The sequence below is a fragment of the Hibiscus syriacus genome, unplaced genomic scaffold, assembly GCF_006381635.1.
Source record: "Hibiscus syriacus cultivar Baekdansim isolate YM2019G1 unplaced genomic scaffold, ASM638163v2 tig00017808_pilon, whole genome shotgun sequence".
Taxonomy (NCBI): Eukaryota; Viridiplantae; Streptophyta; class Magnoliopsida; order Malvales; family Malvaceae; genus Hibiscus; species Hibiscus syriacus.
In genome coordinates this window covers 1,634,891-1,706,979 of record NW_024062417.1, presented here as the reverse complement: position 1 = coordinate 1,706,979, position 72,089 = coordinate 1,634,891, and the positions used below count along the sequence as shown (strand labels likewise).

General features: G+C 35.9%; 2 pseudogenes; both read right to left on the bottom strand.

The window, feature by feature from the left end:
• Positions 1-35,567: 35,567 nt before the first annotated feature.
• On the bottom strand, positions 35,568-50,291 carry LOC120208931 (annotated as a pseudogene).
• Positions 50,292-54,410: 4,119 nt separating this feature from the next.
• LOC120208916 lies at positions 54,411-57,137 on the bottom strand (annotated as a pseudogene).
• Between the last annotated feature and the right edge of the window lie 14,952 nt (positions 57,138-72,089).

Below are 72,089 nucleotides of genomic sequence, written 5' to 3'. Positions count from 1 at the left end.
TCTTCTATGGGAAACCTTGAGGAACACTTTGACCCCTACTGCAAACTCTATGTCCTTCCACTTCAAATCTACATACAATCTATGTATGTCTAAGGCTTCTCTCAATTGACTCTGAATCAACCAAACTTTTTCCTTGATTTCTCTTATCAAGTCTGGACCCACTATCTTACCCTCACTGATTTCTATCAAACATAGCAAAGTTCTACACCTCCACCCTTGCAAAGCCTAATGTAGAGCCATTTGAATGCTCGACTAAAATTTGTTGTTGCACATGAACTGTAACACCCCCGACCCGTACCTGATCCGAATACGAATATGAGGTATCATATTAACTTTTCAATGCTTTGACTTGTTGAAAATATGATTAAAAATTGAATTTTTACTTTTATTTTAGTGGTGAAGCCCTCATAACACAACTTAATATCGAAATTAATATTACAATATGAAAATAAATACTCAATATATTTACATAAACTTTAAATAGAATAATTACAAAACAGATCAGAGCATTTGTGATTTAAACATTTATAGTACATGCAAACAAAATTTCAAAAAAAAAACCACCTACTATTCAAATCGATCTGGTGTGATCTTCTCCAAAGATATGATGTCCTGACCTAGCTTTTCTCTTCTGACTTTTTTGAACCTATGAGTGAAAACACTCACACACTAAGTCTTTGACTTAGTGAGGAATAAATGAGTATAATAAAACATTAAAACATTTTCTTAAACATTTCTAGAGAAAAATTGAATATGGAAACCAAGATACATTTCATAAAAATAATAGGTATTGTATTGCACAGTTCAATCCATATCAATTTGTTTAAATAGCCCAACGTGTATCACTGAGAACTCAAGGTATATGAGTACTTTGAGGTTGTGCACTATAATTGTAGTCAAAACTACCGCGTAGAATTTGCACCGAAGTGCCACGTACATTTGTCCCGAAGGACCATATAGAATTGTCTCGAATGACCACATAGAATTGTCCCGAACAACCGCGTAGAACCCTCGACTCTTGGCATACTAATTATACCTCTAATTCTCATAACACATACTTTGGGATTTAATCATATAAGTATTCACATAGCATTATTCAAATATTCATATATTTACATAGAACAAATATATACATAGCAATGAAATCATAACATTATAAATACATTTCAGGAAAAAAATTGAAAATTATTTTTGATCGAAAACCTTCGAGGTTGGCTCATCCCAAGTCGTCCTCATATCGAATATAAAATAAGAAAGTTGCACTCACCTTTTCCTCACTTAAACATTAAAAAAATCCTTTTCACTTTCGCTCAACTTCTTTATTACGTCTATTCGTTCGGTACTCGCTCTTGATCGAAATCTACACATTAACATGATCAAAATGAACACCGAAGCTCAATTAATTGTTAACAAATTAGCTTTTACATAAACTAAATAAAACACCTAATTCACATTTTCAGGTTGAACAGTATCGGTACTCTATACCTACTACCAATATTTTCCTTCTATAGTATCGATACCTACTTCAGTATCGATACCCAAATTGCATTATGGAATTTCCTTTTCAATTACAATATTTTTACCATACTATTGGTATCGATACCCTCAGTATCAATACTACTCCTTCAGTATCGATTATGTTCATCTAATTCAAACAGTATCGATACTATTTTCCAGTACTGATACCCTTGCCCATAATTCACTCATTTCACTTAAATTTTAACCAAAACTCACCTAAATCTCATGCTTCTAACTCCAATTAAACCCTTAAACTCACTAACACTTATCACAACCAACTTATATCCATTAAATCCCCTTAACATCCAAAATTTTCACTAGAAAACTTAAAACTAAAAATCACACCCATTCTTCAAACATGTTTCCAATCCTTTCTAATACTTCAAATACCTTATTCAAACCTTTGACAAGTCAAATATACCTTTAAAATCCAAATACTAATCAATTTTCATCAATTCCCTTAAAAATCCATTTTATCAAATCACCATTAACTTATAAATCCCATAACTTCTAATCATATTTAAACTTTCTTAAGCTTCTATACTACCCAAATACTCAAAACCAATTCGAAAATAAAAGAAACAACCAACTTCAAAATCAATTACCTTAGTGATGGAAGTTCACGATGGAAAAATGAAGAAGAGAAGATGATGAGATTCTAGGCTTTTCTTTTCCTTTCCTTTCTTTTCCTCACATGTTATATAACATTTAAAATGAATTTTAAATTCATTTCATGCCAAAGGACCACTTTGCCCTTCCATTCTTCAATCTTTAATAATATGTCCTAAATAAATATTTCCAAATCAATCCTTGAACATTTCAATTTATCAAAAATTGAACCACTAAATTTCAAATTCTTACACTTTAGTCACTAACCCGATGTTTGGCGTACTACAATTCTCCCCCTTAAAAAAATTCGTCCTCAAATTTTCATTGCACAAAGAGATGAGGAAATTGTCTTCTCATTTCCTCTTCACGCTCCCATGTAGGCTCTTCCACTTTGTGATTTCTCCAAAGAACTTTAACTAATGGAATTATCTTGTTCCTTAGTTGTTTGACTTCATGCGCTAAAATATGTATTGGTTCTTCCTCATAGGTCAAGTCAGATTGGACATCTATCTCTTCAGGTGCTATGATATGAGAAGGATCTGATCGATATCTTCTAAGCATCCAAACATGAAAAACATTATGGATCTTATCCATTTCTGGTGGAAATGCTAATTGATAGTCTATTGGTCCCACTTTCTTTATAATCTCATACGGTCTAATGAATCTAGGACTGAGCTTTCCCTTTCGACCAAAGCGAAGCACTTTCTTCCAATAAGAGGCTTTAAAAAAAACTTTATCTCATACTTGATGCTCAATCTCCTTTCTTTTCAAATCCGCGTAGGACTTTTGTCTTTCTGCTACCACTTTAATGTTATCTTGGATCACTTGTACCTTTTATTCTACTTCTTTAATCAAAACAGGACCAAGAACATCCCGATTTTTTAATTCATATCAATTAAGCGGTGTTCTGTATTTTCTTCCATACAACACTTTATACGGTGTCATTTTAATGCTCGATTGATAACTGTTATTATACACAAACTCTGCGAGCAATAGATACTTCTCCCAATATCCATGAAAATCAATCACACACACTCTTAGCATATCTTCCAAAACTTGGATAGTCAGTTCAGATTAACCATCTGTTTGTAGGTGAAAGGATGTGCTAAAGATCAATCGAGTACCCAATGCTTCATGTAAAGACTTCCAAAACCTTGACGTGAACCTTGGATCTTGGTCAGATACTATTGAACCCAGTACGCCATGAAGTCGAACGATCTCCTTGATAAATAATTCAGAATATTTATTCATCGAATAATCAGTTCGAATAGGAATAAAATGTGTTGTCTTCGTCAATCTATCAACTATCACCCAAATAAAATCCTTTTTATTCTGTGTCAATGGTAACCCGTTACGAAATCCACTATAACTTTCTCCCATCTCCATTGAGGAATGGAGATCGGTTGTAAAAGTCCTAAAGGTACATGATGCTCAACTTTTATTTGTTGACATGTTATGCACTTTGCAACAAACTCTGTGATAGCTCTTTTCATACCTGGCCACCAGTATCACCCTTTTAAATCTTGATACATCTTGTTCCCTCCTGGATGTATAGTCAACTGACTACAATGCACTTCAAAAGCTATATGTTTATTTAACTTTTCATCACTTGGAACACAAACTCGATCTCTATAGTATAAAAATCTATCAGACTATACTTTAAAGTCTTTGATTTCACCTTTTTCCACTTGTTTCATTCTTGCTAAACAATTTTCATCTCTCATTTTCAACTCCATTATACGCTCCAACAATAAAGGCTTTAGCTTTAATTCAGCCACCAGAGCACTAATATCCTTTAAAAATAATCGAGCATCTAACATACGTAAAGTTGAAAAGTCTTTCAACTAAGTGCATCCGTTATAACATTAGCCTTCCCTGGGTAATAATCTATGATTGCATCATAGCCCTTAAGTAACTCAATCCATCTCCTTCGTGTCAAGTTTAATTGCTTTTGAATCAGAAAATACTTTAAATATTTTTGATCCCTGTAAATATAACATTGCTCATTATATAAATAGTGGTGTCATATCTTCAGTGCAAACACCACTACTGCTAACTCAAGATCATGTGTCAGAAATTCCTTTTATGTGGCTTAAGTTATCTCAAAGCATAGGCTACCACCTTTCCATCTTGCATTAAAACACATCCCAGACAATTATGGGAAGCATCACTATAAATTATATAGTCCTTGCTTGATTCTGATTGTACTAGAACTGGAGCTTCCGATAGAACCATCTTTAAAGATTCAAAACTATATTGACATTTATCTGTCCAAATGAATGGCACATCTTTCCTCAACAGCTTTTCAATGAGGAGGCAATCATCGAAAATTCCTTTATAAACCTTTGATAATATCCAAGTAATCCCAAGAAACTTTGTACTTCATAAACATTTCTTGGAATTCCCCAATCTATAATAGCTTTAACCTTCAGAGGAACCACTCGGATTCCCTCTGTAGATGCCACATGTCCAAGGAATGTATATTCAGGTAACCAAAACTCACAATTAGACAACTTACCATAAAGCTTATTATCTCGAAGTTTCTGAATAATCACTCGAAGATGGGCGTCATGTTCTTTATTCATCTTTGAATATACCAAGATATCATCAATGAAGACAAAAATGAATTGGTCGATGTAAAGTTGGAATATCATATTCATAATATCCATAAATGTTGTCGGTGCATTAGTATATCCAAACGGCTTTACACAAACTCATAATGGCCATATCGAGTCCTAAAAGCCATTTTTGGAATATCTTCCTCTTGTATCTTCAGCTGGTGATAGCCAAAGTGTAAATCAATTTTGGAGAACATCGAAACTCTCTTGAGTTGATCAAATAAATCATCGATTCTTGGGAGAGGATACTTATTCTTTATTGTCACCTTGTTGAGTTGTCGATAATCAAAACATAGATGCATCGAACCATCTTTCTTCTTTACAAATAGCACTGGCGCACCCCAAGGTGATACACTGGGTCGGATGAATCTTTTATCCAATAACTCTTGCAACTGAGCCTTTAACTCACTCGGTTCCTTTGAGGCCATTCTATAAGGAGCCATCGAAATTGGTGTCATTCCAGGCATTACCTAAATTTGATATTTAACCTCTCTATCAGGAGGTAATCCTGGTAATTCATTTGGAAATACATCTAGAAATTCATTGACCGTCAGAATGTTCTCTAATCTAATCTCTATGACTTGAGTATCGATCATATTGGCGATAAAAGATTGATATCCTTGTAACATTATCTTCTTAGCCGATAATTTACTCACTGACCACAAATATCTCTGATCCATGTGAACTTCTCAAAACTACATGCTTTAATCGACAGTCAACATTAGCATGGTAACAATATAACCAATTCATTCCCAATATAACCTCGAACTAGTCAAAGGGTAATTCCATCAGATTATCAGGGAATTCAATTCCTTGAATCCTAATAGGACACCCTCGACAAATCTGGTTCACCTGAGCATTATGCTCTAGCGGGTTAGTCACAATCATATCACTACGTATAGCTTCTAATTGGATTCTCAAATCTATCACCAGTTTACTACTAATATAAGAATAAGTTGCTCCCGGGTTAATCAACACCAAAACAGGTTTATCAATTAATTGGAAAGTACATGCGATGATCTCTGGATCTTCACGATCTTTATTAGTCTTAAGGTTGTATAGACAACCAGTCGTTCGCATTTCAGGTTGAGTGGTCGATTCTGATTGATTTATTCCCCTGCCTCGTCCTCTATATCTCTGAGATACAGTAGCATATATCTCTGATTGTGCACGCTCTCTGGTCATTAATAGACAATCCCGTATAAAATGTCCAGTGTCTCCAAATCTAAAATATGCTCCGGAGACCACTCGACATACACCACTGTGATTTTTGCCACAATGATGTATTACCTTGACCTTCTAACTCCTGATTCAGTTGATTTAGTATGCTTAGATCTAATAGGATTTCATCCTCTTCCTGAGGATACAGTTAACTCAGATCTAGTTTGAGGTCGAAAACCCGAACCTCAGCTTTTCTTCGATTGTGCTGCACTCGATGAGGCACTCACTCTCTTGGTCAATTAGGTCTTTTGCTCCCCGAATCTTTCATTCTGTGCTCACTCCAAGGTTTTAGCTAAATTCACTACCTCTTGAAATGTAGAAAGATTCATCTATATTAGCAGTTCTTTCAACATGGGGTGCAAACCCTCCACGAACCAATCACATGAATCTTTCTCAATCAGGACCAACTCAGCTACAAATATGCTCAATTTATTGAACTCGCACTCGTACTCATGCATAGTGTGACTCCCTTGCTTCAAATTCATTAACTTCTACTTTATTTGTCTAATGAATTGATCACTGATATATTTGTTCCTGAACTCTTCCAGAAATAATGGCCACGTCACTTGATCACTAGACACTCTCATCATCACATTAGTCCACCATATACGTGCTTGACCTCGTAGTAATGAGACTACTCCATCTAGCTTCTCCATTTCAGAACAATGGAGACCATCAAGCATAAGTTTTATATCGTTTAGCCAAAGATCTGCAGAAATTGGACCTTCCTCAGTTTCTCCCTTAAACTCGGGTGCTCCTAAACTTTTTATCTCCTTAGAAACATTCATCCTAGGAGCTGGGGGAGTAGACAGTTAGCAACCATTCAGAATTGCGTCCAACATTCTGAAAAATACTCCCTGATCTTACACAGGCGCTCCCTGAGGCACCTATTCTTCATTTTGCCTAACTGAGGCAGTTAAATTGCTACTACCCTCATTTACTCCATCTCCTATTTCACTTCGAAATCCCTCGTAGCTAACATCTATTAAAATATAATCACTTAACTATATTAGCAAGGATAACATACTCAATACCCTATCATATCAAAGTTTTTTAATATTTCGTTGGCATGTACACTTTTTAAAACATTAATTACTTTATTTTGAGATTAAAATCGGATAAACCTTAGCTATGATACCAACAAATGTAACACCCCAACCCGTATTCGATCCGGATACGAATCTGAGATGTCACATTGACTTTTCAACGCTTTGACTAAAATTTGATTAAAATTTTAATTTTTACTTTTATTTTAGTGGTGAAGCCCTCATAAAATAAGTTAATATCGAAATTAATATTACAATATGAAAATAAATACTCAATATATTTACATAAAATTTAAATAGTATAAATACAAAACAGATTAGAGCATTTGCGATTTAAACATTTGTAGTACATGCCAATGAAATTTAAAAAAAAAACACCTACTATTCAAATCGATCTGATCTGATCTTCTCCAAAGATATGTTGTCCCGGCCTAGCTTTATTCTTTTGACTTCTTTGAACCTACGTGTGAAAACACTCACACACTAAGTCTTTGACTTAGTAGTGAGGCATAAATGATTATAATAAAACATTAAAACATTTTCTTGAACATTTCAGGAGAAACATTGAATACAGAAACCAAGATACATTTCATAAAAATAACAGGTACTCTATTGCACAGTTTAATCCATATCAATTTGTTTAAATAACCCAATGCATATCACTGAGAACTTAAGGTATTTGAGTATTTTGATGTTGTGCATTGTAATTGTAGCCAAAACTGCCGCATAGAATTTGCACTGAAGTGCCACGTAGATTTGTCCCGAATGACCACATAGAATTATCCCAAAGGACCATATAGAATTGTCCTGAAGGACCGCGTAGAACCCTCGACTCTTGGCATGCCAATTATACCTCTAATTCTCATAACACATACTTTGGGCTTTAACCATATAAGTATTCACATAGCATTATTCAAATAATCAATTATTCACATATAACATTTATACACATAGCAATGAAACCAAAACATTATAAATACATTTTAGAAAAAAATGATAATTATTTTCGATTGAAAACCTTCAAGGTTGGCTTATCGCAAGTCAACCTTATATCGAATATAAAATAAGCAAGTTGCACTCACCTTTTTCCTTACTTAAGCATTAAGCAAAATCCTTTTCACTTTCACTCAACTTCTTTATTATGTTTATTCGTTCGGTACTTGCTCTTGATCCAAATCTACACATTAACATGACTAAAATGAATACCGAAGCTCAATTAATTGTTAACCAATTAGCTTTTACATAAACTAAATAAAACACCTAATTAACATTTTCAGGCTAAACAGCATCGATTCTCTACACCCAGTACCGATACTTCCCTTCAATGGTACTGATACCTACTTCAATATCGATACCCAAATTGCATCCTATAATTTCCTTTCCAATTACAGTATCGGTACCACACTATTGGCATCAATACTACCCCTTCAGTATCGATAATGTTCATCTGATTCATACAGTACTGATACTGTCCTTCAAGTATCGATACCTTTGCCCATAATTTACTCATTTCACTTCAAATATTACCAAAAACTCCCCTAAATCTCATACTTATAACTCCAATCAAACCCTTAAACACACTAATACTTATCGCAACCAACTTCTATCTATGAAATCCCCTTAACATCCAAAATTTTCACTAGAACACTTAAAGCTAAAAATCACACTCATTCTTGAAACATGTTTCCAATCCTTTATAATATTTCAAATACCTTATTCAAACTTTTGACAAGTCAAATATACTATTAAAATCCAAATACTTTTAATCAATCCCCTTAAAACCCATTTTATCAAATCACCATTAAGTTATATATCACGTAACTTCTAATCATCTTTAAGCTTTCTTAAGCTTTTATACCACCCAAATACTCAAAACTAATTCAAAAATAAAAGAAACAACCAACTTCAAAATCATTTACCTTAGTGATGGAAGTTCATGGTGGAAAAAAGTAAAGAAGGGAAGATTAAGAGCTTCTAGGATTTTCTTTTTCTTTCTTTTCCTCACATGTTATATAACATTTAAAATGAATTTTAAATTCATTTCATGACAAAAGACCATTTTACCCTTTCATCCTTCAATCTTTAATAATATGTCCTAAACAAAAATTTCCAAATCAATCCTTGAACATTTCAATTTATCAAAAATCAAATCACTAAATTTTGAATTCTTATATTTTAGTCACTGACCCGATGTTTGGGGTATTACACAAACTCCACTAATGGAAGGTCGTCCTCCCAACTACCTTGAAGATATATGATGATGCATCTAAGCATCTCATATAAGATCTAAATCACATGTTCTGACTGGTCGTTTATGTGAGGTGAAAAGTGGTACAAAAGTTTAGTTTGGGGTCTAGAGATTCATAAAGGGCTTTTCAGAATCAGAAAGTGAATCGGGGATCTCTATCATATATGATGAAAGTCGGTACTCCGTGTAACCTCACAATCTCATAGATGTACAACTAAGCTAACCTCTCTAAGGTATAATCCATCCTAACCGAGAAGAAATGGGCTTATTTTGTCAAACGATCAACTACGACCCAAACTGCATCATGTCTCTGTTTGGTCATGGGTAACCCGGTCTTAAAGTCCATGGTCACTATATCCTATTCCCACTAACGAATCTGAATGGGTTGAAGTAATATTAAAAGAACCTAGTGTTTCGTTTTTACTTGTTGGCACACTAAACATCTAGAAACAAACTCTAACACTTCTTTTTTCATACCCGACCACCAGTATGACTGTCGAAGCTCTTGAAACATCTTGTTACTACCTAGGAAATTGAGAGTCTACTACAATGTACCTCATGAAGGATCCTACTAAGAAATTGAGTATCCTTTGGTACGCACAACCGACCTCTAAAGTAAAAGACACCCCCATCACGTAACTTAAAACTCGGGGCCTCGCCCAAGCAAACCTGCTCAATTTGAATCCTCAACCAATTATCAAAACTTCGTAGCCCCTTGGTCTCACCTACTAACTCTGGCTCAACTCGTAACTAGGATAATAACCCACCTTCGTAAGTCAAGCTCAAATGTACTAGAAGAGCTCGCAACTCTGTCATCGACTTCCTGCTTAAGGTGTATGACACAACATTTGCTTTACCTGGATGGTAGTGTGTATCATACAAAATTGTAGTCCTTGAGTAACTCAACCCATCTACGTTGCCTCAAGTTTAACTACATATGAGTGAGAAGATACTTGAGACTCTTACGATTGATGAAGATGTGACATTTCTCACCGAACAAGTAGTGTCACTAAATCTTTAAGGCAAACACCAGTTCTTCTAGCTCAAGGTCATGGGTGGGGTAATTATGCTCATGTGGTTTAAGATGACGTGATGCATAAGCCACAACATTTCCTTCCTGCATTAAGGCGCGTTCAAGACCATTCAATGACACGTCACTAAAAACTATAAGGTTCTTACCCAACTCTGATTGGGTTAACACTGGGGCCTAAGTTAAGATGGTTTTTAACTGTTCAAAGATCTTTTGTCACTTCTCATCCTACACAAAAGGGACTCCCTTCTAAAGCAACTTGGTCAGCATGGCAGCTATTATCAAGAAGACCTAAATGAATCAACGATAGTACCTGACTAAACCTAGGAAATTATACACCTCTGACACATTCTTATATGGCTTCCACTAAACTATGGCCTAAATCTTTTGAGGGTCGACTCGAATGCCGTCTACTGATACGACATGACCAAGAAATCAAACTACTGGCAACCAAAACTCATATTTCCAAAACTTGGTATATAACTGACGGTCTTGGAGTAGCTGAAGAACAATGAAAATATGCTAATCATGCTCCTCCTCTGATTCAGGAATATATCAGGATTTCGTCTATAAACAACACTACAAACTGATATAGGTCGGGTGAAAGACTCGGTTTATCAAGTTCATAAATGTTTTTGAGGTTTTGGTAAGTCTAAATGTCATTACTAAGAATTCATAATGATCGTAAATCACCCTGAAAGTTATCTTTGCCATATCGGTATCCTTCAGCTTCAACTAAAAATAACTTGACCGCAAGTTGATCTTAGAGAACACACATGTTCCTCTAAGCTAGTGAAAGAGGCCATTTATCCTTGGAAGTGGGTAATAGTTCTTGATGGTTAACTTGTTTAAATCTCTTTAGTCAATGCACACCCTCATCAACTCATCCTTCTTCCAAACAAACAAGACTGGTGCTCTCCACAGAGAGATGCTAGATCGAATGAAATTTTTCTCTAGTTATACTTGAGTTTGGGCCTTTAACTCCTTTATCTTTTTTGATGCCATTTGATTAGGAGAAATAGATACAAGAGTTGAACCCAACATTACCTCGATGCCAAACTCTAATTCACGATTAGATGGTAAACCCAAAAATTCTTTTGGAAACACGTCGGGGAAATCTTGTACTACTCGAAAATCCTCAAGTGTTGGAACTGAAATTCGAGTGTCGACCACATGACCCAAGAAGGCCTCACATCCATGGTTGATCAACCCACAGTCCTCTATCGGCCTGACTTATAACTAATCATCACTAACTTGGTACTATCGTTTGTCCTGAGCATAAGTTTTCTGGCTTTGTATTTCAAAATAGTGTCGTGCTCAGATAATCGGTCCCTACCTAAGATCATGTTGAAATCTCAAAAGGGAAACTCCATTAAATCTTCTAGTAAGGTCTACCCCTAAATTATTATTTGGACATTTGTGGTGAATCTTGTTTACTATAACATTTAGACCTAGAGGGCTCAATACTCGAACTCTTACCTCTAAGTCTTCAGCTGAGATTTCTATATCTTGAACTAGGTCAGAGAAGATGTAAGAGTAGATGGAATTGGGATCTATCAATGCAATAACTGGAATGGAAAATATTGTGAATGTACCTGATATCACGTTTGTTACATCACACTCCTCCTAGGCTCTCACCGACCATAAATTTGAATGTCCCTCTGCTCTGTTGTCCAGATGTAGTACTACCACCTCTTACTTTCACTCGACCTCTCTACAAAGAAGGTGTTGATATCTAGGTCAACGCTAGAGTTACTCCCTGAACCCCTAGATAATCTCTAAATGGTCTAAGGAGTCGTAGCTGAAGCAACCCCTAGATCCCTATTGGCATGTCCCCGGGTGTCTCTTACCACACTGAGTGCATATCACATAAGTGAAGACTCTCATCGAATCACTGGTGCTCGCTCTAGAGACTAACATCAGGGGTCTCCTCCTATACTCAAACTCATGGTCTAAACTCTACACCACTCTCCTCGACTGCACAGTTTGGGGCCTCTACAAACCGTAACTATCTCTAGTCGTCTTGGACAGAGTTTACAATGGCCTCGTTGGTTGAGTAGCTTTCCCGGACTATCCCACAACCTTACTCGACTATCGGGCCCTCCTACTCAAGTCCTCTTGACCACTTTTGCCTGGCAGGATAACTCAGTGAAAACTCTACGAGGGTCGGCCGTAAGGTTGACAAGATGTCGAGTTATAGGACCTCTCTGAATATATGGCAGTGGTCCTCATCTGTTGAAACTAACTCTGGTGTGTATCACTCAACCTAAGAAACTCTCAATCATACTCTATCACTTAGTGATCCCCTTGACCTAAATGCAAGAATTTCTCCCTCAAATCATCGATATGGGCCTCTATGATGTATTTCTATCTAAAATCGGATATAAACTACATCATGATGGTCTCTCTAGCTCCATATCCAGCTCTATTATCTCCCACTAATCGATAGCCTCACCCTTGAGCAAGATGGTGACACACTCAAGCTTATCCTCTGGGGTAATGTATAGTTGTCGGAGGGTACAGAGAGTCTCCCTAAGCCATTTCTCTACTGCTATAGGATCGTCATCCCCTGAAGCATAAAAGTTTGTGGTATTTTATCTATAGAGTCTCTCTACTAGGGACTTTTGAGGTGCTACAACTAGCTAGGCTAGAGGTACAGGTGGGGGAGATGGTATGACTGAGGCACTAGGTATGGCCTTGACGATATGCCTAACTGTCAAGGATAGATCTCTAAAGAAAGTTACATCCTCAACCCATTTGTCTACTGGTATATCGTACTTATCTATATCTAAGAAAAACTCACCACCGGTATCGGATGTTAACAAGGTGTTTTTATCGTCTCTACCGTCCATACTATATATTGTGTCATTTTTCATAGGTTTTCTCTAAAATTAGGAAGAAATTGAGGTTATTATCATCATTCTAATCAGTATAGTACTCTTGAATATCTAGAGAAATGCACACATATAGACGTTGATTGACTCTAACTCGTGGGTCCTAGAAATAACTAAACCTGACAATCGGATACCATTAAATATAACACTTTAATCTAGTATTACCCAAAGATCGATGGGAAATGATGTCACACAGGACCACCAGAGAGTGGCTAACCCAAAATTTGTCTTCTAAAATAATTGTAAAACATTATAAAATAACCATTTTGGTGATATAAAATAAAAGCACAATAAATCTGAGTTTTACAACGTTAGGGAGATCCAAAATCATCCAAAATAATACACTAAGTTTAAAACAAAATATATTTATGATTGAATTATAATGGGGTCTATAAAAGTACATGCCTTCTAAATGAGCATGCTAGTGGCATAGGTATGAAGGCCTAGAATACTAATATGACATGCTCAGATAGGCATCATGGTGTGACTGAGGGTTTTGCATCTCATAGCTCACACACCCCATTAGCCTTCTTATGTACCCTTGGGTATTTGGGGTGAGATCCAAAACTACATCGAAAACATACACCCATCTAACTTACTCCCTCGAGTCTTGGGGCATCTACACCCAATTGGAAGATGTAGTGCCTTGGCACTGACTATGATATATCTAAATTGTATGATCATTGTATGCTAAACTGACTCTGGTGTCCTGACTATTTCATGAGTATCAAACAATGTTAGTTTTATGTCATTCTAATTGTTATTGTTTTAGTTGTTTTGAGTTTATTAATGTTCTCATTTGTATTTTTATTTCATGGCTTTCTGATATTGTGGGTCCCTCAAATATATCCCTTAAAAACCCATGGTTTTCTTACCCAAAACTATCTATAGGTACCGATACTAAGCCCTTCTATATTGATACTAGTCTCTAGGTATCAATACTAAACTCTACGTATCGATACTATTGACTTATTAAAGGTTGATAGAAAAGTGTTGGTATCGATACTCTAATTTTAGTATCGATACTCTTGGTCTGAGATATCAATACTATCCTGAGTATCGATACCAGATTTTGCTTCGATGTTTTGAAAAATACCTAAGTATTGATCCCCCTATTGGAGATTATAGATACTTTACCCTTGGTATCGATACTCCCATGAGTACCAATACCAAAAATATCTGCTAAGAGAACTTGGTATTGATACCACCCTGTGAGTGTCATATATAGTATCGATACCCGTTGCATAAGTACCGATACTTCTAACCCAAAAAAAACCTTTTTTTTAGAATATAAAGAATAGTATCGATATTGTTCTTCCAATACAAATACTCGTGCCGAGAAATACCCTATTTTTGACATTAAAATGTCTCTCCATCACTTCCATGCATCCTATTGAGGTCCCCAAACATTATTAAAGTGTTATGTCAGATAATAGGGGTCATAAAAAGTCCATAAACATTCTAAGAAACACTAAATAGTGAAATCTACCATGAACAAGATTAATGACTCATGCAATCTAACAAACTCACCTAGTGATCTTCAATGTAATAAAGTTGAGTTAGAAATGAGTTAGCCTAAATTTCTAAGCTGCTGAAGTGTCCAAGGCTCAACCAAGTGCTAGATTTTCCTTCCTCTTCACCTTGGAGCTTTCTCCATCTTCCCTCATTAGACAAGAATTAATCACATGTGTCACTAATGTTGTTGGGAAGTTTATAAAAATATTTAGAATGTTTCTTAAGGGTTGAATCCCTAAAAATGAGCTGGTTTCACTTGGCTTTTAAAAACCCCATGTTTTTGATACTATAATGAAATGAAGATAATAAGGGCTTAAATTGAAGCTCTGAAGATAGAGGTTATGAATCTTACCTTTAATATTCCAAACCAAGGTTGTAAGGTCACCAAGTTATCACCTTTGTGCCATACAACAAGGAGAAGAAAAAGATCGAATTAGGTAAAAGACAAAGGAAGATGAGCGAAAAAGAGAAGGGTACCCAAATGTGATATCATCAAACAATTAAGGAGTTCAGCTTTTCAAATTCGAAATTTTAAAATTGCTCTTTCACTCCTTCAACCTTTACCCCAATGATTAAAAATGTCCCTTTTTAAACTCCATTGGGCTTAAACCTAGCCGAAATTCACTTAACTTGGGTCTAGGCTTCTTAATAGCTAAAGGATTTATTCTAATACTGATAACTACATAAAAGACTGTGTTCTAGGTCTTTTTACATAGGTTATTGTTTTCCTAAAATCCATTTGTCATAACACTTTAGATGGATTTAGTTGCATGTAGTATACATTTGCATGTGCTGGATAAGTTTTGTTGAGGCAAACTTTATTTGGTTCAACTGATGTTGCTTTAGAGAAAGGTTGTTGGTTGGTTATGGTGATGCAGGAAACGACGAAGGAGGAATTTATTTGTCGAGATAGAGCAATTCTCTAGGGCTAGAGGAACACAAGAAAATGACAGTGAGGAACAAAATTTGTTACCAAGGCAAGATTTATCTTGCAAGTCTGACGTGGCTCAACAGAGTTGCTGACGTCACTTGCCCAGCTTCATCCTCACGTGCAATCATGCCCTCATCAAGGAAATTGACCACTGCCAGCCACTATGTCATTTAAAAATGGGTATGTTAACGAGGGTATTTAGAAAATTTCCTAGTGCAAAAAACCCTAGAAATTCCCATTATAAATACATCATCATATCTATTCAAAAGGGGCATAATCAAGGAGATAAGATATCCTAAGATTAGAGTAAGCTGCTACAGAACCCTACTTCCCATCGTTCCCACTCAACCATCCTTTGTTCCCTCCATAGTCGGGCTTTATCAGAACAGCGGTCAGGCCCTCGAGAGAGACTGCTCGCTGGAGCATGCATGGTGGTGGTTAAAATGTCACGGAAGAGCTCTTATTTTGGGAGTGTTTCTTCTTTTGTTCTTCATCTTCATATCATGTTAATGGTTGTACTTAAAAGAACGATTTGTGGATGATATTCACCACACTATGAAATGTTTTACTTGGTGTTGGTTATTTTTTTGTTCAAACATTATTCGCTTGTTAATGATGATGTAGTTTGTTTTATGCTAAGTGTTGTTTTGTTCACTGTTTAAATATTTTGCCTTGACACTATAAGATCTTTTGGGAGATTGCCTGGTGCCTTGGCAAAACATTCCTAGAATTTGTAAGAGCTTTTAAGAGATTGCCATTTTTCTAGGAATTGATACCTAAAATCGAGAGAGTTAGGGTAGATCTACTTGAACAACTGAACTAATCCGAGATGGTAAGGTTCTAATCTGTCTTAGAGATAAGGAAAGGGTTTCATTCAACTAAAATGGGTAAATACTTGAGTAAGATAGGAAAAGAATACAGTTTATATTGAGGGGTATTGCCACAATAACAGTTTGACAAACCAAGGGTTGTAGCTCACACCGAGTAGTATTGTCATATCAACCGTCCTAGAATACTCTAGTAATCCTAAAGGGCATCCTAAACAAGCATACTAAATCATCCTTAGCATGAAATAACTTCTTTCCATAGCAAAACCAACCTAAGTGCTCCGTAAGAAGTTTGATTGTGTGAGGTTTTTCTGAATATATTGAACTCAACATTTGTATTTACTTCGACAACTTTTATTTTTTTACTTTTGCATAATTCTCTTACATCGACCAAACTTTTCTGCACACCATACTTTACATTAATTATTGCCTCGGTAATACTTTTACATTTGTTTAAACCATTTGTTCCCGTCTACTTTCCTCTTTGACAAGAACTATAGGACTAGCTTGTGAACCTAGTTCTAGCTGTAGCAAAACATAAAAAATTCCCACTAATCCCTATGGAGACGATACTTAATGTACTATTATATTACTTGCATCGATTGTGTACAGTTGCATAGATTTCCTTGCCTTAGCATATACATTTACAAGTGATCAAGTTTTTCGCGTCGTTGCCGGGGATTGGCAACGAAGGAATTTTGATAATTTCTACCATAGCAAATTTTTATTTTCTTGTCATATTTTCTTTATTTAGTTTAATTTGTTTGTTTTCTTATTTGCTTTTGTAGGTTTTTGTCATTGCATGACTAGGAGATCTACTGATGAACCATTAATACCATTCAACCCTGAGATAGAACAGTCATTCAGAAAAGATGACGTACTCAGTGTGCCAGAGACCATACGAATCGACTACAGTATCAAGCTGACAATAATATGGAAGACCAGGCAGATCACTTCGAACTCAAGCCGATGATGTTTAAACATGCTCAATTCCATCAGTCAGTTTGGTGGCTTGCCAAATGAGGATGCTAGACAACATGTGTGTACTTTCCTTGAAGTGTGCGACTCGTTTAGACAATAAGGTGTGCACGAGGACGTGCTGAAACTAAAATTATTCCCATACTCTTTGTGCAACCGAGCAAGAGCATGGTTGAATGGAGTCCCATCCGACTCAATAGAATCTTGGGCTGACTTATGCAAAAATTTACTACTTAAATACAACCCGCCCAATATGTACACCTATCTCCGTGATGACATTGCAAGTTTTCATCAAAGTGATGATGAATATAGTATGAGTGCTGGGACAGATACAAAAGTTTGCTTCGTAAGTACGCTAACCATGGATTCTATGACTGGACTCAAGTCGTCATGTTTTACAACGGAATCAATGCACCTACTTGCATGATGTTGGATGCGTCGGCAAATGGCACTTTGCTCGATAAATCACCTGAGGAAGCCTTTGATATCCTTAATCAGATAGCCAATAATGACTATCAATTCCCATCTGTAAGACTTAGAATCTGTAGGAAAATATCTAGGGCGTATGAACTTGACAGTAAGGATTCTGTTTCTTCCATAACTAACATACTAAAAATTTGCAGCGTTCCAGTGAGGAGAAAGTAGTCAAGGCAACTAACTCAGTATGCATTTTCTGTCATGGCAACCATCATGAGAGTGAATGCCCTGAAAACCAGGAGTCCATCAATTTCTTGGGTAACTTTAACAGAAGCAACACCAACCCCTACTCTAATACATACAATAAAGGGACAATAACAATTATGCAGGCAATTTTAACAGGCCACAGTAAAACATTTATAAACACTCAAGTTCACAACATCAATAGATGCCCTAACAAGGTAATAATAAAAGTAATGCATCTTCATCAAATTCTAACTCGCTTAAAGCTTTACTGTAAGAATTTATGTCCTCGACAAAAGATTTTATGGCTTCAACAAAGACCTTGATACACGAGCACTCATCGACAATCAAGAATCAAGGTGCTTTATTATAAAGCCAAGCAGCTCTATTACAAAGCCATAGTTCATCATTAAGAACGTTAGAGAATCAAGTGGGACAAATAGCCACAGCAATAAATTCTCAACTGCAAGGAACTCTCCCTAGTGATACTCAAGTCACTCAAGAATCTGGTGGTCAAGAAGAAATTACTAGTTAAGAAAAATTGCTTAAGTAGAAGGAAAAGGACGCAGCTTCAACAAGTCATCACACTGATGGTGAAAAATTATTTGCCAAGGAAAAAGTTTCATCATCACCTGCAGCAGATAAAGCTAGACCTCCACCACCCTTCCTTTAGCGGTTGAAGAAGCATAATGATGAGATCCAGTTTAGAAAGTTTGTTGATCTCCTTGACAAGTTGCATATCAATGTTACACTACTTGAAGCCATTGAGAAAATGTCTTCCTATGCCAAATTCTTGAAGGACATTGTCACAAAAAAGAGAAAGGTGGAAAGAGTATAAATTGTTGCTACGGCAACAGAATATTGTTCAGCAATGAGTAAACTTCTATCGAAGCAAGAAAAACTTGGTAGCTTTGTTATACCATGTTCCATCGGTGATAAATATATGGGAAGAGCTCTCTATGACTTAGGGTCAAGCATAAGTTCGATACCTAAGTCCATATTTTTGAATATTGAAATGGGTAACGCTTGACCAACCATCATGATTCTATAACTAGCTGACCAATCACACGTTCATCTCGATGGTAGGATTGAAGATGTGATTGTTAAAGCGGACAAGCTTTTCTTTCCAGTAGATTTCCTCATTTTAGATTGTGAGGTCGATGAGAATGCACCTATTATTCTCGGACACCCCTTCTTACCTACCAGCCGTATTCTAATAGACTGTTAGAAGGGAGAGTTCACAATGAGGGTGGAGGATAAAAGCGTCATGATCAATGTCTTCAACACTCTAAAATATGTAGATTATTCTGAAGAATGTCAATACAATGAAGACATTGATTCAATGGAGGAAGCTAGAATGGAAAAGTCTGGCCAAGGCAAATTTTTACATATTGATGAGTATGATAATATGTGCCAAGACAAAAATTTTCAGAAGGAATAGTATAAAAATTTTGGCCACAACGATTTGTTATAACCTCAGGGACACAACAATTTCTTCCCAGGTGAAACTTATCTGAACGAGGCACACAAAGATATTTACCTCGACATAAGTTTCTTTACTGAAGCAAATGAAAGACATACTGAAGGTAGAGTGAATGCGGAGTCTAAATACAATTCATTGGACAAGGAAAGTCTAGTTTACTTCAAGCTAGACCAGGTATGAGATTTGAACCCCTTGATTTTAATGAATGTGTTCCTCCAAAACTTTTGTTGCAGCATGCACCTACCTTAGAACTTAAATCAAACCATCATATTTGAAATATGTGTATCTAGGTAGTGATAATGCTTTACCAGTTATAATTTTTGCTAGTCTAACCACCAAGCAAGAAGATAGCTTGTTGAATGTTTTTTCACAGCACATAAAAGCTTTTGGTTGGACTATGATAGACTTAAAGGGAACCATCCCTATAATATGCATGCACAAAATCCAGCTAGATGATTTCCATAGAAACTCAGTGAAACCACAAAAGAGACTTAATACGATAATAAAAAAGTGGTCATGAAGTAAATCATCAAATGCCTCGATGTTGGGGTGATCTAACCAATATTTAATAGCTCTTGGGTCAATCCAGTTCAATACGTACCAAAGAAAGGTGGAGTGACCGTGGTAAGAAATGATAATGATGAACTGTTGCCTACAAGAATTGTCATAGGAAAACGGATTTGCATGGATTACAGAAATCTCAACAAGACAACAAAGAAAGACCACTTACCTCTTCCTTTCATCGATCAAATGCTTGATCGGTTAGCAAGCAAGGCATTTTACTACTTCCTTGATGGATATTTTGGGTATAATCAGATCGCCACAGCACCAGAATATCAGGAGAAGACCATGTGGCACCTATGCCTTTAGAAGAATGTCGTTCAGACTATGTAATGCTCTGGTAACTTTTCAAAGGTGTATGATGGCCATTTTATCATATATAGTGGAGGACTTCATGGAAATATTTATGGATGACTTTTTCATCTCGGATGATGACTTTGACCGATGCCTCGACAATTTATCTAAAGTGTTGAAGCTATGTGAGAAGTCCAACCTTGTGTTAAACTGGGAGAAAATTCACTTTATGGTGACAGAATGAATTATATTGGGACACAAAATTTCGTGCCAAGTCATCGAGGTTGATAAAGCCAAGGTGGATGTGATTGAGAATCTACCTCCACCCAACACTATGAAAGGCATAAGAAGTTTCCTAAGGCATGCAAGATTCTATAAACGGTTCATCAAGGATTTTTCAAATATTTCAAAGCCTTTGTGTCTTTTCCTCCAACAAAGTCAATTGTTCGTGTTCAATGACGACTGCGTCAGTGCATTCACTATTCTAAAGAAAAAACTTACCCCAACACCAATTGTAGTTCCACTTGACTAGGATGCTTCTTTCGAGATGATTTGTGATGTCAGTGACTACGCGGTAGGGGCAGTGTTGGGGCAAAGAAAAGGTAATATCTTCCACATCATGTATTATGCTAGTCGTACCCTTAATGATGCTTAACTCAATTATACCGCTACTAAAAAATAATTTCTTGCCATGGTATTCACTTTTGATAAGTTTAGGCCATATCTTATAGGACTAAGGTCATAGTACATACTGATCACTCAGCCATTAAGTACTTAGTTAATAAAAACAATGCAAAGCCTAGGCTTATTAAATGGATATTATTACTGCCGCTACTAAAAAATAATTTCTTGCCATGGTATTCACTTTGATAAGTTTAGGCCATATCTTATAGGACTAAGGTCATAGTACATACTGATCACTCAGCCATTAAGTACTTAGTTAATAAAAACAATGCAAAGCCTAGGCTTATTAAATGGATATTATTACTGCAAGAATTCGATTTAGAGGTAAAGGATAGGAAGGGTACTGAAAACAAAGTAGCAAATCACTTGTCTAGCCTAGAGAACAAAAATATTTGTCATGACATGAAGGATATTCAAGAGGATTTCCCCAACGAGAAAATTTTATTTGTCGCCATGATGTACGTCACTATTACTGGGATGAACCATTCTTATTCAAATAGTGTGGAGACAAAATTATCTGACGGTGTGTCCCCGAATAAGAAAACAAAGTGATCCTATTTCATTGCCATACATCCCCGTGTGGAGGGCACTTTGGTGGGATGAGGAATGCTGCAAAGGTCTTTCAATCCGGCTTCTACTAGCCCATCTTATTCAAAGATGTACACAACTTCTACAAGTAATGTGATCATTGCCAGCGTACTGGGAATATATCGAAGAGAAATGAAATGCCATGGCAAAACATTTTGGAAGTTGAACTCTTCGATGTATGGGAATAGACTTTATGGGACCCTTCTCATCATCCTTTGGTGATCTGTACATACTCTTAGCAATAGACTATGTTTCCAAATGGGTTGAAGTTCTGGCCACAACTCGCAATGACTCCAAGACCATGCTAAAATTCTTGCACAAAAATATATTCACACGTTTTGGAGAACGAGTAATTATCAACGATGAAGGTACTCACTTCGACAACAAATTAATTGCCAAGGTGTTGAAGAGATACGGGGTGTCCTATAGAATTGCCACGAAATATCATCTCTAGATTAATGGGCAAACTGAGGTCTCCAATCGTGAGATCAAGCAGATTCTTTAGATGGTGGTCAACTCAAGGCGTAAAGATTAGTCGTTGAAGCTCGATGACGCATTATGGGCTTACCGCATAGCATTCAAAATGGCCCTCAGAATGTCATCATTCAAATTAGTATATGGAAAGGCATGTCATTTGCCCATGGAATTGGGACATAAAGCTTTTTGGGTCATTAAGAAACTAAACATGAATGCACAACTTGCTGGAGAAATAAGATTGTTGGAGCTAAATGAGATGGATGAATTTAGAGCTTAAGCGCATCAAAATGCCCGCCTTTACAAAGAAAAGACAAAAAGATGGCATGACAAAAAACCTTTACCTAGGCAATTGTTTCCTGGACAACAAGTATTACTCTATAATTCAATACTCAAGTTGTTCCCAAGTAAGTTGAATAGATAGTCAGGACCGTTCATAGTACATCAAGTACATAGTCGCGGTGCAGCAGAAATCAAGAACATGGATGATAAGTCTACCTTCAAAGTGAATGGTCAACGACACAAGATGTACAATGGAGCATCAATTCTACGTGATAAATCAACGTCTTTACTTAACGATTCCCAAGAGCTTTCCCCTCTTCCCTGAGCAAATTATGTTGCCTAGGCAACAATAATTTGTGCTCTGTAAATAAATAATTTGTTTTTATTTATTATTTATTTTGTACTAGTTGTTTAGTTCTATTTTAATCTCTTATTTTGTCTCTTTTAGCAGCAAGGGTACGCATGGAAGGAAGTTAAACCCTAGAATATTGGTTTTGGCGGGACTTTTGAGAGGGAAACAAATCTTTTTCCGTTTATTTTATTAATTTTTGTCAACTCAAATATCTTCCTATTTAATACCATATATGTTTTCCCTAGGTTTTTTTACCAATTTACCCTCAAGAAACCACCCACTACCCATTTGTTTCCTCCAAAACCACCTATCTTTATCTATTATCTCTCACCGTCTCTTTTTACTTACTTCTCCAACTTTTCAATTATTTTCTTTGAGTTTTCAACCCTCTAAAACTCTCCATAACTGTAGTAACAATCACTTGTTTTTTTCCATTAAAAATCTATTGTTCATGGCTCGATCGAAGAAGAAAGTTAGTTCCTCTACATCCTCTATCGCGGCTACACTCTTCGAGCACTTCTAAATCACCAAGGCTTAGGCAAAGTTTATTTACTTGGAGGATGGCTTTGTCTTCCCTGAGGCTGGTGAAGAATCGTTTCGGCCGGAAGTAATGGACATCGTCCGAAAGAATAAGTGGGAGAAATTCACCTGGCACCCAAAGGCGATAGTGCCAGCCATGGTCCGAGAGTTTTATACCCACCTAGGTGACCTATCCTAGAACATTATGCACATTAGAGGGAAATCCATCTGGTTCACTCCCTCGGCCTTAAACCGCTACTTTAAACTCGGCAAAGTTGAGGATTAACATAAAAAATTTCTTTCCAATGCAGATTTAGAGACATACGATGGTGTGCTGGAGGATTTGTGTTTCTGCTAGGCAAAGTTTTAAGGGAATACGCCCAACCGAAAGCGTGTGGATCCGAGCCTTTAAGCCAGTAACCAAACTGTGGAACCATTTTTTGAAAGGCAAGTTAATGCCTACCTCGCACAACATGATAGTATTGGTGTGGTGCTTAATGCTACTCCACTCAATCATCTACGGGTGACCGATCGATGTGTGCGAGATAATTTTTGAGCAGATCTATGAGTGTGCAAAGAGGACCCGAGATAATCTACTTTTTCCTAATTTAATCATCGCTTTTTATAGGAAGAAAAAGGTCCCTGAGTAACCTTTCGATGACTTTATCAAGTTGAAGGAATGTATCACCAAAAATATGGTGCCTGAGCTTATGAATTTTGATGAAAATGCTCCACACGAGGGCTTGGAGCGAGGAGTAAAATCAATTGTCACGACAATAACGTTAGCCATGGTCACATCTACTCGAGAGATAAGGGAATGGATAGAACATTTGAAGGATCATATAACTTCATGTATGTTAAGGAGTAAGATGCCCAGATGAATGTTTTCTTCAAGGAACTGCTTCCAGTTACCAAGGAATACCTGCCACATTTTCCTGATAAAATCCTAAGCCAATCGGTCCCTACATGTGGCAATACATTTTTTTACCTCGGCACAACAAGTTCCAAATGAGTCCCGAGTGGATGTCAATCCTCTTGCTACGTATGTCTCCCTTATACACGAAGAAGCCCCCAGCGAGACAAATTAATATCTTAGCTCATCCTCATCTTCTTTCGAGCATACTCGAGAAACCCCACCAGAATTCTTTAATGATAATGATTTTGCCCCGGCCATAGATTTTGTTATCCCAGTCCCTAACCAACTTACTCCTGAAGAAGCATATGAAAAAAAAACCAAATTTGGATGTTGAACCCGCTATTGATCCTAAAGCAAGCTAACAACACGATGTCCCCTGCTAAACCCTTGCACACTGAAGAGATATTATCACCAGCAAGTACCGCAAGGACGAGGCGTCGCCTCAAGTGCAAAGTGGATGTATCGCTATGCCATCTTTAACCGAGCTTCCTTTAGATGAAACTAGATCCGAAAGCCCCTCCTCTTAAAGGACGCATAACCCACGCGTCCAGCTGAGCCTCTCCACCACAATAAGGTACCATTCTTTTATTTGCATTTGCATTCGCATGTTTGAGACATTTTCCATGCATTCATATCCATGCATTGAGGACAATGCATCCTTCAAGTTTGATGGAGGTGTTGTACTCCATACTTAGGTTAATTGCATTTGATAATAATTGGTTGAAATATTTTTTTGTCATGGCATGAGTTTCATTAGGATATTTGTTGGAATAAGTTGAGGATGCTCAATGATGAAAGAAAATTTTATTACCTATGCCATAATTATTTCACATGACTATTGAATGATAGAACCTACCCTAGTACTTGATGCTTTTTGATCTTGTAACACGATTGTATGTTTTTTTATGCTTCAGGTGGTTAGAAAATTTTTAGGGAATAACTTTTTTTGCACGTCGTGGCATTAAATGGTGGAAAAGATTGTGTTGAACTCCTTAATGTTTTGAATTGTGTTGAATTGAAAAAAAAAATGTCTCGGCCTAATTGTAGAGGGACACTCCTCTATGTATTTGCATAACCTAGAAATCTTCTTAAATAAATGGTTGCCTTAGCATATGAGTGAATGAAAGTAGTCACGGGATGATTCTACTTGACTAGCTTGGGGGTGGAAGGTATGCTCCCTTTCACATAGAGTGTGGGATGGTAGGTGTGATAAGCTAGCTCCCTTTGGGCAGTATGCTAAAATAAAAATATAAAAAAAAAGAGAGAAAGAAATGACAACACAAAGTATGGATAAATATGAGTGAAAATGTCTTAGTGAATTAATTTATGCCTTGTTAAAACATAAGAACTTACTTAGGAGTTTTCTAAATACATCAAAGAATAGAATAGATACAATCACGCACACACATTGACAAACAATTTTGACCTATGAAAAAGTGCTTTACTTCTCTTACAGTCTAGCATGTTAAGGCTAAAAATTTTGCTGAGGGCTAAAATTTTAAAACCACATGATTGTCCTAAATTTTACTTTGACGTGACACTTAATGTTTTTAATGTTTGTTATCCATTTATTGAGGAAAAGTAATAACTTAAGTTTGGGGGTGTGATAACTCCGTAAAAGAGCGTGTTCTAGGTCTTTTTACTTAGTTTATTGTTTACCTAAAAGCCATTTGTCATAGCAATTTAGTTGCATTTAGTTACAGGTAGTATACATTTGCATGTGGTGGATAGGTCTTACCGATGCAAACTTTATTTGGTTTAATTGATGCTGCTTTAGAGGAAGGTTGTTGGTTGGTTGTGTTGATGAACGAAATGACGAAGGAGTAATCTATTTTCCGAGACAGAGCAATTCTCCATTGCTAAAGGAACACAAGAAGATGACAGTGAGGAACAAATTTTCTTGCCAATGCAAGATTTATCTTGCTAGTCTGACATGGCTCAACAAAACTGCTTACGTCACTTGTACAGCTTTATCCTCACGTGCAATCATGTCCTCATCAAGTAAAATGACCACTCTCAGCTTCTATGTCATTTATAAAACGGGTATGTCAATGAGGGTATTTAGGAAATTTCCAAGGGTACTAAACCCTAGAAATTCCCATTATAAATACCCCGTCATAACTTTTCAAAAGGGGTGCAATCAAGGAGAGAAGATACCTAGGCTTGGAGTAAGCGGCTGCAGCACCCTACTTTCCACCGTTCCCACTCAACCATCCTTGGTACCCTCCATAGACGGGCTTCATCAGAGCAACGACCAGGCCCTCGAGAGAGGCTGGTCGCTAGAGCAGGTGTGGTGGTGGTCAGAATGTCACAGCAGAGCTCTTATTTTGGGAGTGTTTCTTCTTTTGTTCTTCATATTCATATCCTATTAATGGTTGTACTTAAAAGAATGATTTGTGGATGATATTCACCATACTATGAAATGTTTTACTTGGTGTTGGTTATTATTTTGTTCAAACTTATTCGCTTGTTAATAATGATGTAGTTTGTTTTATGCTAAATGTTGTTTTGTTCACTGTTTAAATATTTTTTCCTTGATGTTAGAGATTGGAGATTGCCTGGTGGCTTGGCAAAACATTCCTAGACTTTGTAAAAGCTTTCGAGAGATTGTCATTTTTCAAGGAATAAAGACCTAATATCGAGAGAATTATGGTAGATCTACGTTAACAATGGAACTAATCCGAGATGGTGAGGTTCTAATCTGCCTTAGAGATAAGGAAAGGGTTTCATTCAACTAAAAGGGGTAAATACTTGAGTAAGATAGGCAGAGAATATAGTTTATGCTGAGGGGTATTGCCACAACAACAATTTGACAAACCAAGGGATGTAGCTCACACCGAGTAGTATATCCGTAGTAACCGTCCTAGAATACTCTAGTAATCTTGTCGGGTAGCCTAAGCAAGCACACTAAATCATCCTTAGTGTGAAATAATTTCTCACCATAGCAAAACCAACCTAAGTGCTCCTTAATAAGTCTGATTATGTGAGGTTTTTCTGAATGTATTGAACTCAACATTTTTATTTGCTTCGAAAACTTTTATTTGTTTACTTTTGCATAATTCTCTTGCCTCAACCAAACTTTTCTGCACACCATACTTTACATTAATTATTGCCTCGGCAATGCTTCTCCATCTATTTAAACCATTTGTTCCCATTTACTTTCCTCTTTGACAAGAATTATAGAACTAGCTTGGGACACCTAGTTCTAGCTGTAGCAAAACATCAAAAAATCCCACCAATCCCTACGGACACTATACTCAACTTAGTACTATATTACTTGCATCGATTGTGTTCAATTGCATAGATTTGCTTGCCTTAGCATATACTGAAATTGGATCTAGACTTCTTATAAGCTACAGGATTTATTATAATATCATTTCAGGTTAGACTGAAACTCCTTACCTAGTATTCATGGTGTTACATCTATTATAGTTCGCTCACATTCCACCTTGGGAGTGAAAAGATGTATTTGGAGCTTTGACAGTTGTATTAGTGGTCAGGCATAAAGAGAGAGGTATCTGAATTTGTGTCTAAATTTATGGCTTGCCAAAAAGATAAGGAGAAACACTAGGTTACTTCGGGTTTGCTTCAACCAATTCATATACCACAATGGAAATGAGATAGCGTGACCATAGATTTTTTTATCGATTTGTCGATGACGTGCTAGTGGCATGATACAATTTGGGTAGTAATAGACTAACTAACCAAGATAACTCATTTTCTACCAGTACTGATGGATCAAACCCTAGAGAGGTTAACTTAGTAGTATATTCGAGAGATAGTGAGACTTTATGGGATGTCTATGTCGAACATTTCTTATAGAGATCTGCGTTTCACTTTAAGGCTTTAGAAGTCGCTTCATGAGGCCTTAAGTACTCGCTTACACTTTAGTACTATTTTCCATATTTAAACAGATGGTGAATATTAGCGAGTGATCTAGATTTTAGAATATATGCTTTGATGTTATGTTATCAACTTTATTGGAAATTAGGAGGAGATGGTCAAATTTTCCTACAATAACAGCTACCAAACTAGTATTGAGATGGCCCCTTATAAGGTATTGTATGGAAGAAAGTGTAAGACTCCCTTATATTAGTCGAAACTCAGCAAAATAAAATTAGTTGGAATGTATTTGATTTTAGAGGTGGATAAAAAAGTTCATTTGATTCAAGGCCTTTTGAGAGAAGTTTTCTTGGAGGAAAGTACTTCACTTTAGGTATAAAGGGCAGTTGACCCCATATTTTATTGGACCTTACGAGGTACTTGAGAGAGTTGGTCTAGTAGCCTACCGCCTAGCTTTACCACTAAAGACGGAGTGCATCCATAATGTGTTCCATGTGTCCATGATTAGAATTTTGACCTATCGCACATTATTCCATTAAAAAATATCAAAGTGAGTTGGGACATGTCTTATGTTGATAAAATGTTAAGGATTTTGGTATGAGAGGTCAAAGAGTTAAGGAAAAATAGGATTCCACTTATAAAGGTCCTTTGAAAAAATCATTGAGTTGAGGAAGCAAAGTGGGAAACAAAGGAAGCTATGCAATTATAGTACTACTACCTATTTGATTCAGGTAAATTTTGAGGACAAAATTCTTTTTGAGGGGAGAGTTATAACACCCCGAATACTGAGCTAGTAGTTTCGGCTAAATCATTTGGGCTTAGAGTGACCATAGTAAACCTCTTTGGTGAGTTGAGCCAAGTTTCACTTGGTTGGGCTAGGTTTTGAGCCCAAAAGATAATAAAAATGTATTTTTCATTTGAGATCAAAGAACGAACTACTGAAATCGTAGTTAGACCCTCTGGTTTGTGTCATATGAGTGACTATAGTGATGGCACCAATGGAGATCTGATGTGATTTTACCTTTCTCTTTTTGTGTTAGAGGTTGTATTATATTTTTTATATGCATTATTTTGTGAAAGACTTGTTGAATGCTTGACAAATAGCGATATATCAATCAGCTTGAGATTATTGGTGAATTCTTATAGGTTATCTTATTTTTTGTCAAAAAAAGAAGTGGGTACATTTGGTGACTTTGTTCCAAAAACATTTTCACCTCTAATAGAGTGTCTCAACAAGCTTGCACAAGGATCTTATGTTTCACATGTCGGTGTGGTAAGAAGCTTAAGATTAGGGAGCCTATTGCAAGCTAGACCTATAAGATGAGATTGAGCTTGGATTGCCTTTGGTTCATCAAGGTGACTCAAAAGTTATCTAAAGGGTTTAGCTTCCCTCTCTGATAGAGCATACTTGGTCATCAGGCGAGGACCTCTATTCCAAGATTAGGAAAAGAAAGAAAAGAAAGAATTTATTGTATTGATAAAAGGTGTGTGTCTAGATGTCTCGAAGTTAATCTCCATCCATAATGTTTTTAGATATTGCCTTAAGAAAAATAGCTTTGATTGTTCAAGGCTAGGTATGATATGGTCGGTAAGGAGTGTTATTCAAGTGTTATTGGTTATAGATACGTATGGCCTTACAGACACATATAAGCTGAAAAAGATATTGTTAGGGTGGGTAATAGTTGATGAGAATGCTCTACACATCTTTTGTTTTAGTTATCTGAGACTAGGCTATCAATCATCTATAGGGATGGGCACGGGGCAAGGCAGGCCATTTTTTGACTCCTTGACTACTTGTAAACAAACCGAATGAAAACAAACGATGGTAAATTCTTGTCCATTCGTTTAACTTTAACTGAAAAATTAACAAACATGAACAACTAAACGAACGTAATTTCTTGTTCGTGTTCGTTTATTAAGGAACGTAGCTTGTTTGTGTTCATTTGTTAAACTGATAAATGAATAGAAACAAATGTAAACAAACGACCATAAAATTAATTGGGTTTATATTTGAGAAGAGTTTTGTATTTCTAAATAATTTTAAGGTTTATATTTTCTTTAATTGATTTAAGTATTTTTATTTGGGCTTAAAATTAAATGGATTTTAAAATATTAATAGGTTTAACGTTAAAATTTATAAGGTCTTTATATTTTAAACAGGTCTCCAGATTGAGTTGAATATAAATGAAAGAATTACTGAATGTTCACAAATATAAATGCACGAACGGACCCTTCGTTTGTTTTCGTTCATTTAATTAAACGAACATAAAATCTTATTCATGTTCATTCGTTTAATGAATAAACAAACATAAAAAACTTCTCGTAGAACGGTTCGCTAAACATCCAGTTCGTTTATAGGCTTAGCCTCGACCCTTGCCCAAAAATATATTGCTTATATCTAACCTTGCCCTGCCCCGATGAGTTCTAGATTTTCTCCCATTCTAAACCCGCCCCAATATAAATATATAAATATTTTTAAATAGTTAAGTAATATATTTTATAATAATATATTTATAATAATTTATTATATTTTATACTATTAAAATAATATATTTTATAATAATTTCTACATTATTGATAATTAAAGTAGTATAAAAATAAAAGTTTTTAAAATCTTAAATATATTATATATAAAAGGATGAATTAATAATTAATATTAGGTTGGGTTGATTATTTATCAACTTAAACCAAACCCCACTCCATATATAACATATTCTATCCCATCTCGTCCTGAATCCCGAAATTAAAAAAAAACTATGAGATCGAGTCATATTAGAACCAATAGAATTTGAGTATTTTGATCATCCTTAATTGCCTAAGGGTTTTGTTAAGGCTTTAAGGCTTGATGATAGGAAAATTTCAGAGGAGGAGACGAATCAAGGGTCGAAAGAATCATTCGATGATGATTCCAATGGGATTGTTAGGTATGGTGTAACACACTAAACCCGAATAGGCCTAAAGTGTCACATTGAGCCATCGAAGCAACCCCTGATTTTCAAAACCTGTTTGTTTTCTTTTCAAACATACTGAATGGTATCATAGAATACATAAATAACAGGTATAAAACATTTTTATAAACCAGAGCTCCGTGACACATAGTTTAAATCAAAATAATACATATTATTTCTTATAAATCTAGATACATGAGTAAGGTTCAATGAATACTTATGACCACTAAATATATGATACATTACTCCGAAGGAGATATTGGAAGTCCTGTTACGACGGTACTCCATGAACTGCTCAAGCTATCGACATGCCAATGGAAAATACCCAAAGGATGAGGTTACAAAGTCCAACAGTATAATCGATTATCTAAAGCAATATTATGAGTTCCATAAACATAATCATGCTAAAGAGTATTAATCAGTAGGTACATGTATGATCTATATCAAGTACTACCTACTTAAGGCTTAATTGTTCTATCACTGAAGTAGCATGTCTCATGTTTCCCTTAATCCTCTGCTAAGGGCTTCTCCATGAGTACACCTCTAAAGGGTCTCTAACCCTAATTTATATATCTATTATGCATTATCTAAATGTGATATCGATACTCTTATGCATTATTTGAATGTATCACTGACTCTGCTGAGCACTATCTGAATGCACATTGACTCTATTGTACACTATCTGAATGCAACACTGACTATGTTGTGCATTATCTGAATGCAAAACAAAATCATCAAACACACAAACTGAGGTAGGCATCATGGTACAGAAAAGGGTTCTACATCTTGGAGCTCATGTACCCCTCTAACCTACCTAAGATACCCTTGGGTATCTGGGGTGAGATCCAGAGTTGCATTGAAAACGTACGTCTCGCCAACTTACTCCATCAACTCTTGAGGCATCTACGCCCAGCTGGCATCTGAAGTGCCTTGGCTCTAACTAGTATATACATGGAAATTCTAACGAATAGGACAATTGTCCTACTACTAAAATAACTTGATTGTCCTAATTGTTTCCCGAGTGTCACACAAAGGCTAGTTTTATGATACTTATCTCTTCATAGATTTAAGTTGTTACTGATATCACTTACTATTCTCTCTAGATACTATCTCACTTGCTTTCTCATCTAGAACGTTTATTACTCTGTTACTACTAATAGTATGCTCTAATATGATAATTCGCTACTTAAAGGCATTTTAGTCATTCTCAATATCTCGAGAAGTCTCTATGCATTTCGTGACTTCATGATGATTATTGTGTTTGTTGTTTACGGGTTGTGATACTATCTAGCCTGATAGCTGAATCGGGTTCATTTATAGGTAGCGGCACTTTATTCGCGCTTACTAAGCTTTCCCTCAATTCACCCTCGAATTAAGGGGACAACTGTACGTCTATCACTCTCTATCATTCTTGCATTACACGATTTTAATGTCTAATAATCTAATTATTTGGTTATACCACTTGTCGGTACACCCTCATCAATGATCCTTCATTCTTAGATATCCTCTACGTGCTCAATTAAAGATACTTGGATGCATTATGTCTACTATGGTTACTCTCTAGGCCACTCTAGCCATTTATGTCCCCTATAAACTAAGTTCTACCATTACGAACCCTCCTTAGCTCTTACGGATCTTAATCGAGTCAAAATTGATCAGCCAATGTGGGTAGTATCGATACTATACTTGTAGTATCGATACCTTAGGGTCAAGTATCAATACCACTATGAGTATCGGTACCAAAAATGACTTCTACTACTGAAAATGGGGCTCAGTAACAATATTGTTATCCTGAGTATCAATAATGTAGGGGCAGTATCGATACTCTCCTAGTAGTATCAATACTCCCTACCAAAAATTCCTAGATTTTGCCCCAATTCATCTAGTATCAATACTCGAACCCATAATTAATTAATTTAAGCTCGAGAAAACACCTAAAATTACTCTAAAGGCCATAGTTTGGTTCTTAATCATGTGTTAAAGTTGTAGGGAGTTATTTAGGGTCTTAAGATGTCATAAAACATATTCTTTACATCAATTTAGTCATCTATGGCATGAGTCAAGTTTAAACCCTAAAATGTTTAACTACATAAATCTTAGCAATTTATGAAAGCCTTAACACTCCAAAGGATTAGAAATACACTACCTTGTTGTTTGAATCCCGAAATAAAGCTCCTTTAGCTAGTAATCACCCTCCGCCATGACTTAGATAGTAAAACCCCCCACCTTTCTTGTAACCATAAAACCTAAATCTTTGAATCATTAAAATGATGTTGTTAAGGGGATTATGAACGAACATGGAAATTGAAAGAGGTAAGAAATGGCTCAAACGACTTACCTTTAGTTGATGGAGCTTGGATAGCAAGGAGATAATGAAATAAATGAACAAAATGAAGAGAATGATAAGAAAGAAAAGACATAAAGAGTTCTCATCCTTCAAAATGGAGTAATAGCTCATTTAGTCCTTTCTCATCCTTCAACTAATTAAAAATTCCTTTTTAAGACTAATTGGACCCAATTCTAACCCAATTAAACCCAACGACTTTAAATTATAAAATCCATGGGGCCCACATGCCTCTCGGGTAAACCTGAAACTACTAGCCCGAAATTTGAGGTGTTACATATAGTGTCATGATTATGGAAGGAGGAGACAACTCATGGGCAGCTACGATCGACTAGGTGGACTAGACTATCCAGTTGAGTCTTTTTTTGCTCTATCCAGTTCAAGAAGAAGGTCAAAACTACCTTTAGTCTTTGCCTCTTGAGGTAATCCTGCCAAGGTTTCATCGATTATAGAGTTAGATCGTGTGGATTGATGTGATAAGGGCCTCACAATGAAACTAAATATGGATCCATTTGCTGGATTTGTGCCAGCAATGCACTATACCCACACTAGTTCATCCAACTTCAACGATCAACCCTTATTTTCCATATTTGTTTAATGTCCCACTGAAAGCAAGTTGTTTCAATTTTTAAAGGAAAATGGCCCCATCAATTACAGATAATATATCTACATATACGCATTATATATATGATGAACTTCCAGTCCTCAAATTGTCATTTACAACTAGAGATGGCAGAGGGTACAATTTTGTGGGTTTCGCATCATACCCGCTTCAATTGGGACGGGGAAGGGGTATAAGTTTAGTGGATAGTGGGCAAGTGTAGATGTAAAAAGTCATACCCATCGTGGGTAGTGGGTAGGTGATGGGTTTAAGACCTTACTCGCTCCACATCCGCCCGTCTCGTATCCACCCACCCTACATCCGCCCTTCTCGTATCCAACCACCCTACATCCGCCCGCCCACTAACTACTCACCATATAAATTTTGTACCATTATGGATTTAGATATAATTCTAGAGACTATTTCGTAAATCTTTAGATTTTATAGGACATGACTTATAATTTAACCAAATGTTAGAGTATAATCATTTTTAGAATTGAAGATCGTTGTTTCTCCTATCTCAAATTGGCAGGTATGGACGGGTACGAACGGGTACAATCAGATATAGACCAACATGAGATGGGTGGTAGGTATCCAATTGAGTAGTAGGTGTGGTTTGATTTAAGAATGTATCCGCGTGGGCGGGTATAGATTTAAAAACTTCACCCATCGTGGGTGATAGGTAGGTGGTGGATATAAAAATATTAAGTGGGTAAGAAGATAGGAAAAGGAGTATCTGCACCCACCCCATCCGTTTGCCATCCCTATATACAGCACATTAAAATGGAATGAGATATAGTATTCTTATATATTATAAAATTAAACAACGTTAAAATGAAAAAACGATATGTATAATATATAATATTAGTTAAGCAAAATAAATCCAACAAACCAGCGTTTTAACATGCTTTTTTTCTAAATGACTTCAATTTAACTTTATTTGAATCTCACTAAATCAGATTTTATAAAAAAAAGTAATAAAATTAAATTAAGATAACGAAATATAACTCTTCAACTAGATTAACTTAAAACTTTTCATTTGACCGTTACCTATGACCTAACTGCAGATTCCTCTCACGTTCCCTTCACAACAGCTTTCCCAAGAGGGGTTGCTTTGGAATATATACAAGCTTACTATGTGCCACCATTGATTGCGTACAAACTTGAGGCACTGGGATGGAAAGTCCTTTCAAAGGCTATGCTTCTACTGGGGTACTTCTTCAACTCTATGGAATATCAATTGTTTGAGGCATATATATTATTTATACAAATATTATTTATTCTTATACCTACCCATAGTTATAAAAATATATTCCATGTTTTCTCCATTGAAATAGGTTGGTGAAGAGATGAAACTCATGAAGGTGTAGTTCTTTTATGACTGTGGGGAGCTGCTTGGAGATCTTATAAAAGGTGCTAAATTAGGTAGTGGAAGCGGAACTTACCAAGTGGCTTTGATGCGTATGCATAAAATTTCAATGTTTAATGAATAAAAGTGAATCATCCGCACAAAATAGGATGTTGTCTCATTTGATTTACCATTCTATTTTATCTCTGGAAATTATTAATGGATACCAAACGTACAAGCAGAAGAGCATAACATGGCCTGCTTTTATGGTTTCTAAATTTTAGATTCTCAATTAAAAAAGAAGATACCATAAGAAATCGGTTTTTGATTACCAGATTCGTTAATTTTCTGTTAAAGTGCAAGTTGGGTGATGAAACAATGTCACCGGAGAGTATCAGCAGAAAATTTTACACCAACCATGGCAGAGAAGCTCGGTAAGGAGCAGCCCCACAATATCTAAACAGTCCTTCAATTTCAGGGCATCCTTTAGGATACGGGATTGAGCGATGGAAGGGATCACGACCTAGTTTTATCCTCTTAAGTGATCCCATACATCCAAATGGATCTTCTTGAAATTGTGTCCTCGCCGATGCCTAACCTTTCAAAGCCGCTTCTATTGAAGTTGCTAAAGCTGGGGTGACTCTGTAGAAGAACGTGACTCTGGAAACCCAATCGCAGTGCAATGCACGTGCGCAAATCTCTCTTCCTTGAAATCCTAGCTTACAACCTGATCCAAATTCATTAGGATTAGTATAACCTCATAAGCCAACTTCCAAGGTAAGTAGTGAGGCCTATAAGGAGGGGAAAAAAGACTTTTGAACCCATCTCGAAAATTACCTGTCAAAACAGGTAACTGGATGGGAACTGGAACTAGCTTTGATATCAAGCAAAAATCTTAATTGGAAAAAAAAAGTATTTTGAAGTAACATTTAACTGAAACCAATAAGCTATCATGGACATAAAGATGCGCAGAAAGCTTGACGTGAGCTTGGATTAAGGAGGGGAAAAAAGACTTTTGAACCCATCTCGAAAATTACCTGTCAAAACAGGTAACTGGATGGGAACTGGAACTAGCTTTGATATCAAGCAAAAATCTTAATTGGAAAAAAAAGTATTTTGAAGTAACATTTAACTGAAACCAATAAGCTATCATGGACATAAAGATGCGCAGAAAGCTTGACGTGAGCTTGGATGGCAATACAGACATTAGAACTTTTGAATGATATACTCTTTGTTTATAGTGCAATAATTTATTTATGCCTCAATTTTCTTTGGCACCATCAGTTACTTCACAAATGGGAAAAACATGCACGAAGATTTTACGTTATGCATACTATAACTCATGACAAAGGAAACTTGTCTGCTGTTTCTTCAAGCAATTGAAGAAACATGCATTGTTTTTTAGACCTTAATTCAAGCTATTAAGTTATAGTGGAAGACAATTGGAAGGAGTTGTCGTGGTCGGGGTTTGCTCCTTTTAAAGTGGAGGCGTTCATCTGGCGAGTTCTTCATCGGAGACTGCTCGTTAGGGCGGAACTCGTGAAGCGAGGAGTAGTTTTGTCTTCGGATAGTTGCTGCCCCCTGTGCTCGAAATTCTTGGAAACAGTTTAGCATTGGTTCTTCACCTGCGAGGTCTCTTGGAGTTTATGGGGTTCTTTTCTCACTTTGTGGAACGTTTCGGTGGTTGCTCCTAAGGACTCAAAAGCATTTCTACTAGTTTGGAGGGATGCCCCCCCCCCCCGAAATATTCAAAGTGGAAGGCTGTATGGAAAATTATCTTATGCAATCTTGTGGACCTTATGGCTACACAGAAATGGAATAGTTTTCCAAAAGGAAGAGCTTGTGTTGTGGAATTCGGGTTAATTTCCACCAATAACAGATTCACCTTCGAAACTATTATCTAGGTGACTAGTGTGAAAACGATTGTACTAAAAATCACCCCAAGGTATATTCCCAGGAAAGAGGAGGGTCACAATGGTCCCTCTTAAAACCCACTTTCCTTATACAGAAATACCAAGACAAGTAATTTTAATAGGAAAATAATTAACAACAACTATACCCGACAATAGCTATTAAGTAATTTTTTATAGGAAATAATTAACAACAACTATACCCGACAATAGCTATTAAATAGAGATAAAAGAGAACACCAAAATTTTCACTAATAGAGAAATATTACAAAGAGAGAAAGAATACAAATTGCCCTTAAAAAAGAAGGGCTTATATTTGTGGATGATTAAACTAAGGAGGATGGCTTTATTTATAACAAAAGAATTCCCCTTCCTCCTTATACAAAACCAATGTGGGACTTTGCCAAAACCCAACAAATCTCCACCTTGGCAAATTCCACACACATCTCTAAAAAAAACAATCTTGTAACAATATTGACCAAATCTAAACAATGTTTAAACTTGACCGCAGTTACCACTTTTGTCAACATATCAGCAGGATTCTCAGTGGTCCGGATCTTCTGGATTATGACTCTACCTTCTTCTAGAATCTCTCGTACAAAGTGATATCGAACATCGATGTGCTTCGTCCTTGCATGGTAAACCTGGTTCTTTGCTAAATGAATAGCACTCTGACTGTCACAGTGCACTTTGATGTGCTTTTGTTCCATTCCCAATTCACCAAGCAACCCTTGAAGCCAAATTGCCTCCTTCACAGCCTCTGTAACTGCCATATACTCTGCCTCTGTAGTAGACAAAGCCACTGTTGACTGTAAGGTGGACTTCTAACTGACTGGTGCCTTTGCAAATGTAAACACATAACCAGTAGTTGATCGACGCTTGTCCAAATCACCTGCATAGTCTGAATCACAATACCCAACTACACACTGACCGTCTTGTTTGTCCTGCTGAAAGACCAAACCAACATCTACGGCGTTCAGAATATACCGCAGAATCCATTTCACAGCTTGTCAATGCTCCTTTCCAGGATCATGCATATACATGCTCACAACCCCAACTGCCTGTGAAATATCGGGTCTCGTACACACCATTGCATACATCAAGCTACCAACAACACTTGCATATGGAACCTTTGACATGTATTCCCGTTCTGCATCATCCTTAGGTGACATTGATGCACCGAGCTTGAAATGAGGAGCAAGAGGTGTACTAATTGGTTTTGACATCTCATTTATGCCAAAACGTTTTAGTACCTTCCTCAGATATTCTTTCTGAGACAAACAAAGCCTCCCCAATTTCTTAACCCTGATATCCATGCCTAGAATCTTCTTCGCTTTACCAAGATCCTTCATCTCAAACTCCTGTTCAATTGAGTCTTTAGTTTCGCAATTTCTGTCTGACTCCTGAAAGCTATCACATATCATCAACATAAAGAGAAGATATATATAGGATCCGTCTTCTAGCTCGCGTAAATACACACAATGATCATATTGCTTCTTGTGTACTTCTGCCCTATCATAAACTTGTCAAATCGCTTGTACCACTGCCTTGGAGATTGTTTCAATCCGTACAACGATTTTTCTAATTTGCACACCATCTCTTCTTTTTCAGCAACTTTGAATCCATCTGGCTGAGTCATGTAGATTTCCTCATCCAAGTCTCCATGTAAAAATGCAGTTTTTACATCCATCTGAACTAGTTCCAAATCCAACTGTGCTACCAAAGCCAACAAAATTCTGATGGAGGAATGTTTTACAACTGGAGAAAATACTTCATTATAATCAACTCCCTCCGTTTGAGCGTAGCCTTTAGCCACCAATCTTGCTTTGTAGCGGATGTTATTCTTGTCAGGAAATCCATATTTCTTTGCATATACACACTTGCACCCAATTGCCTTCTTTCCCTTCGGAAGACTAGCTAGTTTCCACGTCTGATTCTTTTGAAGGGATTGTATTTCTTCATTCATGGCGATCCTCCACTTTTTATGTTCTGAACTTTGAACTGCTTCATTAAAAGTGGCAGGAACGTCATCAATTGCAATTGGTGATGCAAAAGAGACCATATCAGCATAACGAGCAAGTTTTCTAATGGTCCTCTTTCCCTTTCTGAGTGCAATTGATTCATGTTGCTGTGGAGGTTCTTGGGTTTGAACCTCTTCTTCTTCTGACTCTTCTTCTACCATAGGAGAGTCAACATCAGTTTATTTACTGGTTGGGACAATCTTGCTTCTTTCAAACTCCACCTGTTTGGGAGTTCCATCTGTCTGGTCTAATTTTTCTGAAGTCACCTTTCTCAACATGGTAGATTCATCAAAGGTAACATCCCTGCTAAAGATTATTTTCTTTATTTCTGGACACCAAAGGCGATAGCCTTTCACACCAGAGGTGATCCCCATAAAGATCGCCTTCTTTTCTCTTGGATCCAACTTTGACTCCTTAACATGGTAGTATGCAGTGGAACCAAACACATGTAAGGAATCATAATCTGTAGCAGGTACTCCAATTTCTCTAATGGTGTTTTACCACCAATAGCAATCGATGGTAAGCAGTTGACAAGGTGACAAGCATAGACCAAAGCCTCAGCCCAAAATTCTTTGCCTAACCCAGCATTAGACAACATACACCGAACCTTCTCCACTAATGTCCAGTTCATACGCTCTGCCACCCCATTCTGTTGTGGTGTACCTCTGACAGTGAAGTGCCTGCCAATACCTTCCTCTTCACAGACTTTCAGAAATGGATCATTTTTGTACTCTCCACTATTGTCTGTACGGAGACGTTTGATTTTTCTGCCTGTTTGAGTCTCCATCATCTTTTTCCCTTTAAGGAAAAATCCTAGCACCTCATCATTTGTCTTCATTGGATACACCCAAACTCTCCGGGAAAAATCATCAACAAAGGTGACATAATAGTGTGTTCCTCCCAATGAAGTTGTCTTAGAAGGCCCCCATACATCTGAATGAACATAATCCAAAATACCTTTAGTATCTTGGATTATTGTTCTAAATTTCACCCTCGTCTTCTTCCCTTTGATGCAATGCTCACAAAAAGCTAATTTGCAAGTCCGAGCACCCTTCAATAATCCTTGATCTATGAGTAATTTCAATGATTTTTCACCAACATGCCCCAAGCGCATATGCCATAACTTGGTTGCTTCTAACTCATGTTCATCAATAGAAGTTGCCACTGCTGCTGTCCCAACAATTGTACTACCTAGAGAGTAATACACATTGTTTCTTTTTCGGATTCCCTTCATTATCACCAGTGCACCAGAGATAATCCTCATAATCCCATCTTTTGCCCTCACTTCTAAACCTTTTGAGGTTCCCACAGAGATGAGATTTCTCATTAAATCTGGTACATAATGGACACCTGTTAAGGTTCTGATTGATCTATCCTGATTCCTCAAGCGAATTGAACCAATCCCAAGTGTGTCAAGAGGGGAATTATTTGTTGTGTAGACAATTCCACCTTTTAGTTCTTTAAAATCAAAGAACCATTCTCTATTGGGGGTCATATGGTGGCTACAAGCTGAATCTAACAGCCATGAACTGGAACAGCTGGTTGATGGCGTAGCAGCAAATGCGAAATCTGAATCTGCATCATCATACTCGACCACATTTGATTCTGAGACAGCCTTCCCCCTTTCAGGTTTGCCTTTATTCTTTAGCTTGGGACATTCTTTCTTTCAGTGCCCTTTTTCTCGACAAAAGGCACATTCATCTTTGCTCAATCTGGACTTTGACTTCGATCTCTCTCTGCTTCCTTTATTCTGACTCTTCGAACGGCCTCTAACAACAAGAGCTTCTGCTTCGACACTTGTGTTTTCTTGTTTGTCTTTCTTTCTCAATTCATAACTATACAAGGCAGCAGTTACTTCACTGAGAGACACATCAACCTTCCCATGAAGTAGAGTAGTTTCAAGATACTCAAATTCATCAGGAAGTGATCCCATCAACATCAGAGCCAGATCTTCGTCTTCAAAAGTCACGTCCATATTCATCATATCAGTCACCAACTGATTAAATCTAGTAATGTGATCATTCATAGTGGTACCTGGTACATAGTTGAAGCGGAACAATCTCTTTTTCATGTAGAGTTTGTTCTGACCACTTTTCTTCAAAAATTTCTCCTCCAGTGCCTTCCACAATTTACTTGCAGAAGTTTCCTTAGAAAATGCATACTTCTACTCTCTATAAAGACACGATCGAATAGTACCACATGCCATTCTATTGATCCTCTTCCATTCTTTCTCCTCAACATCATCTGGTTTCTCTCCTTCAATAGCAATGTCTAGACCCTACTGAAATAGGGCATCTAGAACCTCAATTTGCCACATGTCAAAATGACCAGTGCCATCAAAAATCTCCACTACAAATCTAACATTTGTCACAGCATTTCTTGCCAAAATTGAAGATGAAGAAGCGTCTGTCATTTCTTCTACAAATTCTATTTAATAGCTGCCAATGCGGAATGTCAATTATCCCAAGGAAATTTTTTCTGATGTGGAAGATCATCCTAAGCCGCAACCACATAGCATATTAAAATAAACCAAGAGCTCTGATACCAATTGTTGTGGAATTCGGGTTAATTTCCAACAATAACAGATTCACCTTCGAAACTATTATCTAGGTGACTAGTGTAAAAACGATTGTACTAAAAATCACCCCAATGTATATTCCCAAGAAAGAGGAGGGGTCACAATGGTCCCTCTTAAAACCCACTTTCCTTAGACAGAACTACCAAGACAAGTAATTTTAATAGGACAATAATTAACAACAACTATACCCGATAATAGCTATTAAATAGAGATAAAAGAGAACACCAAAATATTTCACTAATAGAGGAAATATTACAAAGAGAGAAAGAATACAAATAGCCTTTAATATAGAAGAAGGCTTATATTTGTGGGATGATTAACTAAGGAGGAGGATGGCTTTATTTATAACAAAATAATTTCCCCTCCTCCTTATACACAACCAATGTGGGACTTTGCCAAAAACCAACAGCTTGGACGTCATGCAATTGGTGTTCCTCATCAAGTTCCGTGTTGCTTGCTGGATAAAAGAAAATTTCCGCATGGCTGCATTAAGTACAGAGGACTTGGCAGTTGATATTTCTCGTGCAGAAGATGATTTGTTAAAGAAGCTTCCCGATTCGTCTCTCCTATCCTGGTGCCCTCCCCCAAATGGTTCCCTGAAATTTAACGTGGATGGCGCCATGAAGGAGGATGGCAGTGCAGTGGGCATTGGTTGTGATTGTGTTCTTCGCAATGAAATAGGCAAAGCGTTGCTGTCCTTTTCAGTTACCATTGGAAGTGGCTCTCCGATCCTAGCAGAAATTCTGGCAGTCGATCATGCTTTTAAAGTGTTTATAGCCTCTGAGTGGTTCAGGAAGCGTGGGTCGGTCTTGGAGTCCGACTGTTATTCGGTTGTGCATTGGCTAAGAAATGTCTCGTCTATCCCACCTGGATGGAAATCCCTGCTTCTTCTTATGGCGACTTTGATTCTCCAAGAAAATTTCACTGTTAGAGTTATTCCTAGACGGTGTGACTCGCTGGCTAATTAGCCATAGGTTAACTCTACCTACTCTGTACTTTTCTGGTTGTCCCGTGTTTACGGTTGGGGCCGGGCGGGCGTTATTTTTAAAAGTAGGGTTTAGTTGATTCAGGCTGCGGTGGGCTAGTGCTTCCTGTAGGTTCTGTTTTGTTTTGGAGCACTTCTGTTTTCTCGCTTAGGGGATGTATGGTTCTCATGGTGTAGAAGCTTATTGGGTGGTATCGGAATGGTCAAGGGTCTGCTCTCAATGTTTTTAACTTTAGGTTTGTGGTGGGTCTTTCATGGTGTGCACTCTTTTTCTTCCATTTAAGTTTAAGGGTTTTTTTAACGAGGCACCTATCATGTATTATATGTTCTTATTAATAAACTTCTACCTTTAAAAAAAATTAGAGAATAAAATCCCATTCATGCTTGAGGGATTATCAAGCTGAATTTTCAGAAACATGATTCCTCTATTTCTCTTTTCCCTTCTTTTCGTTCTTCTTCCTTCTTATTTCTCATTAGCAACCATCTGTAACACCCACAGATCTATACGGGTGACCCAATCTGATTCGAGGTGTCATATTAGGTCCACCGGTGTCATATTAGGTCCACCGGAGCGACCCACAGTAAAAATTCCAGAAAGTTTAAAATTTCTGTTAAAACACTTAAAATATTAAAATAATTTATAAATAAAGAAAGTAAAATTTAATAATATTAAAAAATAAAACAGATTCCATACTCGAATATAAAACAAAATACAAGTTACATATGCCCCCTAATCGCATGCACCATACCCCGCAAACCATGCCTGTGGAACTCCCTTACATATGTCGATAGTTGCACTGGTTCAATCCTTTTAACCTGAAAAGGTGAGTAACAGAGTGAGCTTTGGAAAGCTCAGTAATACAGAACTACCAAGTGATGCTGAAGGATATGCAGATAATAATTAAGCATAATTTTCTTTATTGTTTCAAATATCTACAGATTTTTAGGCTGAGCTGAGGTCCCGTTAATATCTCAGGTATTTTAAAGAGAGGAAGCTTTCAGTTAAGAGTAAATGTTCGGAGGACTAAGTTCAGGAGATCAGAACAGGGTGTCTAGTGTGTTCCCGTAAAACCAGTGAAAAGATACAAATCTTTTTAAAACAATAGCAATTTAAAATGTATTTTTCAAAAACCATAGTAAAACTCTCCAACCGAACGTCATATGTAGTTCCCCAGAACTGCATAACCTAAGGGAGCACCTTGGGGACTGAGAGCCTACCCAAGAAATATTCTTGGGGCCACGGGGCCTACCCAAGAAAGATGTAGGGGCCACAAAGCCTACCCAAGGGTTGCCTTAGGTCTATAAGGAATTACCAGTCGGTGCTGAACCTATACAAGGAATTACCAACAACGACTGAATCTGCCAGAGTCTTCAGTCATACCATAGTCCCATTTCGGTCAGTAACCAGAGATATCAGAAATCAAAGCAGAGATCAGAACAAAAATTAGAGAAAACATCCATGTGATCAGGGAACACACTAGAGGTTCCAGATATTATTCGGAGGTACTTGATAATCTTATCGGGCATGAAAACACGGATCTTCAGTATACCGATAGAATGCCAGAAATTAGAATCACTATCGAAAGAGTTCATTAGCTGACGGACTCATCAATAATTCATAACGTCATTTATCATGATCATATAGTATTCGGATATTTTTCGGAGACACTATGTAATCAGAAAGATATTCATAATCCTTTGCATTAGAGTTACTCGAGTTTTTGGATATGACATGAGTAATTTCATTATCCTGGAAATCAGAGGCATTTTCGACATTAGGTTCTTGTAGAATTCTTAGTGATTTGAGCTAATAAGGGAGAAACGAAAATTTAGGGCATTTACGATTTGTGTCGATCTATCGGAATATCGAGTTAACTTGAACTGTACAAATCCCAACAATGATACCTGACAATCAGTCAAATCATTGGACTTCAAGAGTTTTCACTCTTTAATACCGACAACTCTTGTCAAATTGATCATCTTTAGAATCATCGTTGAATGGATCTTAGTGAGACGAACAACTATTCCAATGGTTTTTATTTCATTTCTACATTGCAACGATATCAGGGAATGTCGACGTGCTTGATCTGGGGTTCAAAACCCTTATGGACGGACATATATATATATATAATATATTATATATATATATATATATATATATATATAATATATATAATCATCGGTGTTTCCAGACTTATCCAAATTATTCACTTAATTCAATGTCATTGAGGGTACTTAGGTCATTTAATAGTCAAGTATATCCCGATTACATCAGAGTTTCCAGAGTAATTCGATCATTTCTGAAATTCAAACACATACAGTTCTTCTATTCAGTTCAACTAGGTCATATAATTTAGTCATTCCAGGGCTTAAAGATATTTTGGATTATTTTACTCTTCAGGGGTATTTTAGTCATTTGCAGTTTAAAGGTATTTCAGTATTTTCCTTCAATCAGGTCTTTCCTTCAATCAGTCCGAACCATTTTACCTCATAGGGTAATTTCGTAATTTCTTAACTAGGTGATTTTGGTATTAAAGCTTTTAACAAGAACAAATAGAATTTAGAGATTCTGAGGTTATTTCCTTTCCCTGATAATCACCAAACTTGAAATCATTTCTTATCATTCTTCTTATTTCTATTCATGTAGTCTGAGCCTTATTCAGTTTACTTTACTTTATTTTATATTCGGATCGAGTTTAGAAAATGATCAACTACATACACGTGACCAATTATATGCATCCATGCAGTAATCAATACCAACATGTTCCATAAAGTATGAAAAAGGTAGTAATGTATTACCTTGATTTCCGTGCTCCACCGATCGAACATTTAATCTCCATTCGATCACTCTCAAACTTGAATCCAACGTCCAATAATATCTCATATACATATCAATAGAAATTACATCAGAAATGGAGTAAATTGCAAAAAACGAATCGAATAGAGAGGTTAATCAGTGAAAAACAGCTTATTGGGTTCGATTTTGGCAAAACGGGCCTCAAAAACGGACTCAAAACATAGAAAAACATCAGGATAGGTGCTCCCAAAAAAAGTCAACAACCGGTTAATGTCCTGTCAACGACGGTCAATTGTCGGCCAACAGCCAGTCAACGGTTAGGTCAGCGGCTCAGCTCGACTCGACTTAGACCAAACAGTTCGGCTCGGCTCAGGCTGCTCGGTCCAGACCGGTTCAGTCGGTCATCACACTCCCAAGCTGACAGACAACGCCCACGCATAGGGAGCGGCGCATGCGGCGGATACGGTTGTTGGACGTTGACGAAAATTTCCAGATTTCTAGATCTCTGGCTCAGGAGTCTCGAGCAAGTTTTATTTTTCGACGAAACACGGCGAAGGGTGGAATTTTAAAACGTTCAAAATTTTTCAACGGTGACCTGCGAGTGACACGATGGAGCAACGACGACATGACGCTAACGATCGGGTTTTGCTCGAAATCACACTAGGATGATGATGGCGAGGGCGGTGAGGCGAGCCGACGTTTGAGGTGGCCGAAATTTATGAAAAACAGTACGATGGTCGGGGTTTACTTTGCACCTTCGAATGCCTATTCACGACTAACGGCAACGTGGCTCGGCAATCAACTAAAGGGGTTTTGGTCGCGCGACGACAACAATCACAGTGGTAAGGGTGGTGCACGACACTGCTGACTAGATGTGGTTCATCAGAGTTTCAACGGTGACGGGGGTTTTGTTCTTTTTATTTTGGGATTTTGGTTTGGGGTGTTTCCAATGTTTGATTCGAATCAGACTTAAAATAAAATGTTCATATAAAAAAATAAAACAGTACTTAGCCTAAATGGTAGGGGCACGGTAGTGTAGTCCTTATGGCCCAAATTCAAACCCGTATACCTTCAACAATTTGTTAAATCATCATTTTTTTCACTATAGACAAAACAATTGGGGAATTTAATGATTAAATTCCTGAACTTCTCAAACTTTCGAATTTGACTCAAAAATATTTAAAATTATTCATTTTAGTCCCTCAATTAAATACAATAAATCTAGCCCTATATTAGGTGTGACACCTGCAATCTTTCTCTTCCCCTCAATATTCTTTTTCTTCCGGACTTACAATTACTTTGATTATCTCATGTTGCAACTTGAAACTCAGTTATTTAGATTGAAGTCTACTCTAAATCATAATAAGATACATGAGCCCACTCAAAACCCTTTTGATTTGATCAGCAAGGACTAAACTGGACCAACGTGGACATAAATATGAAAGGAGAAAAGCTGATACGCTTGGAAAACTAAACAAATTATTCTATCACAGCTGGAATCCTACTTATTTCGCTGATATTTTAGGTGTTCAATGACTATCAATGGAATTGAACATTACTGTTATGCTTATTATGTACTATAAGTAGGAAGATTAGCAGAACGATGACAAAATACCATTCATTAATTAACTTCCAATTATTTTCGCACCATATATAGACATGCAGATAGAAGGGGAGAAGTGGGGGATAGGGTAAAATCAAAGTAAGAAAGACCCACAAATATAGAATGATTACAGTTATGTTGTGTGGGTATTTCCCAGAAAGCTCTCGAAACCGACACACACTAAAGAGAATATTCTCGAAGCTTGCTCTTGCATGCTCATCTGTTAATGCTCTCCATTTAACATTTTCTTCCTTCCCTGAAAAGAAATAAAATTTAAAACTATGAGACTCGGATGATCCAAAGTCTTTATGCTATAGAACAGAAGATCAGGGAACAATATTGGACAAGAAGCAAACTCATAGAACTCGACTAGGGAGTAGAAATTGCAAGGAAATCCATTATTCATCGATCAAAAGATCAAAGCAGTTTTTTCAGAGCAAAAAGGGACATTTAAACTTTCCTCAAGACATATTCATGGGCGTGGAATCAAAATAATCGAGAACAACAAGTTCGCAAAGGCAATCCATATTTACTTTTAAAATACAAATATAGTAGGTGTTCCTTCTTTTGAACTCTGTACACCGGAAAAGTGTTTCCACTTTAGAAGCAAAATAAGACTAATCTAAAGTTCCATATTTATATCAAGTGCTTACTGAAAGATCAAGATCGCACTACATGCTTCATTTCCGACTTTTAGTGACAAGAGGAGTTAGAAAAGAATACAGTTACTTTTAAAAGTTCTTGCTCATTTCTTCTCTTGCTTAAACCTTTTTGTTCATGTATTTTAACCTTTTAAAATAATCCAGCAAAACCTTACCCCAAGTCCCAAACCAGGCTAACTTTGCTTAAGCCATTAGATAGGAGACAAGGCATCGTAATTCCTAATTATTTTGTTTTTCCAAGCAGATTCTAATGTCATCTCTAATCTCTTCAGTCTGTTTTACTCTCTTCCGACTCTAAGAAGATTTTTATCTCATCCATTAGGCAGGAAATCCTTTAGTCTACCTTTAGTCTTCTTCAATATGCTAACTCTCTTCTTCCAAAACTAGTAAGATCAGGTTAGACTCCTGTCTACTTCAATCATCTTTTCTGTAAGATGATTGGACACTGGTGGCTTGACTTGATTCTTTTGTTAAGGCTCTCCACTCTCCAACAGGCAGCTTTTAACTTTTTTTTTATTTGTTGAACTCTTTAATCTTTATATGCCTGAAGCTTTAAACATTTGAAATATCTGCTCACAAAAGAAGTTTCTATTACATTCCAGATAATGATAAGAAAATGAGCCTACACATGATATGAACTAAAATTAAGTTTGGATGGTAATTTATATATTTATATTATGAGCATGGATTGTGGTACTTCCAGAATCCAGACAAGTAAGCTTGACATGATTATGGTAATTTATACGCTGATTTTACAGTAAGCTTGTGTTTCCTGATGAGTAAGTTTGACTAGATTATGAACTTGCAATAAGAACCGGATGTAGCAAAAAAAGACTACTGCAACATTCAAAATATTCAATGGTTTTGAAACAAAAACCAGATGTCTGATCAGTTCAATCTTCAGTCTTATTTTTATTCCATGCTTCAGAAAGAAGAAGAAGAAGAAGAAGAAGAAACCAGATTGTTATTAACGTGTCTAACTTCCAACATACCCATTGCAAATTTAGAACATCCTGGACATCTGTTAAGTAGTTTTACTGCTTCAAACATGCTATTGGGTTTACGTCCCGCCTAAACAGCTATATCTAATGGTACAACCAGCATTAACAACAAAAATGAAAAGCAACATCAACTTGCCCACCGAATTTTCAACCACTATGTAAGAAAGAAGCATACATATCCAAATGAGAATATATAAGGTAGGATGATAAGTTCCCTAGATTAAACCTCAAATCTACATCTATAAGAGTTCAGAAGCTAAATGCTCCCCTGAGAATTTGATTTCTTAATCAGTTTCCAGGTAAGTACAAAGGTCTTTCTTTAGGAGTGAAATGAAACTATATACAATGGTACGTCCTATTAACTGAAAGGAATAACTAAATTGGAATCTAGTCAAACAATGTTATCACCATCAATATATTAGAAAATACATAGTTTCTGAATTCAGCGCTAGTCTTGTATAATTAGTATTCTTACTAGTGCACCAAAACCAAGAGTTTTGCCTGCCCAAAATTATCCTAGTTGATAATCTCGTGGGAAAAGGCCCCTTGAAAATTGCAAAAATTGGAAGTTCCCTAAAAGGTTCAGATTTGGATTTAAACAATCATGAACTTATCAGAACAAGACATAAAGGATGTCATTTCCAGGTAAACAATTAGAATAACCATTATATATTAGGAAAATAAAATGACTGGATATGTTAACATACCAAACCATCCTTTGGATTCAGCAACTGTCCAATAACTCTGTGCCTCACTCTGAGGACCAGCATCTTTGCGAGTCTCTCAACCACTAAACAGAAGCAAAGCCTCATTATCCCGTGAGGTGCTTTCTATCCCTTCCTTTATGTGAGCAACAAAGGCTGGATTCTTCTGATAAGATTCTAAAAACCAAGAATCCTCCTTATCAACTTTCCCACAACTACTACTAGTAGTATAAACGGAATGCCCAGCAACCATTACAAGATTCTTAAGCTTGGCAAATGGATAATTATCACCATAACCATTATCAAGTTCCATATAATTACTCAGCGCCCTATAGTGGTGCTCATATAGAGATAAAACTATGAGGAATGCAACCCCAAATGCCAAGGAAATAGAGAGAAAAAAAAGAGTGGATGCCGCTTGTAATAGTAATGAAGCTGGTTACGCCAAGACTTAATCATTCTAACTAGGTAAAACGATGATTTTCTACTCCTGGTTCTTTTAATAGTTCTATATCAAAGCCACCCCGTGGATATGCATTAAAGGACTTAGGACTGCTTGTCCCAAATGGAAAATTATTCATGATAATTCAAATCCAGCTGAAAAGCATCGAGATTATGCAAATTAACCATTCCCAAATACGCAATCGGATGGATCGAAAAATTAGAATAATAAGTTGTGATTCAATTCCACAAAACTAAGAATAAACAGATGTTGATCATCAAAGTTGAAGTTTTTTGGCAGCATAGGAAAGTAGAAACGGATTAGTAAAGAAGATAAACAAAATGGGGTTGGTTCTCCTTGAATTCTAAGAGTAAACTCACCAAAATCTGAGAGGAGACTGTCAATGATGTAGGTTAGAGTGAAGATAGAATGAGAGTAGTAGTTAATTTAGTTAACTAAAAAGATTAGAAAATCAGATCCAGAATTTCAGAGATCTATAGATTAATTCAGAGCTTGGAACGTTGAAATCGTGCATTGAAGCAAAGTCAGATGAGATTGTTACCTTTTTCAGGCCCAAAAAATCCTGAAAGCTAAGCTGTTATGGCCGCCACGCTGAACTTACAACCAAATAAAAAATAGGGTAAAGTATAGTAATGGTCACTGAACATTTTTGAAGCTTGCATTTAGGTTCCCTTACTTTTAAAACTTGCAATACAATCCCCCAATATTTATTCCGTTTGCAATATGGTCCCCCAACTTAAACCACCGTTAGAAATTAGGGTAAATTATATAAAAGGTTATTGAACTTTTCAGACACTTGAATTTAGGTCCCCCAACTTTTAAAACTTACAAAATAGTCCTCAATTTCAATCTAAACCCCAATTTCCAAAGTAATTCAATTTCATTCTAAACCCTAAATTTCAAAATAATTCAATTAAATTTAATTATGTCAGATTTATTATTATTTAATTTCATCTTATTTCATGTGATACGTATTGTTTATATAAATATAATAGTATAATTCTTAACTGTTGAAGAAATTTTTTAATTAAAAATAGTAGTTAGGATATAGAAGAGGTTGAAAATAATTCGAATTTTAAATTTATAAAATGTTATTTTGACGAATAAATAAAAATGTAAACTACTAGGTTGACAACTTAACTATCTAGCCCTTTTTACTTTTATCATCGATCTTTTAAATTTATCAATCATACAACATAATTATTTAACTGTTTCAACTAAGCCACTAGTCGTTACCAATTGATACAAATGATGAAGTGGCAATTAAAAGGAATTGACATTATTATACATTCAGTCTTTATTATTTATATAATCAATTTGGTCCTAAATTAAATAGAATTTAATAAATTAATCATTTAATTAGGATCTGACATGTGTTAGCACATGATCATGACACGTGTCGTTGGTGACACATGTCACCACCTAATTATTTATATATGCTATCAATTTGGTCCTAAATTAAAAAAATTAATAAATTAATCATTTAACCAGGATCTGACATGTGTTAACGCATGATCATGATATGTTATTGGTGACACATGTCATCACCTAATTAGAAGAAAATTAAGTTACAAAGAAGTAAAATTTGGGTATTGGGCAAACTCAAACCTGAGTCACGCAAATGAAAGATACAGGGTGGAGCCACTAAGCTAACACCATCGTTTGTGTTAAGAGATATACAATAATACATATACTAATAGTGTGACCAATGCCAGAAAAAAGAATATATTGGAAAATGGAAATAATGAGATTTGAACTTCGGTAAAAAATTTGAAAACAATGATGGGAAAATATTATATTTTTTTTACAATAAAAAATATTATTTTGATAAATTGTTTGATAGATTTAATATATTTTTTAAATATTAGTTGATACAATATTTTAAAAGAATAAATTTAAGATTTATATTTTTTAAAACTAAATTTAATAATTATATTTTTCATATTTATATTCATGATTATATATATAATCTTAAGTGAGTATTTCTAATATAATTAATAATTTTAATTTCTTATTAAAAATAAAATATTCAAAAAATATAAATGATTCATACATTAATATGAATATATTTTTTATTTATACATCTAAATATAAATATACATTTATATAAATATATGTTTATTCGTATATTGAAATATTTTGATTAAAATATAAACATATTTTAAATACTAGTTTATACAGAAAAATATATCAAAAATATAAATGATTCATACATTTAAATATAAATTGAATCATTTATATTTTCTATACATCTATATTTAATAAGAAAATAAAATTATTGGGGGACTGTTTTGCAAGTTTTAAAAGTTGGTGACCTAAATTCAAGTGCCTGAAAAGTTCAATGACCGTTTATATAATTTACCCTAATTTTCTAACAGTGATTTAAGTTAAAAAAAAAATTATTGGGGGACTGTTTTGCAAGTTTTAAAAGTTGGTGACCTAAATTCAAGTGCCTGAAAAGTTCAATGACCGTTTATATAATTTACCCTAATTTTCTAACAGTGATTTAAGTTAGGGACCATATTGCAAACGGAATAAATGTTGGGGGATTGTATTGCAAGTTTTAAAAGTTGGGGGACCTAAATGTAAGCTTCAGAAATGTTCAGTGACCATTACTATACTTTACCCTAAAAAATATTATGAAGGATGATAATTATTTGAGTAAATTACGTATTTAGTATTTAAATTATTAGTTTTGATCTGTTTTAATACTTAAACTTTTAACTCTTTCAAAACTATACCTAAAATTTAGTTTTTATTTCATTTTAGTACTCTGTTAAAAATTTAATGATGAGTTTTTAAATAAATTAAAATTTTAAGCACTAAAATGGATAAAACTGATAATTTAGGTACTAAATGTGTTAAGTTTTTATCGGTAGGGTACTAAAATGAAACAAAAACTAAAAATTATATATGATTTTGAAAAAAATAAATACTAAAATGAATCAAAACTAATAGTTTAGATATTAAATGTATAATTTACCTTAATGTTTTTTAATAATATACATATGGAGTGTTTGAAGTGTTTTTCTATATTGTCTGACAGTATGAAAATAGTAATATATCGTCAATATAAATAATTGTGAATTCCCAACCTAATTAAAAATGCCATTCATAATTCTTTAAAATTTAGAAGGATAATTTTTAATCCAAATGTTATATTCTATTCTTATTGTTCAAATGAAACTGTCAAAGTTATTCTATATTTTTTTTTAAATAAATTCTTACTCCATCGACAAATGAAAATAAACAAGATAACAGTGAAAATTGTCTTCGCAAAATGACAAAAATAACAATAACGAAGATTCTATGCTCCATTGTCGCATCAAGATAAAACAATAATTGGTGCATGAACAGCAGAAATTCTCTTATTTTAATTTCAAATTTAACACAATTTTTATGTTTTAAAGTATATATAAATATATAAAGAGAAAAAATCAGTGATTCATAAATATAGGTATTCATCCAACAATCCTAGAGCTTTGGGATTATCTGATCAGCTTATGTGTTGATATCTTTTAGGCAAAAACTTGAAAACAGTACAACTGGGTAGTAATTTCAATACCAATCCTTCGGAAAACCATATGCCTGAAAGCTAACTATTAAGATCAAGAGAACTTCGGTTCATCTAATTCTCTCAAGAAAATCTCATGGTATAATTTTAATGGCAGGTGGACTGATCCCTGATAACGGTATCCAACTCCTAATCATGCAATAATGCATTAAAACAACAGTCTCTATTTTATACACAGATTAATCACATTATAGAAGATGGTCAAAGAGAAAGCAAACAGCAAATTCTTTGAAACTCCTATTTCTTGATAAATTTTCAACTTCTTAGATGGAGCATATATATCCCTTAAAAACATGAAAATGCACAGAAAATAACATCACAAATCCATCTAAAGACCATTAAAATGTCAACTAGAATAAAGATAGACCAGTCGTATTGTAAAAACATTTACATATGCAAATAAACATGGAGAAAAAAACCAATTCATTTCACCCAAAATAGAACGGGCGAGATAAGCCCTGATGCAGATCATATGAGAATTCAATCATCATCACTGCAAGTTTGCAATTGAAAATCAAAATGAAATGCATTAGTTCACCATCCAAAAGACGTAAACATCAGTTTCGGCCAAAACAAAATGGCTACTAGTTAAGGCCATGCAGGGGGACAAAATCAATCGGGTTAAGTTTCCACCGAGTTCTTCCCGTTTTCTCCCATGGAACATACTCAGAGAAGCTCCTGGTTACTGAGAAGAGAGAATAGCAGTTTAGTCAAAACAAGTAATAACTAATACCAGTAAAGGCCGAGGGATCAAGCTTCCAATATCGTCTCCAGTGACTATCATCTTCTGTGTTGATGCATGTGTCCAACAGGTGGATTCAAGGAAACTATTCCTTCGGTATTACCAAAACTGCCAGGCTTTTCATTTTTGTTGGAAACTGAATGCTTCTTGCCATCTTCCCCAGTGTCATGTTGACTTGCATTTGCTTGACTGATTCTTCTGCTCAAGTCTCTCGGTGACTTACGAGGTGTTAGGCAATCTTTAGTGAGATAATTTTTCTTACAGTTTTTTGGGGTGTTCGTCTTCTCAATAGCATCGTCTGATATAGAACTTCCTTTGGGATGAGTCAAGTTGCAATCGCGTAGAGTTTCAGTACTATCATCCTCATTCTTATAATGAACTGCATCAACTTGACCGAGATCCTTAAGCATACAACGTGGTTCCCTTGTAATTCTGGATGCAGAGACTTCTTTTTCAGTTTCACCCATCTGATTACTTACAGGAGTGAGATTACTCTCTGAATCTTTCGTAGCTTTTGCTTGATTTTGAGGATGATTAGGACCAGAACAATTTTCGGCATTGTGATTACCCAGCTTCATATCATTAGAATCAACCAGCTCAAAAAGGTAGGCAGGAAGAGAAGCGGGATCTAACTCAAAAGATCCCACGGGAATTCCTTCTCTTTCGTTGCCAGTCATTCTGAATGAGGGAACTGGATGTGAAAACCTATAAAGCTCACATGATGATATATGAAATGAGATAACCCCATCATGTTCAGTTTGTTGGAAAATACTGACAAACCCTTTCACTTTACACAAATGAGCAACCCCAATGCCAACTTCCTCATCAAAACCGGCGAGAACCTCAACAAAATCATAGTCGTACGGTGGTTTATGCTTTTCTGGCTCTGAAACCCATTTAGCATCCCAATCTTTGAAGAGAGCCCAAGTTTCCCCTTTTTGAGGATAAACGAAAAAGCATTTACTGGAACATTTTATAGGGTCAATCTGATGGGAGAACATTAGACGATCTACACATGTCTCTGATGACCCATTGCAGTACTTGCCACAAGAAACAGGCAGATCCAGCTCGACCCAGTCCTGCTGATTTTCCTCGTCCGGGTCAGCCTCTAGCCAAGTAATTTGTAGCTTGAAGCCAGAACCATACACCTTCTTCACCCGTGCATAAAAATCTTGGCATCCCATCCAATGTGTCATATATAGCCCAGACTTGATTAACAGCAAAACAGTTATCCGCCCTGTACTTCTCAAAATCAGTGAACTCCGGATCAGGATATTCAAGTTCCAGAGATGGATTCACATCTCTGCTTGACTCAAAACCACTATCAAACTGGTGCACCTTACTGTTATCAAGTATAACAGTTTCCTCTTCCTTCCCTTCAGAATCTCCAATTTTCCTTTTCTTGATCAGGACATCATCTTCAGGAGGGGCACTTGCTTTGTGTTCGACTTCTTTCTTACGTAAGCCGCCAGAATTATACTTTTTCATTACCTCATCGTCCAACTTTTCCTCATTAGCTTTGGGTGGTGTCATTAACTTAGATTTTTTATAAGGGCTTTCAAAATCATCATCTGCCAACTTTTCCTCATAAGAAACAGGTTGTTTTTGCCGTGAAGATCTCCTAGGCGGATTGCCTCCACTCACTTTTGAATTCGCCTCAGTATTATTATTGCAATATTCCTTACTAACCACATTTTCAACTTCGATTCCACCACCAGTTTCACAACTTTTATCAGACTCCTCTACCGACTTCCTCCCTCTCTTCTTCCTGGCTTTTCTTGAAGTTCCTGATTCCTCGGTTTTCGTCGCAGTGGGCATTTCAACGCCTTTCTTTCTATCTCTCATGTTTGGAAACTCGTCTTTCTGAGTAGTTAAACTCTCCTTTGACTGATTCATTTTAACACCTACTTTCTCTTGTTTCTTAGAATCTGCCGTTGGAATAGGACCAGACCCAGCAAATTTATGCGGAAAGTGCACACCAGAAGGCTTGTCACTATTGTGTTGCGAATATGAGTTACAAGGGTTCTGACTGGGAAACTGACTCCATGGATATCCCTGAGGACCCAAGTCTTGGGCAATGAAGATACATCTACATGAAAGGCAAGGTAACATCCTGTTCACAAAATCTTTGTTAAACTGGAACTTGAAACCACAAGCACTGCAGCTGGTCCAAAATACTAGATGTTGTGCTTGTTGATAGGCATTTGATGTTGTGAACTTTGAAGAACCATTCCTGTAGTTAGTTAAATCAGGCTGATTATCGACAGTGGAGGACTTATTTGATGGGTGAGAAGTTGGTTTTGGTATAGTTTTCACTGAGACTCTACACTTCAAATCATATTGAGAACGTGTCTTTTGGTCTGTGAGTATCCTGTTTGCTTCCCCAATCAGCTTAAAAGCAGCCTCGGCACCAGGAAATTTGTTCTTGTCTGGATGAAGCAATAGTGCGAGCTTTCGAAATTGCTTCTTGACTAAACTCTCATCAGCCAACGGTTCAATTTGAAGAATCCCGTACAAATCCTTTTCCGACCCGTGTGTGTTGTTTTTAGCACAATAGTGAACATTACATACTGCCAACAATTGTGTTATGTTGTCGAGCTCAGGGAACAATTTCTGGGCCTTCAGTGCAAACTTCTTTGCACCCTCAAAATCTCCATTTTGCATCTTCTGTTCAGCTATTCCCTTTGCTCTGATAGCCTCCTCTTTGTTACATTCCATGGCTGATAGGGCTTCAAGATTAAACACTCAGATTTCGGACTCTATTTATGCTTGTAAACTATCATCCAAAATATTCAAACTGCACCAATGCAACCAAACAACTTAGTCAAATATATCCAATACTTCTCCAACAAAAAACTAAAGTCGAAACAATTCACACTAGGCACCCACTGTTATAGCAGCAATCACCAAAAGATCTGCTAGCCTCAGTAGTCAATACATCCAGTTTCAAATGAGATGCAAGGGACTGGCCTTTAACACCAAAAAGTTACTAGCAACAGGACTCTAGTAAAATTGCAATGTTCACAGAAGCTAAGAATTCAAACTCTAAAGCCTGCAACAACATTCGAAAGATAACAAGTAAAGCCATCAGTTCATTGCTATATTTTATTCGGATTACAGCATCAAGGTATCTAAACATGTAAACCAAAACCAATCGATTGAAGCCACAGAAATTCAATAAAAAACATATAGGGATCGGATTTCATGGTACAAAAATGACAAAATCATAGCAACCAAACATATTAACAATAAATTAACATAAAGTTCATATGGATCTAAGAGGAGTGATCCCATAAAAATATGAAAGGAAAAGTACACACATAACAAGTATATATTATGCTTAGTAGTTGGTACGTGCCAGAAAAAAGATTCAAGTGGAGAAAAATCAGTCCAAGTTTTAGCATGCAATCATGCATTGGCACCAGAAAAATAAATAAAACAAAACAAAATAGCAGCAAGCGGATATGATTGACTCTTAGCAAGTTCGATAAAATATTAAGCAGACACCCTTCATACTGTCCACTTTCTATTTTTCTCAAGAACCAAACAAGCCCCAGACTCCACATAAACCATAAAACCCAAACTATATCCACCCAAAAGAAGACGAAAAAAACCATAAACACACGAAAACATCAAAACCATCTATGATTTAACCATTGAACAAACGGTTTACCTTATATAAAAAAAACCATAAACACACGAAAACATAAAACCCAAAGAGCAGGAGACTTTGAAAATCATAAAAAGAACAAAAATGAAGATCAGAAGCGGATACTCGAAACAACAGAAGAACAACCGAAAAGAAACTTGCATTTCAAAAGTAACAATAAACGTGAAGCAAATTCTTACGGTAGCCGGGTAGATAGAACAAGTGGGTGTACAGAGTGTAAGGGAAAAAGAAATAAAATGAACAAGAAAAAGGGGGGGAAATTTTAGGTTTGGAGCCAAAGTTGAAAAGAAAAGACGACCGCTTGAAATTCTTTTGAGAGACTGCTCCCAAGATGTTTCTCCTTTTTTATTTTGCAAAATATTGGGTTGAGACCACATTCTATTTTGTTTTATTAAATTTATTTCTTATGTTTTGTTAGTTTGAAATTCAAAACCTAACTTAAAGAAATTCTATTGAAAAAGAATTTTGATGAGGACTTCTTTTTAGTGTTTAATTGGACTTATGTTTGATTTTAATTGGGTTTGGGCGTTTGAATCTTAATATTATATTATAATTTTTTAACAATGAATGCAATAAATGATTATTGTCATTTCTTTTAATAATATCGAGTTTTTTACTATCTTGAAGTTAGTTTTAAATGTGTATGATTAAGACTTGTAATTTATCAAATTTTGGAAAGATTATGGTTTATATTTAGATAATATAATTTATATAGTCCAACTTAAAGTAACATAAAATGTGACAAAACAAAATATATCTCACTAATTTTTTTCTTCACTCATAATCTACAAAAGAGCGGAGACATTGATGTTCAACAAATTCAATCAAATGAAAAATTAATAAACTTATTTACTAAGAGACCTTTTACTGTTTATTTGTGAGGTTAATTTTTAATATTAGATTACATCGTTTCCAAGATCTTTAGTGATGCATATATTAGGAGGAGTAAATGTGTGTTGTACTCTTTTTCCCTTAATCAAGGTTTTGTATACTTCATTTCCTTGATAATGTTTTTAATGAGCAACATGTTATATATAATATCAATAAAGATATGTGTACTATTTCATTCACCAAGATTTTTCCTCCACATGGTTTTTACCTTAGTATGATTTTTCCTCCACATGGTTAATTCAGTTTTAACCGAACAGTAAACACCCCTAGTAACGTTCAATATCGTAACAACATTGGTTAAAGAATCATATTGAGTTTGTTTTGTTTTAGTTAGAGGAACACATTAAATGAAAAAAATTTGAGGATCACATTATTTTATTTCATAAAAAGTAATCTTGTATTTTATTCAAAAGTACAAGGGCCTCGTATGTTCCCCCCCCCCAAAATTCTTTAGTTAGTCATATGTTGTTTGATAAATCATCAAGAAATTAAGTATCGAATATATTTTATTTATTTTATTCCATAAAAAGTAATCTTGTATTTTTATTTTTCTAAATTTTAATATTATTTAATATGTTTATATTACTTTTAGAGCACTGGTAGTCCCTAAATTTTAAAAACACATGTAATTTGGTCATCAAACTTTTAAATTTACATTGAAATCATTAAACTTTTAATTCAATTAAAAACTTATGTTTATATATATATACTTAAAAAATTAAAAATATTATTTAACAGTTGAAATTTAAATTTTTATAATTTTAAAATAAAATCAATACTTTAAAAATATTTATGTGCTATTTATCTTTAAATGAACTTAAAAGCTAGAATAGGATTTTAGAAATCAAATTTATACATAAAATGAAAGAATATTTAAGGCTTAATATAAAAATAAGAGTCTACATTTTACTTAAAATTGACTCTTGGTGCCTAATTTTTTCATTAAAAATAGCCATCTATGTTTTATCCGTTAAACTTTTAGGTGTTTATCATTAAAAAACTATTAAATGACACGTGTCACATTTATATATTTTAAATTAAAATATTATTTTAAAAAATTTAAAAAAATTAAACATGTTATGTGTCACTTAACGGTAAATACATAAAGTGTGACGAAAAAAATATTAACATTTATTTTTAATAAAAAACTCTTTAAACGTTAATTTTAAATATAATTTAAACACTTATTTTTATATTAAATCAATATTTAATAATGAAAGAAAACATGAGAGAAAAACGGATGCCTTGGGCATTAATTTCGGCCCTTTATATATAGCCCATTCCCTCCATTATTTTTCACATTGAATTATTTTTATTCCGCGATTTTCTCTCTCCCCAAACACATTTCCAAAAAAAGAAAAAAGAAAATAAAAAGAGAGCAGTTTAAGCCAACAAGAAGACAATGGCCGATCAGCTGACCGATGATCAGATATCTGAGTTCAAAGAGGCCTTTAGCCTATTTGACAAGGATGGTGATGGTTTCTTCTCTTCTCATCCCTCTCTTTTATTGCTATTTCTTAATGTTTTTCATTTTTAAAGGATTTTCTTTGTTCGATTCGGCTCCGGTTCGTTGATATATGCCCCTTTCCGTTTTTATGTTTCATTTAAAAAAAAAAATACTACCGATTCAAATCATGGTATCTGGTTAGGACTCCTGCGCATTAAGGGTAGTATCCATACATATTGGGGAGATCGAATGACAATCCCCTAGGTTTCTCTTTTCTGGGTCGTGGAATTATTCCAGTTATGTTCATCTTGCATATGTTCTTCTAGTTCACTATCAATGTTCATATTGTCAGGTGGTCTTATTTGTCATTTTCCCACCAATTCGTTGACCTTCTGTTTACCTAACATTTTTGCAGTAGGATTGCTACTTAGCGTTTCGTTCTAGCTGGTCTTATTCATGCCCTTAATAAGTTCCTCTATTCTGTTGGTTGTTGTTTCTTAGATTTGTTCTTAGTATCAATGTGTTTTGAGCACCCTTCTTTCCCCCTGTTTTTCTTTGAGTTGCTCTTGCTATTCTCCTTATCTTTAGATTGGTTGTTTTCCTCCACCCAGTCCCGTAGAAAGTTTCTTTCTTGGTGTTTTTTCTCTATTTCGAATGTTTCCTCCTCCATTCTTTGTTCTTGTTCGTTTTGTTCTTCTTCCTCGTTATTGGTCTCTGGGTTTCCATGGTTCAAGATTTCTAATCTGTTCTCTGTCTGGTTCTCACGCTTATTCTTTCCCTAATTCTTGGTTAAATTGGAACACCATCCAGGGTCCATGCTTGCTTTCAGTACACTTTGATTTTCGTATTTTCCTTTGATGGTTCATCTTTCTTCTTTTCTCCGTGCTGTTCTTAGACAGTGTTGGTTCTTTTCTCCTCACAAAATTAAGTATTAAATTGTAATTTTTCATCTAAGTATTATTTTATTTATGAATGACTTTTTTAGGAGAAAATGGTGGAGTTGCAATCAACTCCAGCTGAAGAAGGAGCAGAACCTAAGAATATTGATGATATAATGGATGAGGTATTTGTTACGAGACCAAGATATAATCGAGTTAAAAAAGAGTTTGAAGAATAAAGAATATGAACTTAATAACTATAAGTTAAATTTTGAATTGATTTAAACTCAAATGGAATCTATGAGATCTGCTTTGTTAGCTGTTGGAAAGTGTCATCACTTCAATTTTTAGGTAAACAATGTAGTTAATCAAATAAAAATTATTATATAAATATCAATTGTAGTAATTGATGATTATTTTAATTTGTAACTTCAAATGATACCACGAACTCAACATCAACAAAATCACAACCGACTCAAGGTTTGGATTGAGATTACTACAATGAAATATTCCACAAGTCATATTATTTGAAATATTATTTTTATTTTTTTGTAAACATTTAAATATTTTTATATTTATAGAAATGAAATTATTATGTTTTTAGTGAAATATTTATTTAAATCTTATTATTTTGCAATAAATGATTTTTTTTATTTAGATTTGTATAAATAATATTATTTTAATATATATTGTCATTAAAAATGTGACAATTTTTAGTTTTGCCATTATATTGGTGACATTATATATGGTGCATCATTTATAATATTATTAGGTAACGATATATTGTCACTAAAAATGTGAATATCATTTTAGTCACGTATAAATTGATTTTAATTCATTATTTGTGACAATATAAATTATCAATAACGAAATCTTATTTAATTTAGTGATATAATCAACTGTCATAGAATATAAATTATAAAGAGACGTTATGCATAAACGTCATTCATAATATTATTAGGTAACATTTATATTATCTCACTAAAATTTTGACAATATCTCTTTTGTCACATATATGTTGATTTTAATGTATTATCCGTGACAATATAAATCATCAATAACAAAATTTTACATAATTTAGTGACATAATTAGTTGTCATTGAATATTAATTATATAGTGACGTTATATATAAATGTCATCCATGCTACTATTAGGTGATGATATACTACGTTACTAAAAATGTGACAATGTTCTTTTCGTCACGTATACAATGAAATTATTGTGTTATTGGTGACGATATGATTTATTAATGATGAAAATGTACATCATTTGATGATAAAAATAATTGTCACTGAATGCAAATTAAATTGTGACATTATCTATTAGTGTCATTATATATTTAACAATACATGACGATAACACATACATCGTCACTTTTGACATTTAGTGACACACCTAAGGTGAAGATCGTCGTGACATTGACTTTTACGTCACAAAATACATCTAGTGACGTAAATTGAAGTTTTAGTGAATATAACCTAGATGTCACTAATAAGAAAATTTGTTGTAGTGACAGGTACCAAGCGAGGCAATAACTCTCACTAAGGGTAGTGGATTAGCACAAGCTCTAGGGTCGTTGAGAAGTTTAACAACATGCAAGTTATCAGATTGTACCTGTAAGAGCTCAAAGCCAAGTTCCCATGTAACGTATAAATCAAAATAGATTCCCCAAAGTTCGGCCTAGAAAGGTGAAACAACACCGACTGCTTTATGAAATCCCGTAAGCTATGAGCCATCACTCATACGGATAGCACCTCCAACAGAGCAGAACCTCGTGAGATTAGCTACAGAAATATCCGAATTTAAATAGTACCAAGAGGTTGGAGCAGGTTTTCACATTATAGGTGTCGCCTGACGCGGGGGAGGATTAGCACCAGCGGCCATGTTGGTTGTGAAGCTATTGACCTAGGCTAGGCTCAGGCAGAGAACATCATCCATGGAGAGAGAATAAACAATGAATACAAACGAGCATTGAAGCTTGCAGGTTTGCCAAAGAACAGTGGCAAAGAGCAACCGCCAAGTAAGGATGGGCACGGGACAAGGCGGGGTAGGTTTTTTGTCACCCCGACCATGACCTGAAAATATATATTTAAAACCCGACCCCGACTCATCCCGGATAAGTCCCAATTTTTAGACTAAATCCCCGACTCAACCCAACCTGACCTGAATATATTAATTTTTTAAAAATAATTAAAATAATATAATTTATAATTATTTATTATATTTTAAACAATTAAATTAATATATTTTATAATAATTTTTAAATTTTTTAATTTTAATAATATAAAAATAAAATTCTTAAAATATTAAATATAATATATATAAATAAAAATTAATTGGGTCAGGCTAGATCAATGATTTTTCATCTTAAACCCAACCCCGAACCACCCCAAAATTTTATACCGTATAACCCACCCACCCCGAGCCCTAAAATTTTTAAAAAAAGATCACCCCTTTTGGGTCGGGTTGGGTCTGAACTCGTTAGGTTTGGGTATTTTGATCATCCCTACTACCAAGGGTAGTTCAGGCCGAGGGTAGGAGTAACAAAATCAAGTTTATTATGAATCCATTCGAGAAGTTGGGCAAAAAAGAACCCCGAATAGAGGGCAGCAGGGATGAGACTCTCCCATACATTCTTCACTGCATTGCAATCTCGTATAACATGGATAGTCGTCTCAACCTCAAAGTCATAAAGAGAACACATAGGGTTTTAAGTTAAACCTTGACAATATCGTTCATTGTTCGTAAGGATATGATATTTGATGACGAGCCAAATGAAGACCCAAATTTGCTGGGGAACACGGAGGGTCCAGATTTGTATCCAGATGAAACTAGGAGTGGCATTGGCAGTGTTAAGAAGAAGAGCATAGGCGGAGCGAACAGTGAACTTATGTTGAGCGCCCCACTTCCAAGCACAACAGTTATCACCAACCTCCACCCAAGGAGGCTTAACACCCAAGATGTGAGTGAGAACATCACTAGGCAGCAGCGTAGAGAGTTTATCGATGGCCCAACATTCATCCGATTCAACCAAGCTACAAATCTCGTTGAAATGGCTGGCATTGGGAGATGCGATAAAATGGTCACGAAGAGGGCCAATGGTAGAAACTCAGACATCCTCCCAAATTCGTCTACTACCACCATCTCCAGGGAGCCAAATGATATGGGCACAGAAGTCATCCTAGTTCGTGCCTAAATCTAGCCAAAGAGAAGAGCAAGTTCGATGGTTATATCGAGAAGGCAACGAATGCATATCTGATACTTCTAGCTCAAAGCTCAGACCCAAAAATCATTTGGTCTTGTAACGAGGGCATAGCTAAGTTTCCAATGAATTGCTTTATTTTGAACGTATGAGCAATGGATTCCTATACCATGTGATGGATGCGAGATGATGAAGTATAGAAAAAGGATTTCAGAAGAAGAAGCAGAAAGGATTGAAGAAATTCAGAGATTTCATTCTCAAAATATGCATATTTCTCCTTTACAGGTACAATTTATTTTTATACAATTGTACTAGAGAATCTAGTGAGCCAGCTGGCTATTCTTCTAACTAATTTCGGTTACTGCAGATTGGCTTGGGCTTCTCCATTGGGCCTCCTTGCTGGTGGATCACTTAACCCTGATGGATTAATGAACCCGTGCTTCCCACGTGCTTCAGCAGGTATCAATTCCCAATTCCCAATTCCCTCTGCAATCCCTAACCCTTGACTTTCATTTTTCCCAATTCATTCTTCGTCTTCTCGTCTTTTTCCCTCGACCATGACAATACCCACCGCTGGAGAAGATCCTTGTCTCCAAGGATCAAAGTTGGGAAACTATCCTCTGAGTATAGTGTAGTCTTCCCATGTATCACTCGTCTCGTCAAGATTTATCCATCGCACTAGTAATTGAGTGATAGGTTTGTGGTTTCTATTCACTACTTTTCTTCCCAATATTTTAGAAGGCTCGATTCGAAACTGACTTTCTTCATCCATTACAGGAGGATCCATGGAGGAAATTGCTGATTCCCCAAAGTGCTTCTTCAATAGACTCACGTGAAAAATCAGATGCAGACGCGACGTCTCAGGTAAATCCAAACGGTATGTAACCTCACCAATCTTTTCTTTATCTTTGTAAGGGCCATAGTATCGGGCTGCCAATTTTAGGTTTTTTTGTAGAGCCAGAGATATTTGGCGATAATGCTGTAATTTCAGGTAAAATTCTTCTCCAACTACAAAATTCCTCTTAGATATTTTCTTATCTGCTTGTTGTTTCATGCGATTGGCTGCAGTTTCTAGCTGTCGAATGTCCTCTCTAGTACGCATTAGGTCACTGACAGAATGCACTTGTGATTATGTTTGCCACACCATTGTAGGGGTTTTATAGGCATATAAGGCTTGAAATGGTATTAGTTTTAGGGTTGTGTGATAGGTGGTATTGTACCACCACTCTGTATGAGACAACCATTTAGCCACTGCTTTTGTTGAAAAAAACACAAACCTCTTAAAAATTATTCAAGACATTGATTAACCCTTTCAGTTTATCCATCAGTCTCTAGGTGATAAGCAGTACTAAATAGAGTCTTAGTACCCAGCTGTTTCATTAGTTCTTTCCAAAAGAGACTAGTGAAGGTCTTATCCCTGTCTAAAATGGCCATTTTAGGCTGGCCATGAAGTTTGTAAATATTTTCAAAATACAATTTAGCAACTTCAGCAGCAGAATAAGGGTGTGATAGTGCCAAAAAATGATTGTACTTAGTGAACTTGTCAACCACCACCAAAATGCAATTCTTTTTCAAAGAAGTAGGTAAACCTTTTATAAAATCCATAGTAATTACCTCCCAAGCCTGTTGAGGAATAGGTAGTGGTTGAAGTAGACCAGGCTTAGCAACATGCTCCACTTTGGTTCGCTGACATAATGCACAAGCTCTTACATAAATGGCCACTATAGCCTTAAGTCTAGGCCAATAAAAATAAGCTCTAATTCTTTGATAAGTGGCCTGAATTCCTGAATGACCTCCATGAGGTGAATCATGAAGGGTTTGAAGAATCTGTAGTCTAAGAGATCCATTAGTACCAATATAGACCCTGTCTTTAAATATGAGGATTCATTTGGAATATTTCCACTTAGGATTAGTAGTAGGGCTTATAGTTAAAATGGAAATCCATTCAGTAGCCATTAGATCCTCCTTGTAACTTTCCTCCACTTCCTGAAGCCAACTAGGAATGATTAAGGTAGTTCCCATAGCAAGACACTGACATTGATCTTCCCACTGTCTAGATAAGGCATCTGCTACAATATTTGATTTACCTTTTTTTGTATTGGATAGTATAATCCAATCCCAATAGTTTAGTCAAACCTCTTTTCTGAATTACAGTAATTAATTTCTCCTCCAATAGGTACTTTAGAGGCTCATGATCTGTTTTAATGATAAAAGGTTTGCTCTCTAAATAATGTTTCCATTTAGAGACTGCTAATAGAATAGCAAGATATTCCCTCTCATAAATGGATAGGGTAGCATGTCTAGGACTTAGAGCTTTACTTAGAAATGCTATAGGTTTGCCATCTTGAGATAAAATAGCACCTGTGCCTTCAGAGCTTGCATCAGTTTCCAAATAAAAAGTCTTGTTAAAATCTGGTAGAGCTAGAACAGGGGTAACACACACAACTCTTTTTAACTCTTCAAAAGTAGTCAAAACTGCATTGTTCCACTTAAAACAATCCTTTTTTAGCATATGAGTCAAAGGTTTGCTGATAGTGCCATACCCTTTGATAAACTTTCTGTAATAGCCTGTTAAACCCAAAAATCCTCTCAACGATTTTAAGGATTTAGGCATAGGCCAATTTCTCATTGCTTCCACCTTACTAGGATCAGTAGCTACACCTTCAGCTGAAATAATATGTCCCAAGTACTCCACTTGGGTCTGGCCAAAGAAACACTTAGACAACTTTGCAAATAACTGGTTATTTTGCAAAATATCCAAAACCAGTTGTAAATGAAGAATATGGTCTGTCATAGAGCTGTTGTAAACTAATATGTCATCAAAAAACACAAAAACAAACTTTCTAAGGAATGAACTAAATAATTCATTCATTAATGTCTGAAATGTTGCAGGAGCATTAGTGAGACCAAAGGGCATTACCTTAAATTCATAATGACCCTGATGAGTTCTGAATGCTGTTTTTATAAATTTCTTCCTTTTTAATTCTGTTCTGCCAATAACCTGATCTTAGATCAATCTTTGAAAAGTAGACATTACCATGTAGTTCATCCAATAAATCCTCTACAACAGGAATAGGGAATTTATCCTTGATGGTCAGGCTGTTCAACTATCCATAATCAACACAGAACCTCCAAGTACCATCCTTCTTTTTAATGAGAAGGCATGGAGAAGCAAAGGGACTTTTTCTAGGTTGAATAATAGAAAAGGATAACATAGTAGCAATTTTTCTTTCCACTTCAGCTTTTTGGTTATGAGGAAATCTATAAGGCCTTAAATTAACAAGCATAAAATCAGGCTTTAGAGGAATAGCATGATCATGGTTTTTTATAGGTGGAAGACCTGTAGGCTCATCAAAAATAGAATTGTATTTCTCCAATAGAGGTTGAATAACTGTATGAATGGGTTTTGAACTTTCTTCCATAGTCATCAATACTACATGCCCCAATATAGCAGAGTATGAAATTGTCATCTTCAATAGTGTAGCTTCTAAAATTTGTTGATAAAAAAGGGTTGTTGGCTATGTATAATAATTTGTTCATCTTGATGTACAAAACTAAGTGTCAGTTTGTTAAAGTCCATCAAGATGGGACTGGATAACTTTATCCAATCAAAACCTAAAACCATATCACTTCCCCCCAATTGAAGAAGTCTAAAATCATGAATAAAAGAATGTCCATGCATATACCATTCCACTTTATTACATTTTACTGAACTGTAAAGCTACTGAACTGTAAAGCTGCTGTCCATTAGCCACTGTAATAGCTAAAGAATAAGGTGTAGTCACTTGAATGCCTGCATCAACCCATTGAGGTGTTAAAAAACTGTGGGTACTACCACTGTCAATTAAAATGTTCAGCGGTCTACCTAGAATAGTGCCCTGAATTCTCAATGTATTATGACCAATACACCTAGTGATAGCATTCATAGAGATTTCTAGGCTCTCTTCTTCTTGTAACACTTATTGATCTACCTTATTTGGAAAAGGATATGAGGATATAACAATTTCCTCTTCAATCATCATGTTCAAATGTCTTGTCTTACATTGATGCCCTGGAGAAAATTTCTCACCACACTTAAAACATAAGTTATTATGTCTTCTATAGTATAGGAGATTCTGTTTTAGAGGTATAAGGGCTGAACTTTTTTGTTGTGATGGTGGCAAATTCGGTTTAGGAGTTGGTAATGGGTTTGGGTAGGGTGGGTTTCTTAAAAATGTTCTCCCTCTTTTGTTCTCAAATTCCACAAAAGCTTATACAATTTAGCTTGTCTGCAAGCTTCAGAAAGTGTCTTCGGTTCCAGAACCTTAACTCTGTGTTTAATATCTTCTCTTAGTCCACTAATAAAAAGAGAGACAAAGAACTCTTCACCAAGAGTAGGATTTTGTAAAAGCATATGAGGCTGTAATTCCTCAAACCTGTCTTGCTACTCCTCCACTGACATTTTCTGCACTAATTTTGTAAACTCCTTAACTATGTCAGCAAAGGACCTATCACTGAACCTATGTCAAAGATCTGCCTTAAACTCATGCCATGTAACATGATGCTTCTGTATGATGTAACCATCAAACCAGATTTCTGCCTTTCCCATTAAATACATTGTAACCACCTCCACTCTTTGTTCATCTGCAATACAACATAAAGAAAAATACTTGATGCATTTTTGTATCCACCCTCGTGGATTATTTCCTTAAAAAAAAGGCAGCTCAATCTTGGGTCTATGCCACATTAACCCTGAAGTATTAGAAGACCCCTCGTACCTCTTCTATCCTCTTCTAGGCCAACTATATTATTTCTAACAACACTGTTCTCTCCCATTTGGATATCATTTTTAAAACTTGGCAAATTCCCTGGTTTGGATCTTAAAATCCCAGGTTCATCTGGTTTATAAGTAAACCTGGTCTTATCATTAAGCACTGTCACCTTTACAGGGTGTTTTCCATCTGTTTTAGAAGTGTTAGGGGTCTGTACATGTTCATTATCAGACTGATTTTGATCCCCATTTATTCTAGTTAGAATCTTCAATAGTTCCTCCACGTACCCTTGATTAGTGACCATCCTAGATTCTAAGGAAGTAAGACGTTTCTCTTGGTTCTCCCACCATTTAGGAATTTTAGTATCATCTTGAGATTGCTTGACCAATGTTGATAACTCTTCCAGTTGTTTTTGTAATGCTGTAAATTCTAGTGTTTTAGACATGTTTTGATTTTTCTTTGTTATTCCAACAATGATTGCCAGGAAAAATTTGGCTTTGGATACCAAATTGTGATGGATGCGAGATGATGAAGTATAAAAAAGGGATTTCAGAAGAAGAAGCAGAAATGATTGAAGAAATTCATAGATTTCATTATCAAAATATGCACATTTCTCCTTACAGTTACAATTTATTTTTATACAATTGTACTAGAGAATCTAGTGAGCCAGTTAGCTATTCTTCTAACTAATTTCGGTTACTGTAGATTGACTTGGGCTTCTCCATTGGGCCTCCTTGCTGGTGGATCACTTAACCCTGATGGATTAATGAACCCGTGCTTCCCACGTGCTTCACCAGGTATCAATTCCCAATTCCTTCTGCAATCCCTAACCCTTGACTTTCATTTTTCCCAATTCCTTCTTTGTCTTCTCGTTCTTCTCCCCCGACCATGACATACCACCATAGTGAATCGGTTGACACACCGAGGACCAATAGACTATTGAGATGCCACAACTAGGTGTAGAAAAACCCCAAACGAAACGCCTGATAAGTTTATCAATCTCTTTGCAAACACCCCGAGGGAGATTGGTCGTTTGCGTAACATAGATGGGGATGTTAGATAGCATGAATTTAGGTAGAGTTATACGCTCAACAAAGGACAGAGAACGGGTTGCTCATATATTAAGATGTGTCTTTATTTTATCTAATATATAATCATAATCTGCACAACATACTCTTCTATGTATAACGGGAACCCCCAAATACTTACCAAGATAGTTTAACTAATGATAACCCAATAACGAGCACATGGTTTGTTTCAGATTCATGTCATTATTAGGTGAGAAGTAAATTTTTATCTTCCAAAAATTCACTTTGTGCCTAGAAGAAGAACCAAATTCCAAAAGTGTAGAAGCAAAAGTTGCGCATAGGCTAAGTCCGCCTTGTTGTAGAGGATTAAATCGTTAGCAAAGAAAAGATGTGAGAGCGGGAGGCCATTACGAACGAGCTGGAATGGCTTCTAGGATTTTGAAGCAACCAAATGATGGATGCGATGACCAAGTTGCTCTATAGCCAGCACAAACTGATAAAGGGAAAGGGGATCACCCTGTTGAAGACCTCGTTCCGGCTTGAAAAGGGTACTGAGGGAACCATTCCACTAAACCTGCATTGTAGATGAAGTCATACAATTCATGATGACTTGAATAAAAGAAAGGGGTAAACTAATATTAGAGAGAATATCCTGGATAAAGTCCACTTGACACGGTAAAAAGCCTTCTCTAGGTCAACTTTGATCATCATCCATTCTTGCTTGGTTTTTTTAATACACATAATGAATAATTTCCTGGTTAAGAATGATGTTTTCAATGATCGATTGACCTACAACAAAACTTGTCTAAACTGGGTGGATAAGGCGAGGCATGATGGCCTTAAGACGTTAGATAATGACTTTAGTGATGAAAATTAGACATAGTTTGTGGGCAATTTGGTTTAGAGGCTCCTTAATTGAACCCCCATTAAATACTGTCTTGATCACGCGACACACATCAGTGCCGACAATGTGCCATTTTTTCTAAAAGAAATCAACATCAATTTGGTTTAGAGGCTCCTTAATTGAACCCCCATTAAATACTGTCTTGATCACGCGACACACATCAGTGCCGACAATGTGCCATTTTTTCTAAAAGAAATCAACATGAAGATCATCATGTCCAGGGGCCTTAAGAGGTGCCATATCAAGGAGTGCAACATGAATTTCTACATCATCAGGGATTCTAGAAAGAGAGTCGTAATTCGCTGCATCAATACTTGGGAATCAACCATAGATATGGACTGGGGTGTCAGAGGGGGAAGGATCCACATAAATCTTCTAAAAGAAAGAGAGTGATTCGTTTTGAAGCAAAGACTCATCCTGGCACCATTCTCCATTCTTGAGCTTCAAAGAGGAAATGCAATTATTGGCTCGATGGATTTTGGTCGTTCAATGGAAATACTTAGTATTCTTGTCCCCATGGGTGATCCAATCAGCTCGAGCCTTTTGTTTCCATAACAGTTCCTCTTGATTGAGAACAAATTCGAGTTCAACCTACAAAATGAATTCCAGAGCTCGAAGAGGAGCTGAATGTCTGCGCTCAAACGCCCTTTGTACCCCCAAAATTGAGCCATAACAACTCCGCATCAGTAGCTGGTGGAAAAATAGAACTTTGGTAGAAGGCCATGATGATAACAGATGATCCTCGATGGTCATCTAGTGCATCAACACTGTGTTCTCATTCTTATTAATCTTCTAATGATTAAATTCATTTTGTAGAATATGCAGAGCTGTGGTGACCCTAAATTTCTCAATATTGCCAAGTAATTTTTTTGTGATAATTCCCCTGATGTATTTGGCTTGTTGAGCAGTGTATTAGTGGCTATAAAGTTGACTATGTTATTGCCC